The following is a 55,708-nucleotide window of genomic DNA, read 5'->3' as shown; positions in this document are numbered from 1 at the left end:
AGATGACACAAAGCTGGGGAAGGAGCATTGAAGGGGGCTTTCTGCTGCAAAATTGATCAGAAAGTGGTAAAACCACTCTGGGGAGGGGTGTAATTTTCAAAAGATCACTGGCACAATTTGTATCTTGTGTAAAAAGTTGTTACCTTTGTGTTGCATTGCTTGAATTACCTGTGAAGTGTTTTGAAGGTGGAAAACGCTCTGTGAAGAACTGCTAACTCAAATGTAAAGCCTGAAACCCTGTCTGGCATCCAAGTACTCTCTAAAGGGTTTGGCTTTGTGTTGCAGCACAACCTGGAAGATATTTGTCTTCTGCTTCTAAGCTGCAGCCGGACCCTTGTAAGAACAGCTGACGAGATTCAGCCTTGCTTTAGGCACAGATCAAAACCGATGGTGCAGCCGAGCCCAAGCGGTTGGCCCCGTCTGTGCATGGTCAGAGGGATCTCAGAGCAGCTCTGACCCGAAACTGGTGACAGGCTGTTACTGAAAGTGTCCCTCAGGAAGTCCCGAGAGCTGTAGTTGGTCGAAACAAGACAAAAATAACTGCTGTATTTTAGCATGTTAGTGCAGAGCACAGATGCAGTCGTTGCTTTTGGCAGCGGTGCCAGTGCGCGTCCCTGCGTGGGTGGTGTTCAGGCTTCCCACTTGTGGGCAGGGGCTGGGACACCTAATGTCGCACATGCCAACGTCTGAGAGCCATCAATAGGGGTGTTTGAGCCAGAAAAGACCACCTACACCTGGTAATTCTTCCAAAAAGCTTTATTCTGGGTCAAGTTTGGCTGGCAAAAGGCGGCCAGCTCTTACTCTTCTTGGCTGTAGATGGGGACTTGGCTCGCAGGGAGGAGCGGGTGCCCGTCCCACTTCACGAAGTTGGAGCCAGAAAAGCTCATAGAAACAAAGCCACCGGTGGCTTCAGACCGCGGTGCTTGCCCCTCTCGGAGGAGAGCTCCCGCGCCGGTGTCGCGGCGGGCCGGGCCCTGCGGCGGGGGCCACCAGGTGCCCTCAGCGGGGGGCGGGCGGCGCGGCCGGGGGCGGGCGGCGCGGCCGCTCCCCGTGCGGCGCCTCCCCCGCCGGGCAGGCGGGCGCAGGGAGAGGGGCTCGCCGCCGCTCCGGGGCGATCGCAGCGCAGCCGGCGTCGGCGGCAGCCGGACCCCCCCGCCTTGCAGCGCGGCGGTGGGGAGAGCCTCCGCCGCCCGCCCCGCGCCGCCTCGGCGGGAGAGCCCCGCCGGCCATGGAGCTCTCCCTGCGGCTGCTGCTGGCGTCCTGCCTCTCCCTGGGGGCGGCCGGGGAGTTTGACAGAAGGTGGGTGCCGGCTGCCGCGGGGCGAGCGGGCTCGGGGGCCGGCCGGGTAGGGGGAGCTGGCGTCTCCTCGGGCGGGCTTGAGAGAGGAGGGAGCCCGCGCTCTGCCCCGGGCGGCATCGGCGCCCGCGGGCTCCTCGCTGCCACCAGACCGCCGGGGCGCGAAATGGCGGCGGGGGGGGAGCTCGTTGCCGGTCCCTGGGGCTGCCTCCCGGCGCGGCGGCGGCGGCCGGAGCCCTCGGCGGGACTTGTCTCGGCGCTCCCGCCGCCCCGGCCGGGAAGAAGGCCCCGTCCCCGCAGGTGGAGGGGTCGCTCGGCCCCGAACCCCCCGCGCCTTGCTCGGCAGCCGAAGCACGGGCTGAGGTATGAGAAGTTTGCTGACCTGGCAGGGTTGCGTCCTGCGAGAATCAAAGCCAAAGCACTTCGCGTGCTGGAAAAATAAAATCGGTTTATTGACGCCGGGAGGGACGCGAAGCGGGACGCGGTGAAGGCTGCAGCTCAAGTTTGAACACGAAGCCGGGTGCGGATGAGGGCCGGGGGGGCGCGGCGGCGCTGGGCCGCGTCAGGTGCGGTGGCGGGCGCGGGTGGCTGCGGGGCTGCCCCGAGGAGCGGCGCCCAGGCCGCAGGCGGAGCGCCCGGCTGGTCCCCTCGCCGGGGGCTCGGGTTTGGGGTTTGTTCAGGTGCAGCCTTCGCGTTGTTCCAGCTCGTCACGAAGAAACGCGAACGATTGATGTCAGCGCTTTGTAATTGCGTGAGGCTGTGGCATCTTTTCCTTGGAATAAGGGAAGACTACAGCTCTCCTGTTGTGCTTAATTTATGTTTAACAGTTCAGGAAGCTTTTGTTTTGATTTTTTTTTCTTTGATGTTTCAGTGAGAAAATTTGGCCGTGTGTTGTGAAATAAACCAATGCTGGAACTTTAGGATGGTGGTTTATTCCACATAGCAAATTCCGTGTTTCGGGCTTCGGAAATTATTCAGTACCAGCCTGGGAGTGGCAGCAGTGACCACAGTGCAAAGCGTGTCATGTTTTTCAGGCTTTACGAAGTTACCCTAATTATCTTTCCCCTTTTGTACCTATCGTCATTTACACTTTCTGACCTAAACACAGCATTAATGATAGAAATTAATAATCTAGATAATAGGTAGTCTAATCGTAGGCTCAGCCTAGAGCAGTTACTGGTTTCAAAAGAAAAGGATATATATCTCCATGCAGGAGAGGTTTTTGTTGGTCTTTGTCTTTTGTTTTTGTTAATCTAGAATAATTTTAGCTACTTTAAAAATGTTTCACTGGACTTTTTTGAACTGTCTTGTTCAGGTGGCCCAGACAAATCATCTCCTCCGCAGGACTGTGTCGGTTTGGAAGCAGAATTGACTGCTGCTGGGGCTGGGCCCGATTGTCCTGGGGACAATGCCAACGTGAGTATCGTTGCTGCTGGGGCTTCTAGTCACTTGTAGAAAACGCTTGTACACACCTAGTCACATCTTTCACGTGTTCGCACACATTCTTACAATGCAGGGCTTAGGCTTTTGCACATGTGACTTACTTAAAAGGATGTTGTCAGGTTAAAATTCTGTCTGTTATTAACAGTTCTAAAAATGATTGTGATCAAGTAAGGTAAACTTTAGTTAGGGCGGTGAGAATTTGGGAATTTCTGTTTGGTTTCTGCTTCATTTCATACTCTGGTTTAATAGCATGACATAACACTACACTGTGTCATGTTACAAGCACTGCAGGGTGAGAATATTTGCATCTGAGAAGGAAACCCAGATTACTAACATTTCACTAAAAAAGTTGTCAGAAATGTTCCAGCTGGTATTAAGTTCAAACATTCTTTCAGTAAGTCCAAGCTAAGGGTATAAGTACACCTGGCAGCATCCTTTTACTGGGTCCCATGTGAAGAGAAACATCTCTGAGATTCTCATATCTATCTAGAATCTTTGATACAATTGCAGGATAACCAAGTACATAAGTGTTCATCATTAACTGCATCTTCAAAAGGTATGCTGTGGAGTCAGCTAGCACTGTGTAGAAGTTAAAACTGTTAGGAGTGTCATAGAGACCTCAGCTTGTTGTAATTACAGCCTTTGATCTGGGAACGCTCGCTCATGTGTTTAATAGTGCATACGTGAGTGATATCCCAGAAGTTTTTGCAGGCGTGAACCTATAAATACTGGTTCTCTCTTTTTTTTTTTTTTTTTTTTTTTTTCTTTTTTTCCTTATTTAGATGCAGATATCTGCAAACTAGATCATTTCCTGCCAGGCCATTTTTAGAGCAAAACAGGTATTAAATACTGTAAGTTGCTTGGTCTGCAGGGCAGTGACTGTAGGTGGCAAATACTAGGCAAAACAGAAATATCATTGGCAATGCACCCGAAGACTCTCAGCAAAGGTTTTGTTCAAATCTGTAACAGCAAGACTGGCTTCTTCCCTCCCAAGTGCTTTAAAAGCCCACAGTGTTTAACAGGTATGTAAGATGACTGGTAAAAAAGCTATGTGAAGTACTTCTGGAACATAACATCCCTGTTACGGTTTTTTAATGCAGAGCTGTCAGGCCATACTATGAATCATATTGATTTTTAGGGCTGCAGTTGGTAACAAGGAGTACTTTCCCTGGGATGAATGTTTACAGAGAAGGAAGGAAAATGTGAAGTAGGTTGATTTAGGCCACTGCAGAGATGGTAGAATCTCTGTCCATCTTTCATAACACATTTTTTTTGAAAACCATTGAGCATTTAAATGTTTGAAGCTACAAAGGCTGAACTGGGAAGTATTAATAATTCACATTGTTTTTACAAAAAAAAAACCCAAAACAGTGAAACCAAAAAAACCCCAAAACACTAAAAGGGTCTCACTGTGACCCTTTTCTTAGACAAGTTGTCTCCTGTGTTGTGACCATAAATTGCAGCCCATATTAAGTGGAAGTCGATTCCAGTTAAGACTGTCCTTTAATTTCTTACTATTACGAAGTCTGATTTGGGGTTGCGGTTTTTTGATCTTGGGAGACAGGAATAGCATAAAGTGATACTATCAAAAGTTTCATAAGTAAAAGGTGAAAATGACATGAAAGTAATAATACACAGAAAGTATTGCTTATTTTTTACCCTTTGAATTTTGTCAATAAGGTCATTTGTAATGCCAAATTTTCAGAAACCATAAATGCTCTTGTTTTAAGCCTAAAGCTAGGTGAATTTTCACCTCATTCCACACATTTTAGTCCAGTATTCACAGATTTGTTCTTCGTGCACATTTCCAAGAAGTGCAGAGATGGATGTTATGAGGTTATCTCCAGTGATTGGGACCAGACTTTCAAAAGAACACAGTTTTCACTTAGGTGTCTAAATGCATTTTTTCTTGTTTTTTTTCACACACTGGGTGCTGAGAATTTTTGAATTGCTGGTTTGGAAGAGCCTCAGACAATTGAGTGCAAAACTTATTAAAAACTTAGCAGCTCCTTCTAGTTTTTAAATGGGAGTCAAACTCTTAGCAAAATAAAGCAAGAAAAACATGCCCCAGTTGTGGGTTGTGAAAATTCCAGTCCTATCACAGAGTGGGAGATTACACTAAATGAAAGCGAATCTTTCTAGTGCTTGCAGCCAAATAGAAAATCTGTAGTCAACTCTTCACCTTGGGAGTGTGGCATTCAGTATGAAGCATTAACCTGGCACAGAAGGCAGCATTCCTCGCCTTGAAGGAAAACCTGGGAGTTTTAGTGTACAAAGGGGTATCACTGAAAAATTTCCAAAACGTCAGTTACACAATTATTTCTCCTGCTTCCTCTGTGGAGAAAGGCAAATGTCTTAGTCCTGTCCCTGAAATGAGTGGTATAAGTATGTGTCAGGCTTTATCTACTACATGTAGATTTTCTTAGCCGTTTCTATAATGAATTGTATATGCACAATGAAAACAAGTATAGAGTCAGTCTTAAAAATTAGTAGTGAGACCCAGTTTACAAATGAGTCCAAAAAAGGTGCTATAAATATTCAGGCAATAATGCTGAGCACTTTATTAGTCAGCTTGAAGTGTTTTTCTTAAACTAATTTGAGCCGTCCTTGGTATGCCTGCAAGTGGTAGAGCACTTTTGGACTCTCACCTGCTTACTTGTACACAGTTTACTGTGTAGGTACTGATCACCTCTGAATTTATCTTTCTGGCAACAAATGTAAGGTGAGAGCAATGCTCTCCATGCTGGAGCCAGAGTGTAGCAAGAATATAGGCTCTGATACGTGACAGAGTTGTCCCAGTTTATGGAGACCTCTGAGCCATGGGCAAGTGATTGCTAACATATCTGGATACATTTTGTGCTCTCCAGCTGAGCTGCTCCACCAAACTTTTGTGGGCATGCCTCTTGCCTACGACTATTGAGAAAAAAATGTGTTAGTTTAAACTAGCTGTGTGATTTAAGGTAATGGTTTAGTTGTGACAGAGGTTTAAGCTCGTGTACATCAGCTCTAACAGGGTAGGACTGTGGCACAGTGAAAAGTGGTACCTCATTAAGCCCTGGTAGCTCAGTGCTGCTGATCTTCCATCTGTAATCCATCCATACAGTTGCAAATGGAGACAGAACCATGTTAGCTAAACTTGCTTTTGTGAAGTGTGGGGTAATTCCTTTTATGTCCCTTGGTCTGACAAAGGAGTCCACATAGAGAATAATCATGCTTACTGCTAGCTTAGTAACACAAGTCAGCATAACTCCGCTGTCTTTTTCACTCTTACAAACATGTAGGAAGAAGTTCAAATAGGGCTTCTCCTTTAATTTACACTCTTCCTTTAAAACATCCTCTGTCTCCTGTTAATAAATTACACCAGTTGAGACTTGTACGTGCAAGGAGGTGTGTGTAAGCCTGATCTGTCTGTAAACTTGCTTCGAAAGCCTGTCAGTGTCAGCTCTAACATCCCAGCTAGTAGAAATACTTTCTCTTCAGTGACGTAAAATTGCCTTCCCAAATGCTCTTTCCAATTCCAGCGAATGCACTTAGAAGGTGACCCTCCAACTGAAATAATCAAGAACTATGAAACAGGTTGGATTTTTTTTTTCTTCCTTGCAGGTTGTGAATACCAAAGTGGGATCCATGTTTAGGCAACTAGAACGTTTTTGAGACTGATACAAACATAGCCATATTTTCAAAGGGGCTGAACAAATGTAACTCAAATTCATTGGCATTTCTAAGTCCTTGTTAACTGAAAATCCATCCACACTTATTTAGTGGCCTAGTCTAGATTTAAAAGGGTCGATATATTCCATCACTAAAGTAACTAAGTAGCCTTTCTGAGGTTTTGATCTATTATATAAACCCAGGTTTGTTGGTTAAACCTTGTGTTCAGAAAGGCTAATTTGGAAGCAGCAGAAATGTTTAAGCCACAACGCTTAGCTCATGTGAAGTAACCTCATCACCAGTAGAGCTGATCCTTTACACTGAAGGACTCGCAGCATCTGTGCTTTGAAGTTAGATATTAAATATCCCAGCTGAAATTAGTCCAAAAATCCCATCGTGTTGCCCAGCCCGTGGGGTTTACTTGCACCTTAATAAGTTAGTGGAAGGAGTAGTAACTGTAAGTGGGAGTACTCACAGAAAAGCCTAGTTCTGTGAAAAATGGTATGTTGATAAAGTACCTGATGAGAGGTGTGTAAAAATAGGGCTATTGTCTGGCATTTATATGTGGTGGTGTTGTGCATGCAGCAAAACTATAACCCAAAATAGAAGTGAGGGTGGAAGGAGTTTCTTCTGAATTTCTTCTCTTGGAGTAGGCGGTTTTGACTTCCTGTGACAGAGCCTTTTTTGTGAGAGTGGATATCATCAGTACATTTTTGGTTCATAACTCCTTTTGCATTGTAAGGCAACTGCATTGATAGTACTGAGTGTGTTGTCCTAACCCAGAACCCATTCAATGAGTTTTAAAGTGTACAGGGAAAAAGAAGTTGTGGCATGCATGATTGCACACATCTTGCACAAACACGCTTTTCTGTGCACCAGCAGAAAAAATTTGCCTTAGGAAGTTAATTCAACTTTTTCTTTCCTTTTCTTTTTTTGATGTGTTATTCTGCATTAATTTTCATGGTTTGAAATAGCTGAGGAAAGAGAATTTCCAGCAGTGCTAGGGCTGGAGCTCAGTTCTTTGAGTTGGATGAGAAATGTCAACTGCAGAATAGAAAGCAGTCATGTCCATTCCTGTATTCCAGCTGCTGTAGTCTAGGAGACCTGCTGAAGCCTGTCATCTCATCCCACTAATAGGATGTCTGTGACAGTGTTCTGCAGGGATGGCTGTCTTCCTCAGTGTTTCTCAAGGAAAGGACAGTCTGGGCCTTGTGGTCCAAGTGTCTCTGCTAGGTCAGAGGTAGGCCAATCAACAGGGAAGTCCTTGGAACCACTGCTGACTGACTCTCGCTGATAATCCCGTGTACAGAAATCAACTGTGTCTGTATACTCACATACTGAGCTCTGGAACCTGGTTAGCCTGTCAGAAAACTAAAATGTGGGACAAGATGCACTCATTTCATGCAGAGGCTTATGTAAGAAGTAGTGTGATGCTTTTTATTCCTCAGTATGAAATGGGAAGTTCTTCCCTTCGGTTTCTAACAGGCCATGCTAGGGATTATTTGAAAAACAGTAGTTCTTTGTGAACATTTTTGCTACTAATCCATCCTGGTTCCCTGACAGTTATTCTTAGAACTAATGGTCTACCTGCCTTGCTTTTAGCTGGCGTACAAATGTCTGTGTAGTTCTTTCAAAAGCTATAAAAATGGTTTCCACATGTGTGTGCCTTTCATGGACAAAGTACACCTGCTTCGTACTTGGCTGCATGTCTGTTCGTAATTGATTTGTATGCTAGTTATATGTAGTCAAGGTACACTAAAAATGTAGGCTGCCTTTTGCTTGAAAATTTCAGCTGCAGCTTAACAGCCAAGAACTGTAGAAAGAGATAGTACTTTAACATAGATTTAAAAGGTTCAGCAAGATTTTTTTAAGAAAAGCAATAAAAACCCACTTGAAATTCTCATTCTGGATTACAGTTTGGACAACTCCTTTGCTAGAGGCGATGGCAAAAATGGTTCCTTTTGTTGCGTTCGCATGTGTGCAAAACAGAAGGTGGGATTTGCAGCTTCTGTAAATGGATGCAGACCTACTGTTGGCATGAGTCTGCATGACTGTTGGAGTCAGTAGAGGTGCTCTGAATTTTTGTGCAGTGGGCAGAAAGCTTGACCTACAGAAAATGCTTAACAGCAGTAAAATCCCACTGAACATGGATTTTACAAGTAGAGATGTTATTTTATTATTTCACTTATTTCAATGTTGAATTTTTAAACGATAACAAAGTCTAATATAAAGCCTGTCCTGAGAAGGGGTTGTGAAGATGAGTGTGCTCTTTCAGAGCATCCATCTGTTGTCGCTCCATCCGGTTATCTCCCTGTGCTGAGGTTTGAGTGTTCTACCTAGGGAGCAAAACCAGAATAGGTCAGCAAAATAGTTTCCCACAACCTTACACTAAAACCATGACAACTAGCTTAAAAGCCTAGGGACAGAGCAATCAAGAAGGCATACAAGAAAATAGCCCGTTAGTAAAAGTATAAGTCAAGTCATCAGTTTACACCTCCCCTTAGCATTACATCATTAAAAGTTGTTAACTGAAGGATGTCAGGTTAGCATTTAGATTTATTCAAACCTAGTAGAAAGCATAACTATTTCAGGAGGTTCTTAAGAGGACCTGCATGAGAGAGAGGGGAGCTTGTACAAGCTGATATAGTCAATGCAGGCATAACCAAATGCTTTGCTGGGAACTGTGCATGCTGCTGCCTACTTACAACAGTTGTGAAGAAACTTACACTGTCTGTGCTGCTGCTCCTGTCCTAATGAGCTTAAGGACTTCGTATCTGTACTATGCAATCTATTTACAGAGGTGTGAGGTGGTGGGAGGCGAGGGGAAGAGGTGGCTGTGCTCTCATTGATGCCTAGAAGGAGATTTTGTATAACTGACGATGATGTTGGTGGGAGTTTACCTGTATAAATCATCTCATACATCAATGGGAGAAGAGGCCATGAGCTGCTTAGGACTTCTGTTTGCTGCACATAACAATGCTTTAAGTGGAAATGGCAATTCTGTATAGTCCAAGACGCACAAAAATCGTGATTTTGTCAATAACAAGCCATGAAAATACTGGCTTCCGGGAGGCTGACCCACTAACAGAAACCTCCTGAAAGTCAATAAGAATTTTGTTACTGAATTTGTGGTTGCAAGAGTACAGTCTATATTAACACATTGTGTTGGCAATGTTTAATTAATATTGATATGAAGCATGTCTGCTTCTTATAAAATGACCAGTATTTTTGTGCGTCCCTGGTACTTTTCAAACAAAAGACATTTTATACAGAATTGCAATACTGCTTTAATACTGCTATGCAAGAAAAATTGAGGTTTTGCTATTTTTATTCAGTTGGGGTTTTTTTTCAGTGTAGAAGCTTTATGCTTTTAAAGCAGTTATGACTTTACCATGTTAAAGATACAGTATCCACTTTCCCACTGCATCCCTCCTGCACCTGATACATAGAATAGTAGTTTTTCCCAAGGAAATCTCAACAGTGACATGATTTGACCATTTAGAACCGTGCTGTATTTGTATTGGGAGCTTCTCTCGAAGCCCAGCAACAACCTGGGGAGCCTCCCTCCACTGTAACAAACACTAAGGGAATTTCTGGTTGGAACTAATTTAAACCAATGTAAGTTGCCATCATAGGAAACTGTTAAGTGTTGGTCACATACTACTAAAAATACAAAGAGCTGCTGTTGCTTAAGACCCAGCCTTTTATAATAAGGCTACGTGGCCTAACAAGCTATGCTGCTAACATTAATTTTATTGGCAAATAAATTGACTTAAAATAAGCCCAAAACATAAATCTGTGCTTCCATCATGTTTAACTTTTGTAGCATATCTAGTTTCATATGGTCGTAAGAGCTGAAAAGGTCTCTAAGCATTAATTTAGATGACATTCAGAATTTAAACACTGTAAAAATGACCAGTAAATTTATATGCCAACGTGTTTATTGGTTGCAGATGTTCAGATACTTATAAATGGGTGTAATTTTAATTACTCTCAAATTAGCATCCAGATGCTAACCCCTTGTGTTTGCTCTGTGGAGACGCAGCATTAAAAATATATACCTATATTTGAATGGAAGGATACTGCCTCTTTAAGAAAAGCATTTATGTTCTGTTGATGGAAACATTGAACCTAAACCATGAAACATGAGAATTTTTACAACTATGTACCATATGAAACATGACAAAGTGTAGTTCCTTAGTTGATTGAATAAGAATAGCATCACGTCATTATATTTAATTACTCTTGTGTATCAGAATGTGTTTGTTAAATCACATAATGAAATACTGCTGTAAGGTATATCCCTTTTTAAATGTGTACCAGAATTTTTTTTTATTTCAGAAAAGCTCTGAATGTTGAATGTGTGTAAGTCTCCAGGAATGTAACAAGTTGATAAAACCCCCAGCCAAGTCCATCCTCCTTACAGAACAAAAAAAAAAGCTGGAATTTCTTTTTTTGGATATTTGTTTTGCAGCTTTCTACGTCTTAAGGCAGAGAATAGCCAGCCTAAGGTGCCAGCCCAAAGGTTAGCTGAACATATTTCTTGAAATAATTTTGGCAAGTTTATGACTTGGGGTTATGGCCTCTGAGTCATAAGTTTTTATGAAAACTATAATACGTGACAAGAAGATGTAGATGTTCTTTTTTCCTTTTTAAAAAATTTGATTTGGGGAAGATGGGGGGGAAGGAAATCAACAGAGCTGTTTTATCCCAGTTACCTATCCGATGAGATGATTATTTTCTAACCTGTTGCACTTTTCCCTTTTCACTCTTTTTCTTTATTCTAGCCTCAAGCCCCAGGCAATATTTTTTCCTTCCTGCAAATTGTTTATACTCCCAGCATCATATTTACAAGCTGTCAGACTTGGGAGGCCTGATTTGTTTTCACAGTATTGAATCATGTGCAGCGGGAGGTTAGTTTGGGATGGTTGAAGCAGGTATTGCCCTCCATTGCCTGCTTTGCACCTCCGCTACAGGTTGTCATTCCCACAACAGGGAAAATTTACAGCCCCTGCTCTACAGCAGCGTACAACCAGGCATCTGAGAGCAAAATGAAACAACACTAGTTTACCTTGGTACCCAGGGCTGTAGTCTGCTGCCGCGTAGGAATTGATATGTCTGCTTTACTCGCCCCTGTGGTGGGAGTACCAGCCTTTAGAAAGGGGAGCAAAGCAACCAGCTGTTCACCTGTGCATGAAAGTCAGCTTTATTACTGTGATACAGAAGTTACTCTGCTGAAGCTGGTGGGTGTTATATTCTAATAAACAGAACAGCAATAGGGCCCAGTGTGTGTTCTGCCACCACACCTCGAGGCACTCAGGCTAGCCTGCTTCCACCTGCTGGAACTCAGTAGAAAGATTCAGGTAACAAAACAGGCATTTGAGATGATAGAGCACTGTTCTTTAAGCAGTTATCATGAGTCACTTCAAATACAAGCACAAGCACAAAAAGATTCACAAAGCATGAAATATTTCCTGGTTTTCTAATTTTGCATTGTGTTATGTCAAATTTTCGCTGATTTTTAAAAAGAGTATTGAAGTGCATACGCATTAGATTAACTTTCTCCGACCATTAAATCCTATTGATTTCAGTGTTACCTGTGGTTAAGTTATGCATACTTTTAAGTGCTGTTCTCAGTAGCAAGGCATTCATAAACCAGGGTCTGGGTTTGTCTGTGCAGTTTAGAAACACATTTGGCAGCAGTCATAGCCAAGCAAAGAATTCACTGCAAAGAATAAATAGCCCACACTGGTTGCAGTTTGTCATGTTAATGTGCTGTTACCAGAATCATAGGTGCAAACCGAGTAATTGGTTTACCCAGGCAAATATAGTAGTTGTGCATGAAAAATTAGGAGCCGCTTACTTAATGGAACAGTATGTTTTAGGAGGAAGCTTAAGCGTGCGTTTTAACAGCAGTTGTTGTCATGAATGTTACAAGTAAGTACAAGTCATTTTTGAAAAAGATATTCAGGCATTTTATCCCATGATATTATCGGTCTCTAGTTGCAGAAGTTGGTCAAGGACATTTATTATCTTTCAAAAAATTGAGTAAGGAATGTGTCGAATATGAAATTATGTGAAAATTAATACCCAGTTGCCCTAGTCGGCTTTATTAAGCTTCTGCAGACATACATGTTGTGACTCCTAGTACACTTATTTTGGAAGCAAATTTATTTTTTCAGGAGTAATTCTGTAATGTGAGTTAAGGGTATGACGTTTTTACCACCTACTAGTAACTGTGTGGTAGGTTAAACTGTACGCATTCTCCTGCATTTGTATGTAATTGAACAAAAAACAAATATGTGACTCTGAAAGAGCTGCAGTGATTTATTATACAAATTAGCTCATACCTTTGGGATCTTAGATCCAAATTACTGTGAATAAGGCAGACTGATTTTCCTGAGTGTATGTTTATGCAATTGCGTAACTGGCAAAGAACTGAAAAAGTAAATAGAAAGAGACAGACGTGAGCTGAAGCTCACTTCCCCGAGGAAGAGAAGTATAGAACTTGAGGCTGTGGTCTGTTAGCACCACAGGAAAAAAAGTACTAGTTTCAGGTGAAGGAGGAAGCATAGAGGAAAGCTTGTTTCACCAACATGCAAGTCTTGTTATAAAGTTTGCACTAGGGGACCATAAGTAGCGATCTTAAGGGTGGGAAGGTCTGTTCTGCATTCAGCAGTGTAAGAGGATCCAATAAAAGTTTGTGAAGCTGAATAGTATGTAGTCATCTCTTGGTTAATGCACAAATAAAGGGCTATATGTTACTTGGAAGAGAGGGCAGAAGCAGGGCCATTCAGGCAGGTAGTCGGCATAGTTTGTTTTGGATGCAGGTATTCTTACGCATATTTTTAGACTTCAGAGAGGTGAAAGTAGAATTTCAAGGGCAGGTTGGACATCTGCAGCCTGGCATTTTGAGGCAGATTTGAGTGGAGGGATACAGAAAAAGCAATTAAAGACTTTGAGGGCAACTTCTGTCAATGAAACCCTCTTGTGGGCATCACACAAGAAAAATATGCAAGGAATAAGAAACATTAAAGAACAGAAATTAAGAGACAAAGTAGAGAAAAAGAATGTAAGAACTATACAGAGAATTATACTCAAGGCTGTTTTGATGAAATACGTAGCTAGGAGTGTTGGAAAACCAAAGAAGAGTGAAGTTGGTAGAGATACTCCACTAAGAAAGCTCAAGGATTTCCATTGTTGGCCTCAAATTCAGAGGAGGAGTTAGGCAGGTGGGAACCAGAACCAGGCAGTGCAACTGTCTGGTTAAGACTCCTCCAAACAGTGTTTGGTATCCAAGAAATGAATCATTAACATTAAAATTCTAGATAACAAGGAGCAGAGGGGACAGCATGTGGTAGTCACCCATGCCCTCAAAAGGTGGGCAGCTTAGTGCAGAGTAACTGACAAAACCTGAGACGGACTTCCAAAGCAGTTCCGAGGGAACTGGGTGTGGGGAGAAACTGCAGATGAAGTTTAAAAACCCCAACGTTATAGACCCATAATGAATTGATTGCATGTATTTTTTGTTTATTGTATTTATGCAGCAATTAAGAAGTAATAATTCAGAATGCTGGAGTCATGCTCAGGCACCACCAGCAGCTCATGGTGGCTGGGAAGATGGTGGCTTCTGACTTTTACACAAGCAACGTGCTAACAGTGTGTGCATTTCACCAGAAATTCTTTCTCCCTCTCTCCCACACTTGAAAAAAAACCCCAACCCTAAACCCAAACCATTCATTCATGTTTCAATTCTTTGTGTTATTTTTAGAGGAAGTTTAGTTTGTCCTGAAGCTGAAGTGAGACTTAAAATGTGGTATTTGCCATCTTATTTTGGAGGAAAAGGTAGCTCTTGCCAACCTTTAAAATAGGTACTCTGTTAGATTTATGGCCAAATAAAAGGCTTTAGGATACCTCCTTGACTCCATTGAAGTCAGTGGAAACAGAGACCGAGCAAGTCTTCACATCTGGCCCTAAAAAAGAATTTAAAGTGATCCAACTGAAATGAATTATCGTGAGACCAGAGTTTATTTGCTGATATGTCTTGAATGAATTGGGCAACAAAATGAAATGGAAAGTTTAGTTGTAGTTTATTCTGTGGCCTAGATAAATAAGCTGCAGTTGACTAGAGATGAATATAGCTGTACTTAGGATTTGTTTCTATCTCAGTCCACATGTGGGAGTGCCAGTTCAAATGCTTTCAGAGGGGAATCCGTAGAGAAATGGTAGGTCTTTGTTGATATTGATTCAATAATAAATTAGCAACCTTGTTTTTAGTGGCGCTTGTCTATACAAGGGTACTTTTAACTTTTGTTTAAAACAGTTACTGTTATAAAAAGTAGGAAGTTTTTGCTTAGTTTTGGCAACCTTTTCAGACTCTTGTCTTGTGGATTTCATTGCCCTAAGTGTGTAAGGGAGCGACTTTCTCAGCCTGGTGTAACTCTCCACTGTCTTAAGTTTCCTTCTTGTCTAGTAGGGAAGTAAGTGTTATGCAGCAGACCGAAGTCCATGGACGTGGCTTATTGAAGTCATTGTAAATATGAGTTGGTCAGAGGGAAATGATGTTCTGTTGGTTGTTGTGGTCAGTTGTGGGGAAATTTTTTAATTGTCAAGATGCAAAAATACTGTTTGAGAGCCTTTTTTCTTCCACTGCTTATGAGCCTAATTGTGTTTAAAAAAAATGGATAAACTCCATGTGTTTCTGTGTGAGCAAATTCTGTCTGGAATTTTGGAAGAAAATAAGTAGAGTGGAAAATTCAGAGAAAAACACAGTCACATCAGCATGCATAGTGTATGCCTAGACCCATACCAAACAGTTGAAATAATTGCCTACTATTAAAAGAAATGCTGGAAGTCAGGCTCAAGCTTATTTTTACACCTGGATCTCACTGCTGACCATGTTCAAAGGGAGCACTTCGGGAGTCAGTGAGTGTACCTCTGCTGCCATGCAGGGGCAGCTCCCTTGGCGAAGGGCGTTCTTGCAGACCGCTGGTGGCAGAGCCTGGTTGGCTCTAGTAGAGTGGGTGGGAAGAGGGTATAGATGTCACCCATGGAACCCAAGCCAGGTGTGCAGACTTGGCTGAAGGCCATCTGCTTCTTCAGTCCCGAGCACTGTGCAAAGCCCCGTTCAAGTTAATGGGAGGGTATGCAGATTGCTTGGTGAGGCTGGCTTGATTCCTGATAGGAAATGCGGTGGGATCGATCTGTGGTGTTGGCTGAGCTACAGCTGTCGCTAAGCTTACTGCAAAGCACTTCTGTCTTGTGCGTAGAAGTTCTTCAGTTGTAACGTTGTATTGAATTTCAGCAGCTGTGTATAAAGAAGATGCATAATACTTAAGTAGCCAAAGTGCACAGAATGTACTCTAATGAACAGTATTTCTTCAAGTATGGAGTTTGGCAGCAAGCATAGGTTTCCAAATACCTCTTTAATGTGCAAGAAAAGTGTTTTATGACGACTTTGGCTTTATGGATAGCGGTTTGATAATCGTTAGGAAACTTCACTTGGTGGTAGTAGAGATTCCTGAGCTGTAGACTGCTGAGGGGCTGAGATCTCGTTTAACTGAGACTTTTAAAAACAGAGAAGAGCAAGATCTGACATGTGATTTAAGTGCATTTCTTAATTATATCTTGAGACTAGGAGGTAGACTAGATCAGGAGTTACCTACCTGTGTGTCATATAAGACATTAAATGCTGCATAGTATGGGGCTGAGTTTGTTGAGATATATTGGAACTAGATGATCTCTTAAAGATCCCATAGATCCAATTACTTGATTTAATAACATGGCCTGTGTTACATGTTTCATATCCATAGACAGTTGTATATTATTAGTTTTAAACAAATGCTAATATGTAATTTTGGTTCTAGTATGATATCGGACCTGCTTGGTTAACTGAGAGAATTAAGCAAAACATCCGATTCCTCATACAAACGTGTTTGACCTTCTGAATTTAGAGAAACATTTTCATTTCTAAATGAAATTAAAATCTCATTTCAGTACTGAATTTTGTAAGCCTTTTTGTCTTCAGGTATGAGATATTTTTTTCTCTCTTTCAGCTGCTAATTTACAATCTGTGCAATTGAGGGAGGGACCAAGTCTTTATAAGGTCAGCTAAACTAAGATTGCCACAGGTTCAGCTATTGAACTGTCGTACTTCACACCAAGCTGATGCCATGGTGCTTTGTGTTTTTTAAAGAGTAATTACTACCTAACTGTATCCCACTCCACAACATGGATTTTTCTCTAAAGTGCAGCTGAAACTTCATGGAAGCTTTCAAAAATGTATTTATAGTCATTTTTGTTTCTCTACTGTAGTTTAGATCACATCTTTTTCCTTTTCCCCAGTGACTTTTTGGTCTTCATAGTCTGTTTTGCTGCCATCGTGTCTAATTAGACTTGGGTCTATGATGTCAGGAAGATAAGAGTCCCAGTGTCTAAATGAGCTCTTACACAAAGAAGATCTGTTTTTCTGTTTAAGACCATAGTGATTAAAAAAGCAGTAGTGGTTTCCAAGTACAATGTTCTAGAAGTTTTTGATGATGTATCAGTTGTTCTTCAGTCAAATCTGTCTGTTGCCCAAGGGCATACTTTTTGAAACATACCTTTTGGTAGTCTAAGCAGCTCCTTTCCCTAATGCCGTAACTGAGAGGTGTTTCTGAATCTGAATCCTATTTCTTTATTTCTGGAGAGTGTTTGCTGGGAAAAAAAAAAAATCTTACATTAACTAGAAACATCCCTCTCTGTCGCCTTTTACGATATTCCTTAAGGCAGTTTTCAGAAAGAGACTACACCATCGTATTAGTGAGATCCGTCAAGAGCAGTACTGTAGATTTAAAACAAGGTTTTATCTTCTCAGGGATATCACTGGCCATGTATATATATATATATGTATAATGTTTAAACAAAAAAAAAGCCCTGATAATAAAGGGCAAATGCAGTCCTAAAACTGGAGCAAACTCCTTCTATGCTAACAGTTGCTTCTGTGGATGCATTTCTGGGAATTGCTGATTCTGGATGCTTGAATCTTGTGGAAGAGATTTTAGAACATCAGAGATGTATTTGCTTAGTTTTTTCCACAACCAAAACTAATCTCTTGTTTCTGTTTTAATTTTGTTGAATTCAACCCTGCTCAACAGCTTGGCTGGAATGCAAGCTACATTTCTGAGTGCCTTCTGACAGATTTCTGTTAAATTACATCCTTAGTACATCCAGTTTTATGATACCATCTGTTGTCAGATTAATTAATATTACAGCTGGATCTAGTTGGTTGCTTTGCAAATTCCAAACAATATTGTTAGTTTATAAAATGAACTTAAAACCAGGGTAAATAGTAAAACCTGCTTACAGGATATTCAAGTTATGCCACCCTCTGATTTCTATATAATTTGTGTCCGTCTTGCTGAAACAGTAAGCTCACCAGAATTTTGCGTCTGCATTTTGTCATATAATGATAAACAGAATTTTAGAGCATAGTAAATACTTAGTTTTCCAGTAGGTTGAAACCGTATGTTTAGTAAAAGAAAGACATTTGTAATGTTAAAGGCTTGGAAATGTTTAAAATTTTCAGCTGTAAAATGGTTTCCAGAGTTACATAGGATTCACTGCTCTCCAAAAATATTCCTTTTTGCTAATCCTACATCAGTAAAAATACATTTCTGCATGAATTCTTATGTTTCTTCAAAAAGCAATGTTTGTTTTATTGTTGAAGTTTTAAAAGTTTGTTTTATGAATTTTATTTGTGTTACATTGAGAGAGGTACCAAAAAATGGCTTCCTAACTATTATTTCTTGGAGTTCTGTATTTATGTTCCATTTGGGGAGTTAGAAATTACCTGGCAAATTTGACCCTGGAAGCAAAATAGACCATAACTTTATATTCTGAGACGGTACTTGTACAGAGGGTTGGATGATAAATGCTTGAAATGTTCTGAGTAGAAGTGACTTGGATGTGTGCAGTGATAAAGCAGCCTATGGCAGTCAGTGTTGCTTTTGCTTTTTACCCAGTCCTTTTTTCCTCCAAAAGAAAAAAAAAATAAAAGTAATTCCTGTGCCAGAATCCAGACACCCGAAAGGGAGGGATTCAGGCAAGACATTGCTTAATAAGGGGTAAAGAGTGTTGCCTTATAGTCATAGAGGAGAACGGTGAATGCTGGGATCTGTGCTACGGCCTGTCAGGAGCTGAACTATGGCTTTGTTTGTATGTCACCCATGACATTGGTGTACGCATTTCTGTGTAGCTGGGGCATATTCCGGGCTTAGAGAATTTAATGGCATTAGTCATAGTACATACATACATAAAGCAAGTGAAGGCACAGTGCCTGCTTGCCGATTAGGTATTGAAAGGGTTTAATATCCCAGAAACAGCACAATGTAGCGCTGTACAAAAGTAGACTACTAACAAGTATCTCGCTCTTCCCACATCTATTGGGGTGGTGGTTATTTTTGAAAGGGCACTAGATGTTTGAACAGTGGTATTTGAAGCATATAATGATGCTGAAGAGAGGAACATAAATAATACAATTTGTTAGGTCATTGCCATTTGTTTCAAAGTAAAGCACTGTCAGCTGTCACTAGAGTGGGAGAATAATGAGTATTCCTCTATTTGCAGCTATATGCCAGCCAGGATGCAAACATGGTGAATGCGTTGGCCCAAACAAGTGTAAGTGCTACCCGGGATACACTGGAAAAACCTGCAACCAAGGTAAGAAAGTGACGTCCAAGAAAGAGAATTTCTTCTTCAAATCACAGAAGTGTTGTTGATCCCTTTCCCCACAAATGCTGTGTGTCACCTGCGTTTATAGGGTAATGAACTCGTATACCAGGTCTGTTACTGCTGTAGCTATTCTGATATTGGGACTGACATTTGTAGAGAGAATGACATCTGCAGTGGGACAACACAGGGGAAAACCGGCTTTCGTTCAGATGAAATCAATGAGATTGATGTAAAATATGTATTGACATGCTTTCCTGAATCTGCATTGAATTATTGAAATATTGTGGTCAGGATTGTTATTTCATAAAGTCACAATTTTCAGGTTTGGATAATGAAATAATATTTGTTTAATTAAAAAAAAATCATTCATGCATTCTCGTTATTGTGTTTCTAATCTTGAACTAGCTAGGTAGCGATAAACTGTAGTACGTACTTAAGGGATGGAAACATGAAGTGTTCTCTTACTGAATTATCAATATAGTTTCATTGTGGATTTTTTTTGCCAAAAATTATCTCCAAAACATGTAATGGTATAAAGTTCATAGAGTATAAAACAGAATTGTAATACATGATTTATTAGATTTTGATGCCTAAGATGTTGACATACAAAGATAGCTCAATAAGACTCTTCTCTTTTCCAGTTGTCTCAGCTTACAGAAAAAGTTCATATGTTTTCTGAGAGTGACGAGGAAGCATGACAGAAAAGTGTGACATTTAGAACTATGTTGTTGTTCAAAAATGTACCCTGATGTTTGCTAACCTTCTTTAGACATGTTGATTTGAGTGAATTATTTTCTTTAAAAATAAATACATAGTTATTTTCAGATTTACTATTCCTTCCAGGACTGAGGTGGAAATTAATGTTGTATTTTTCAGTTTTGCTTTAAGTTTCATTTATTCTGTCATCTCTCAAATTATCCTGTCTCCTTTACCCTTTACTCTGGGCTGACATGTTAAAGGATGGATTGTTATTTTATTATTCTACATCTGTTTTGGTCAGTCTGGAACTTTTTTAGAAAACAGTGCAGTGAACTAACAGTTGTTATGTGTAACAGATTTTATATGTGCTGAATGCTTTAACAATATCAAAAGAATGCTGTGCAGATTGCTGGAGGCTGCGGTCTTGAACTAGACTATTCACTTTCCACTAAATACTAAGGAATGAAAAAAATGTGGTGATAAATAATTAAAAGGAAGCCTTTTAGTCAGTATCGATCAAATATTCTTGCATGGTATTGGTGGCAAAGTTGCCATGGCAGATGTGCGTGAGGTTTTGCGATGCCTGCTGACTGTGGTGTCCCAAATGTGCGCCAGCTCGGGGGAGTAGAGCCTGTTTCTGTTCTGTTCTATGATGACACCCTCGAGCTGCTCCTGGGGTCAGGGTATGCCTTCTCACCATGGGCTGACTCCATGTTAGTTTGAGACCTGAAAGTGCATAGTGGATGCAGAGTCTGCTTTTGCTGGGAGGAAATTCGAGTTACACAGGAGAAGTGTGACCTATGTTGTTATACCTCAATATAGCACCCGTCTTTTTTAGTCTGTGGGCCATCTTTCTCATTGCTGTTCTAGAATAGTAATTAGTAATAACAGAAAGTAGTGGTGTTAGCAGAAGAAGTGGCGGAGTTCCCCTGCAGAGTTGGAAGTCTTTCTAGGATGTGCGAGTGGTGCTGGGCTGTAAAGTATGCTCGAGTTCTTCGTGAAAGGCATTCTTCGAGTACAAGCACTGATGAGCAGGCTTTACATCTCGTCTGTTCATGGGCCTTGTGGATCAAGCCATGTTCCAGGGACCGGTCGAAGAGAAGAACCCAGCCTCCCAGCAGAACTGTTGAACCCTGGCTGTATGATGATGCCTGAATGCTTGTCCTTTTCTGGTGGCAGTGCAGCTGCTGTGGCAGTGTAGACCTCTCTTTAGGTCACTTGGAAGTTAGGATTAGCTGATACTTCTTTTATTACGTTGCTATCATCAGCAGTTATATTGCAGTGATTTTGCACAAGGGCTAACCATGTGCTCTCCCCACAGCGTTCAAATCTCCTGAGTGGCTTTAGTGTTTCCCTTCTAGCTTTTTGATCCCAGGTTTACAGCTGTAACCAGTTAAGAAAAAAGCTGAGCAACTTGAAAGAAAATACGCTGTGCCAGCTCTCTAATTTATAGTGATAATAATGGAACTAATACTTCTTTCAAAATGTGTTCATCAGAAAATTGATACCTGCTCTTCAGTAAGATCTATGTTCACAGACAAATACGAATAGTTTAAAACTTGTGATTTTTGCCAGCAATCTAAAGCATATACAGGTTAACTTACGGTGGCTGGGAAAGCTTGTCTTTATTCAAAGAATTTAAGGCTGCTTTTCTGTAACTTACTATCCTTTTACCCAGTTTGTTCCAGGAACGTAATGCAGAGTTTGCTGCTTTCTCTTTTTGTAATGCAATTCTTGTCAGCACTGGAGATATAGAAATATATATTAAATGATGAAGTAATGCGTATTACAAAGATATGGTAATTTCATTTTTGTTATGCCTTCTTCCCATCCTGTGAAGATGAGCAGCTATATACAAGTCCACCTGGTCAAAGCAGTGGAGCACTTCTATTCCACCCACTGGATCATCATGCAAGAAACACAGCATCAAGGGGTGAGATGGTCCTGTGTTTCAGGTGGCGTGCTCCTTCTACCTGCACGGCTTCAAACAGTAATACAACTTCTTGCAAATGGGTTGGAGGCTAACAGATCGATGGCTGTGATGCAGAAGCTGAACCTGCAGTGTCATTAGCATGCAGAGCAAATAACTGATTGTATTTCCTTGATGCTGTGTGCCTGTATTCTGAAAAGGCTTGACTCTCCACCATACTCCTGGTTGTAACTTGCTTTTGTTTCTTTCCTCTGCTCTTCTTTCAGGGCCTGCACTTTTTATTTGTTTCTGAGTTTCTTTGTAAAGTGAAAGCGATGGAAACTCTTTATCAGGTTATATAAACACGAAACTGTGATTTATGTAAAGCTGGAAGTTGAAGAAAATGAGGGTTGTTAACTTCTGCATTTGGCAGCTGTTGACTAATCAAACTCAGTGATGTGAATGAAACTCTCTTAGGGTGATAGAAATCTCCTCTCATAAGTTTGACGTGGTAGTGTGATGATAGTTGCTGGAAGTGAAAGCTCATCTACTATTTATAGTATGGTGATAGCAGTTTAATTTTTTTACTTGATTTCTGGCACCTGGTTTTCTGTTTTCAAAGTCTGAGTAAGTTTGTTATTGAGTATTTGGCCTCTGTGTTTTCTGATCCAAGTTACCTAATAGGCAGAAAAGATCTGAGTGATGGAGTCATCTGCAGAGGCTAGGTAAAGAAAAGAGCAGCGTGTATTGTGTCTTCCTAGGAAGAAGTGTCCCATTGTTAAGTGCACTGAAGTCAGTCGTTATCCAAGATCATGTGTAGTGCCACACAGTAGTCAAAGTATTCAAATCCAAATTTGCTAGCATAGCACTCTTGTCCTTTCCTTGCATTCACATTTTTATTTCATTTCTTTAAAAATAAAATACTTGTGCTCAGCAGGCTGCGCTTATGCTATAGACCTGTTTTCCATGGTGCCCAAAACTCTCAGTCTGATTTTCTGTCCAGTACTGTCTTTTGTTATTTTAAAATTGAGTGCTGGTTTTGCATTGACTGTACAATTGTAAGCAACATGGGAATCTAAGTGGCTGAACAATGGAATTTTCAAGTGCAGGACAATAAGTGGACATTCCCGCAAAGAAATTGAAGGGTTTTGATAAACTTTTTAATAGTGTTGGGCTTTATATTTTAAATTCCAGTGTGAGATTATAAGTGACTAAAAGAAATTATGATATTTTATTAAGAAGAAAAACAGTGTAAAAGTATTATTTTTCTTACCCTGTGAGTTTATACATTTTAGCTTTCAATTTTTTTAGAGGAAACTTCTGCTGTTTTCTTATTTCCTCTTTTGATGCACAGACGTTGATACTTATAGGTGTTTCTTGAAGTACACAATTGATAAGTAACCAGCATTTGTTCAAGAGCTATAGCTGATTTTTTGACTGCTAACGTTAGCCTGAATCTGTTCTTGAAAAAATAGACCTTACTTAAGGAACAAGAAACACACAAACAGATAGAGTATATGAATAGCAGGAATGTTTCAGCGCTCCCCCAGTCCGTGTGCAGTACATCCGGACTCTGCTAGGGAAGCACGCTGTTACAGATTACGGGTGCACGGAGGTGGATCAAGAGAGCTGTCGGCATATTCATATAGGCCTTTGTGTAGAACCAGTAGGACCTGCCACTAATCGTACAATGTGCCTCCTGGGACACTGAGTGGTGCTTGTCGTGCGCTTTCTGAGTATGTGCCCATCTGTGCTGGTGAAAAGATGAAAAGTTGCATTTTGGAGGAAAATAAGATGGGCTGAGCAGTACGCTCTGATACACCTAACCTGCTTGCAGGCTGGCTTCTCTCTTAAATAGCCACAGCACTGCCAGTACTTGTTTTCCTAAACGGTAGCATTCATTCTGACTTTGTAAGGTTAAAAACATCTTTCGCTAAATAGCTGGTTTCAAAGGCAGAAGTGAAAACCTGTGACACGTGAGGTTTAGATTTAAGTGGAGTTGTGCTAACAGCCTTTTTCTGTGGCCTTGCAGCCTTAGCTTTTTGTCACATCAGTCAAGGTTAAAAATTCTGACTCTTTCAAGGCAGGCATTTTACTTTCAGCATGTTTTTTTAAGATGTGAGTCAAAGGAGTCAGAAGTTGATATGACAGCATTTGTTCGCAGCTAGAAATAAGATGAAACAAAGACAATGGAAATTATTTAATCAAGTTCCACAAACAGAAAGCGTGTGATGTAGTATCCTAATACAGTTGATTGCATCTACTTTTTAGTATCAGGTTATTCTCAGAGTATGTTACTAATAGCTTTCTGTTTGTCAGTAACAGAGCTTTGATTCCTGCACTAAGAATATGTTGTACCAAGTGGTGGTGTAGTGTTCAGAATCCTATAGAAAGATCCAATTTAAGGCTCATAATGTAATCTATACTGTATGCAAGATGGTAAACTGAGAACGGTCATAAATTCTTATCATTTTCAACTTTGGATCTGTGGTTGTAGCTCTGGAAATAAGTGCAAGGCAGTTCTTAACGGTAAAGTCTTCAGAAGTATCTAAACTTAGGAGCTGAAGTGCAGTGGGGTGAAGCACTAGAAGTTAACATAGGCACTGTTAAAATCCTGCCCTGTCAGCTTTATTTCAGCATTACCTTTCCTCAGTTTGTCCCTGCTTCTGGTTAAGTATTTATACTTAGCTCTGTTATGCATTTAATTTGTGGAGTGATGCTTTTTGTACGGAAGAGGAAGAATATAGATATTTTAGACTTACAGAACTTTTCTTTTTCTTATGTCAAAATGATTGTTGTGCATGAATCTCCGAATAGACAATAATGTGGGCTCTGTGGGGATATTTTTATGAAACGAAGTCAAACTCTAACAGAGTCTTTGAATTTAACAATAACTTTTTTTAACAGATGTGTTGCATGTGTAACAAATATGTTAATACAGCTATAATATCTGCCAGGAGCTGCCTAATTGTAGTAAGTTTTACAGAAGAAAGAAAAAAGCAGCTTTTTTTTGCGTTGCCCGGAGAAGTTTGCATCCCAAAATGTGAGCTTTCACCTGCTTATTATTGAGCATTTTTATGCAAATTTTTTCTACACACAGATTTTCACAATGAAAACTTGCCCTTCCCCTCTGGTATAATCATCTGCTGCTTTTCCATTTGACCTATGTGCGCACTCTATCAATAGTCATAACTCTTAGCTGAAGATCCCACTTTCACAGTAGAAAATGTACATTTCTTCTACAGCAGTTTCTCTCAAACCCAGCAGGTACACTCTTGTGATTGTGGCATTGGTGCCTGCCAGGAGAAGTATGTTCTCCTAGCAACTCCAGAAATGTTTTGAAACTCCCAAAGAGTGAGACTTGAAAAGGGATGCTCTTCCTGCAACACATGATCTGCAGGAAGACTGCAGAGATGGGCATCACTCCTTGTTTGTCAGGCACAGGTCCAGCCCTTGTTTTGGCAACTTTTCCTCACTGAAGCCCTGCCTACATCACCTGATTTTCCTTGCTGCTGTGGGAGCAAATGTTTCCCTTCAGGCTGCCTAGAAACATCTTGTTCAGCCTTCTGCAGGAAAAGAGGGAAAATTATGTCCCTTACCACTACCCTCTCGCAGCAGAGGGGAATGGGAAGTATGCTTATCCCTAAACCTGCTGCTCTTCCTGAGGCCTTGGAAAATGAAGTAAACAAGGTCATAGAATCATAGGATGGTTTGGGTAGAAAGGAACCTTTGAAGACCATCTAGTTCCAACCCCCTGCCATGGGCGGGGACACCTTCCACTAGACCAGGCTGCTCAAAGCCTCATCCAACCTGGCCTTGAACACTTCCTCGGAGGCGGCATCCACTGCTTCTCTGGGCAAACTGTTCCAGGGCCTCACAACCCTTGTAGTGAAGAATTTCTTTTTTATATCTAATTTAAATCTGTCCTCTTTTAGCTTAAAGCTATTACCCCTTGTCCTATCATATCCAGCAACTAGGGGAAGGGTTGTGGGGAGGGGCAAATACCTGTCTGCATGATGCTCGCTCTCCCTTGACCCCATGAAGATGAAAACAAAGTAGGACAGAAGACAACAGATTAGTGATAACACATAAAGACTATTAAGAATTACTGACTTCATTCTAACCAGAGGTATATCTGTCTTTCTGTTTTAATGTCTTAACTCTAAGCCTTCACATCTAGTCCGTAGAAAGCATGTGTCTCCTTCTCAGCTAGCATTTTATAAAGTGGCCACTGTGTTTGTGTCTACCACACGGCAGAAGCCCCAAGGCTTACCTTTCTGCTACATGAATTAGGGAGTGATTTTTGATGAGAATGTGCTAATAGTGGAGATGGCTTTTTGAAAAGTTCCTGGAAATAACAGTGACTCTCTTACTGTAACAGACCTCCAGACACCATTGTGCAATATTAGAGATGGGGGTCAGTTACTCGGTTGTTTACGTACTTGCTGACTGGATTTCTGAATAGCTTTATTGTTTTCACCTTTATTGTAATCTTTACTCGTCGGCACGCAAATAAATAAGTAACAAATTATTCTGGTTTACCCAGATAAAGCTGACACATGTTCTTGGCATAGAATTCTGATGAAAATACTCAATCTTTACTTCTTGTTAGAAGGCTTGTCTACTAATATGAAAAATGTAGGCTCAACATTTCCAATTTAAGTCATGGATTTTGTATTAAATTGTAAATCTGAAATAGCAGCCTCCATGGATAGTCCTTGACAAATACCACTGATGTCAGATACTTCTGTTTCAGTATTTTCTAGATGCTAAAGAATACATTTTGTCTGTGAGATTGTTTAAAGTAGGCTAGCATCAGCTTTCCTTCCTTCCTCTGTGACTAATTTTGAAGCACGGAATCGCTATCAGAATCACTGACAGTGATTGCAGCAGTGACCTTTGGTTTCTCCCTCCTCCTCCTCCAGAGTTCTGGCTGGTCCTGGACACGGCATCAACGTGAATAGTGGCAAGATGTGGGCAGCCTGAGCTTGTGCATTCCGTAATGAAACTTCTGTTGGCACTTAATCTAATGCTAATACTGTCATTTCTGAAAGCGTATCTGTGAAACAGAAGAAAATATGCCGCTGGGCAGGAGGGGTGAACAGTGCTTCAGGCAGGATGTTCTGGACACTTGCTATCAGCTGGACGGTGTATGAAAAGCTAACTGCCATATTTTTCCTTCTTTCTCCAAAAACTTGAACTAGTATTTTTTTCACACATACTTTGTATGTTTTCTTTTCCCACCCCCTTCCCTTGTACCATTCATTTCAGATCTAAATGAGTGTGGACTAAAGCCACGGCCGTGCAAACACCGGTGTATGAATACCTACGGCAGCTACAAGTGCTACTGTCTGAATGGCTACATGCTTATGCCAGATGGAACGTGCTCGAGTACGGCAAGGCTTGTTGCTTGCTATTTTCAACCTCCTCAAGCTCCCTGCTTGAGTTTCCCTGGGAAACTTTTATGAAATGAAGATAAGTCCCAAAGTAAAAGATTAATCTTGCTGGAAATTAGGCAGTTGCGCAGGATGAGCTGCTTTTTACTAATGAAATTAGGCTGAACAGAACAAGAGCAAATATTTTGATTTTATTAGTTTTATTACAGGTTTCCCCAGAAGTATTCTTCAGTGCTGTAAATCACTGTTAATTGGCCTTCAAAGACAAGTGCTTGCAGTTTTCATTGCAGCAAGACACCTGCAGTTCTGCTGTATAATGTCCTTATGAACGTAAAAGCATTAAAGCTGCAGATGTTAGTTGTTTGGCTGGTATAAAATTGTGCTGTCATGTCTCTAGAGATCAGGTTCATACTTGCTCCCAGAAAGTGGATATTTTGAGCGTATGGCTAAGAGAGAAGGGGAGAGAAATTATCCTTAATTAAAGATGCTCCTATTTTAAACTGGCAGTGCTGTCCAGGAGGGTTTATAGTACGTAGTGGGCTTTATATTCCTCATGGGGGCTGCGTTCCGTGACACAACGTGCTATAATTGGGGTGGTTTTCTTTTTTTTTTTTTTCCTTAGAGATGCAGTTTGTGGAAAGAAAAGATTTACTGCATGTGCATTTGCTCTCTAAAGTCTGAATGGATACCTGTCAAATTCAACAAGCATTTTTCCGCTTCTCTCATAATTATACGACATCTTCATTCTTCAAAGTTTTTAGTATTTTTCTGGTACTGATCAGAGAGCTTATCTAACTACGTTCAATTATTTTTCCCCAGATGCCCTTTCTTGCTCGATGGCAAACTGTCAGTATGGCTGTGATGTACTGAAAGGGGAAGTACGCTGCCGCTGCCCTTCTCCAGGACTGCAGCTAGGGCCAGATGGCAGGACTTGCATAGGTAGGTGGTCAAATGTAGCTTTAATTCATTTTCTCCAAAATGTTTTATTCTTTAGACTGAACGCAGTTCAAGAGAGTTTGTCAGATGTATACAGAATGCATCATGCATGCAGTTCAAAGATGTCACTAATGAGGATTGGGATAGGCACGTTGCTCGGGTGCTCTCGAGTGGTCTGCGTCAGAGATCGTCAGTGGTTTCCTCCAGTCCTGCAAGTTTGATTGACTGCTTAAAACTCACACGGGCTGCTTGGTGTCCAGTCCCTCAGCCCATACCACTCCTGTTACTGGGTCATTTTAAACTATTGCTAACAGAGACTCCAAAGTACCTGCCTGCATAAAAAAAGGAATGGGGAGGTTGGCTCTGCCTCATACCCAGCAAGATGTTGCCTAGGCTCAGGGAGTAGAGGGGTGATTTGTGGAAATCATTGAAATTATACTGGGACAAGGTGAAGGCCCGTGCACACTCCCAGTGTTAATGGGATTGAAGCTACTGTATGTCTTCCATACTGTGAAAACTCCAGGTTAAAATAGATTCAGGAATTTGGACCGCATAGAAGTGAAATACTTTGTTCCCATGTTTGTGAATGTGGAAAAAGTGCTTATGGTTAATCAGACTGTATTGTGCTATGCTCTGCTATGGTCTGAAGAACAGAGTGATGTGTGATTTCATTAGTCATTAGCTATACATCCTGAGTGGATATGATGCTCCTGTGATTTTATTATTTATATTCTATACAGTGCTGCAGTTCCATAACCAGTAACAATACTTGTACTGAAAGAATGTAAGAGAATGTGGATGCCCTAATTATCCATTTGGGTATCATAGCTGTCTACAGGGGAGGTGGTTCTCCAGGGGGCTGACCCATGCTGACCGAGAATTTGTTGGCAGAGCAAGGGACAGATTCTAGATCTTCTGATGTGAGGAGCAGGCACAGGTCTAAGTGGGAGGCTTTCTGAAGTTCATGATTGGCACATCTGTGTATGCAAAAGAATGGAAAGAACAGGAGAGAAAATTCCACCATTGTAACATGCTGAAGGGATTGAATTGTGATTAATCATGCTGTGGACTTTATGGCAGACAGAGATCTTTGAAGAGACCTATGCTGTGCCATAGTGAGCTGAGTGATTTTAAGTACAAATTCAGGGAAGTTATACCAAGTACAGAAGTTTGCTAGAAAAACACTTGCAGGGTTATCCTAGTGTGCATTTGTCTGTTCAGGCAAACGTCATACTTTGAAATAAACAAAGTGCACTTTTAATGCCAAAGACTAGCGCTCAAACCAGTTACATGAAGCTCTTTCAGTTCTTCAGTATAGTTTTCATAAAACCACTTTTTTTCCCCAGAAGGGTAAAGAACTGTGCACTCCACATTTCAGTTGGATGTGCATCATTCAGATTGATCCAGTAACCTATTTTAAAAATTTTCCACAAAAATTTCAGAGCAGCCTTGTACTATGCAATACAGAGAAAGTAGTCACAGCAAGGGATGTCTATTCTTCATGGGTCATAAAAAGATCTACTCCCCTTTTTTGGTAAGAAGGGATTGTTGCATGCACCCTTTTTGTGTTATCTATCAAGTTTGAGTTGTAGTAAATACCTTCAAGAACTGAAGCTATTTGGGACCAGGACTGTGCCTTTTCCTCACATGTGTACGAGCCCATCACTCTTGGGGAGGTTGTCAGCTCCAGCGAGGGTCTGGATATTGCTGCGGTACAAGCAGAGGTGTAGATGATGGTAAGAAAATTGAAGTGTGCATTGGCTGCAGCTCACAAAATCCTCATTTGAGGAGTGTTTTAAAGACAGCTGGGAATGTAATACTTATTTTTAGCACAGGTGAAAATTCCTCTAGGCATTATTCTATTCTTAGTTTCAGCCATGCTGATCATTCTTTTGTTAAAATGTTCCTTGCAGACAATCAAACAATTCGGCTATGAAGGTAAATCATATAAACTAAACAACAATGAATTGAAAAAGAATTCAGCAAAGTATTCAGTAAAAATATGGATTAATTGACTAATTAATTGATTAATGATTCTTGAATCAATAAATCAATCAGTGTTGCCAGCTTTTTGAATTGGGATTTTCGTTTAATGAAATTAGCAATATACGCATTTCAGCTTCAGAAGGTCTGAAATTATTTGAAGACTGAAATTAATTATTTGTGCTGTAAAATAAATTCTTTCTAGTTGTTTTGGTTGTGTATAGAAACTTGAAAATATGGCTTTGTAAACTTAAAAATCATGCTGTTTTTAATTAAATCTGTCTCATAGTTGTTTAGAGGTTGAGTTGCACTCTGGTCATACCTCAGGAGAGAAGCAAGGCTTTGTGATTCTGCTTCTCTGTTGAACACTGACCCTCACTCGCTTTAGGTGTTGTCTGTGTTGCTGCTGTTGGAGCAGCTCCCTGGCACTAAGTCTGGGCATGCACCTCCATGGCAGACCAGGCTGAGATCGGAATACAAATCACGCCTTCATGTCCTGGTTCTCATAGGAAGCAGGTATGAGCCACAGCGTGTTGCAGCAGGCAAAGGGAAACTGCCTTATGCCGTTTGTGCCCAGGTGGGAACTGGCATGGGTCCGTGGACTTGAAAGAAGCCACAGTCACTTCTCACTATTTGAGAACTTCAAGACAAAAGCCACAGTCACTTCTCTCTCTTTGAGAACTTCAGGAAACTAAACGCAAGCACTTGCATACCATCTTCTAGCTAATGATCAAAAAGCGGATTTCCCACCAGTAACGAGCATCCACCCACTTCTCGTATTAAATGCAAGCGGTAGACTATTACATTTTCCATTATTTTTGTGTCAGTTTTCAACAGTGTGTTGATTAGCAGTTTGGTCCTGTACCTTTAGTATGTATAACTGCCTAGAAAATGAGACAATACTACTATAGTGCTCGCATTGTTTAACATACTTCTTGCCTTATGGGAATTGCAAAAACATGAGTACGTACAGAGGGAAAGGCAGGACAAGCTACATCAGGTTTTAAAGAACATAATCAATGCCATGATGAGGTATAGTCAGTGGCTAATCTTTTTCTTACTGAATTGCTTTTTGAAGTTGTGGTTTAAAGATTAAAAAACCCCAAACCAATGAAGAACCTCAACTAACAGTAATCAAGAATCTGAAATTTGCAGCCTTGAAATAATATTGTAATAAAGGGTAGAAAATTGTGGCTTGTAAATTAAATGATGGTAAGGAACACAGTAGAAGATGTAAAACTGTGCATAACATATTCAAAGCCTGAAACATTAATGAAAGATTCAAATGAAGAGGCAGATTTATAGGGAGATTCAGGCATGTGGAGAAGTGCCCAGTATTGGCTTTGTTTTCTTTCTCATTCAGGCCTTTACCATAGCATTGCAGAAGTGCTCCCGACTGAGAGGAAAGGAGAGATGCTATGTCAGAGCAGTCTGATGGGCCAGGAGTGTGGGAGCTCAGGGGCTGAATCCCATCTGTCCTCAGTAATTCTTCAGGCAGAGTGGGACAGTGCCAGCAGGAGCTACTGGGAGAGCCCATCTAGCCAGTAATTCATGGCTTTAGGTCACTTCTTTTGGCTGTGGGAAACACAGCTTGGAGAATTTGGAACTACATCTCCCCTGCCTCAGGTAGCTGCCCTGACTAACCAGCAGTTCTGCAGTAACATTTTTTCTGTGCAGTGCAAGAGACTCAGGCTTCTCCCTGGCTTGTTCAGGCCTCTTTCACAAACAGCAGGGCATCAATCACTCGGCTTTGTTTTGCACTCTTGACACCTGCAGCTGAAGTGCTCCTTTTGGGAAAAGAATTGCACGGAGAGCAAAATCTTGCTTTCCCATAGATCAAGAGCCTGATAGAACTGCAGAGCAAAGGCTTGAACTGTGCCCTGTAGATAACCAACAAACATCAGGAGCGGCGTACGTCAGAGGCAGCCGTGCATGGCAGGTCTCTGCCTCGGTGAAGAATTGGGGTGCAAGCACTCATCAGGCTTCAGCTCGGTTTCCAAGAGCTACAAAGTGGGTGGTAGTACAAGCAGCTTTTGTGTATCGGCCTGACCTCAGCTGAGAGTTTTCCAGACAGTGAAAGCATTGCTGGCTGAGCATTAGCCGCTCATGGGGCCTCTGCCTGGCTGGTTAGTCAGCATGAAGAGCAGCAGCTTCTGGGAGATGAGGAGCATCAGACATTGACTGAGCTTCACCCATGGCTTCCCAGTCCTCTGTCCTTGCCTGGATGTCACTTGCTGAAGCACTGCTTCAGGTCCTACTGGGTGTTCTTGGCAGGGCAAATGGGAGCCATATACAGAACCATAGAATGCTTTGGGTCGGAAGGGACCTTTAAAGGCCATCTAGTCCAACCCCTCTGCAGTGGGCAGGGACGTCTTCAACTAGACCAGGTTGCTCAGAGCCCCGTCCAACCTGAACTTGAATGTTTCCAGGGATGGAGCATCTACCACTTCTCTGGGCAACCTGTTCCAGTGTTCCACCACCCTCATCATAAAAAATGTCTGTCTTATATCTCGTCTAAATCTACCCTCTTTTAGTTTAAAACCATTGCATCTTGTCCTGTCACAACAGGCCCTGCTTAAAAGTATCTCAGCACCTCAGAGATATTTTAAGGTCACTTAGGTAAGCAACCTCTGTGTGAAGGAGGGGTGAGCTACAGCGCAGGCACTGCAGGGTAAGCGCTTGCAAAGGGCTGGTACTCAAAAAACATTTAACCTGTGGTAACTAACTGGTGGGAGACCCAGAAATACTGCACCCCTGGCATTAGCTTGAACTCTCTTTGTTTAGAACAAGTCCTGAACAGACGAAGATTTCCTTATAGGCTCAGTGTGCCATGGATTAGGGACACCTGAGATTTTAAAAAACCAAGACACTGTGTACTGCAGGGCGATGTCCCTTGAATATGTATGCATGACCTGTGCTACGGGAACGTTATTTCAGGCATGTTTCGGTAAAAGAATGACTGGGGTGGTTTTTGCCTGTAAGTCTAGGTGCTGTCTTTATAACCAGGCAGGGCTTAGTGGGAGAAAAGCAAGGTATACAAATAACATGAAATAGAAATAGCTTTTCTTCAGACAGATGCGATCACAGTTTTAAGGGTGAGTGCTCAGAGACCTTGAAGAAGCTGTGGTGCGTTCTGTGGTGGATTAGAGAATGTCTCCTCTCTGAGGGGAAGGGTACCAGGATGCCAAGAGCACAGAGCAAGCAATCCAAATTCAGTAGTGATGCTCATTATGCCAGTGCATCTCTTGTCACTCACAGCATTTGTAAAGGCTTCTGGTGCAGGAGGCATAATAATTTGGGCATGTGACCAAGACCTGAACTGAGATGGCACAGCCAGAAGAAGTGCTCAAGTGTTACTGCTGGCTGACCAGCTTGTAGCCAAAAGGACTTTATAAAAAAATACATTAGCTGTTCTTTGTTTTTTTTATTACGTGAGACTAGTTTATTTTTGATAGTATAGATTGTGTTTTAACTGCTGTTGAGATTAATACACTTCCTTTGTTTCCACAGATATTGATGAATGTGCTACTGGGAGAGTTATCTGTCCACGATTTAGGCACTGCATCAATACTTTTGGAAGCTACATTTGCAGGTGTCATAAAGGCTTCGATCTAATGTACATCGGAGGCAAATACCAATGTTATGGTAATAACAACTTATTTCTTGTGTGCATGTAATAGAGTTGCATATTCTGAACTGAAATACTAGATGACCCACAGAGGTCCCTTCCAACCCCTAGTATTCTGTGATTCTGTGATTCTGTTTACAGAGGAATGTTTACTTATTATGGCTGAAATGTTGGAGCAGGTTGTTTTATGTTGCACTGCATCTGTATTTTAGGAAAGACTGGATTATAGAAATAGACTGTGAAAAAGAAAGCATATATTTGACCTCCATTCTTGTAAATGGTTCTTCTATGGAAGCTAGTGGGAGAGCAGAGCTGATGACCCCAGGAATTCCTTTCCAAAGCCTTTGTCCCCACAGGTTTTACTGTGCATGGGCAGTTGTAGGTTTGGAGCAGTGTATGAGCTTAAGCTATGTCTGAGCTGTAACACAGGTGTGCTCTGTAGCATGTCCCAAGATCCAAGATAAGAAAATGTGGCTAGAGCACACCCCAGCTCCTTCCAACCCAGGCTGCCCAACATTCCTTCCCCTGAAGACAGGTAGGGAAAAGGCAGGGCTTGGGAAATACCCTGCCTTTGTCTGGACATGAGACTCAAATGCAGCTGGTGTGTGCCCTTCAACAAAGATGTTCCCGGGTCCCAGTGTCTTAGGTTCCCAGAGCCTCAACTGGTTATGATCCTTTCACTGAAAAAAGGATCATGTGGAGATAATGAGACATTGCTTTATGTTTGTTTAAGTATATTTATTGGAGAGAAATCTCTATGCAGAGCACTGGAATTTGGTGACTTTTGCTCGCATGACTAACAACAAACATGGAAATGCCATAGGAGAGGTTTCAAGTGGTTTCTACTTCATGTAGAAACATCTATACAGATGTATAATAGAGGAGTCATTTTATGAAAAAGCAGTTTAATACCTGTGTGATTAAGAACATGCATATTCCTACACTCAGTTTTTCTTTTCTTATCGTGTCACCTTTAAGAAGTGGTTATTAAAATTGTGATCTTCATGATCTCAACTGCAGTCTACCCATAGCACATCACTGAAGCTGATGCTAAGGTACAAGCTGAGCCATGCCTGAGTTGCACAATAGTCCCTTTTGCCCTGACGTTTGTATCACCACATTGATTTGTCACTATCTGTCTTCCTTTTCCTGCTGGCAATTCAGTTTTATTAAATTTTTCAAAATTAATAATATTTTCCTAATGACCATACTACTGTTCATGTCTTTGCAGGGGTAAGCGGAAATTCAAGTTTCTGTGATGCAAATGATTTTTTTTATGTAACCTTCTGTTGCAGATATAGATGAATGTTCCCTTGGCCACCATCAGTGTGGTAGCTTTTCACGATGTTACAATACACCAGGATCCTACAAATGCAAGTGTAAAGAAGGGTACAGAGACAATGGAACAAACTGCATACGTACGTAATGCTCCTTTTAAAAGAATTCTGAAAGTAAATGTGTCCCATGTTGTAAATTTTGAGATACAGCACTATCAGGCTCAGTTTCTCTTAACTATTTTTAATAAGTTCAAAAGGGTCCAGGGAATGTGGTCAGAGTTTTTTGAGTCTTAGCATGCCTTGGTGAAAATACCTTTCCCTGAGACATTTTCATAATTAGAAAGAAATTCACCTCTCCCTATTCACAGCTTCATTCTAGAGATTGCTTCATGATGGCAACAACTGAGTAAGCAGGATGGGTCTGGTCAAACAGCACATATTACTCATACCCTGTTATTATGTACACTCTGCAACTGGCCCATTTCAGCAGCTCACCCCATCCACTCCCCATTGCGCCCTGGATGAGAGCGGAGCTGAGCAGGAGGATTTGTCTGGAAGAAGTCTCTGTTGGAGAATTCCTTTTCTCTCTTGGGAGAAGCAGCCACCCCCCTTGGTACAGAATAGGCTGTTGGAGCTCCCTGATATTTGACATCCCTCAGGACTGTGCAGCTCTGTGACATCTGCTGAACATTTCTGAGGACCGTGTGTTCATATGTGGGTTCTGGTCTTTGGTGCCTCACTGGTCTGGTAATGAGATCTGGCTAAGGTGATCTTTCACAACCTCAGTGCTTGCAATAATATGTGGACACACTTCACATGTGTTGCTGGGCATAGTCCTAAGGTGCATTTTATATTTTAATATACCATAATGTAAAAACCACAGGATATTCAAAAGAATAGTAATAAACAGGTGGCCAGAGAGAAAGCCTTTTTACCTGCTATCATCAAACAATGAATTGTTTAACAAACAGTAGTTTTTAATTTTAACTGTGTGTTATACTTGAAACATTTGAACATGAATATGTGACTAGGGTTCTTATTGGGTCTTTTAAGATCTCCAGTGAGATATAAAAGGCTTATTAACAAATAGAAAATTATAAATATTAAACCAAATGTTCTTGCATTTCATGTCTGCAGAAACTCCTGTTGTGAAAGCAAGTTAAAATTTGTCCTTTCTTTATGAAATACTGGGGGAGATGGTATTGTCTGGGCTTTTTTACTAATAGTGCTTTTGGGTGAGTTTTACCACCTCTGAAAGAGAGTTGATGCTTGGCGGAGATGGAAGTATCTTGGCCTTCAGTCATTCTAAATCATCTCTCAGTTGCTGTAATGAGAAGTACTATCTAAAGGGATGTGCTAATTCAGCAGTGCTGATGCTAAAGTATGTTTCTAATTAGTGGACACATTCAGAAGAAATGATTTTAGTGAAGACTCTCCGTGTCATAATGAAATACATCATTAAGTTTCTGGAGCAAGAAATTCAGATGTCGATTTTGGTCCCATTTTGATTTTCTCTGCAGTTATTCCTAATGTTATGATTGAACCACCTGGTCCATATCATATATTCAAGGGCAACAGCACGCTCCCTAAGGGAGGCAGTGGTATAACCAATAGGATTCCTGATGTTGGAGGCACAAGACAACCCCTCAGACCACCATATATACCTGGTGTTGTTACAGAAAGGCCCGTGAGCAGGCCAACGACTCGACCTACACCCAGGCCAACAACTCGACCTACACCCGGGCCAACGACTCGACTGACGCCAAAGCCAACCACTAGGTACGTGCTGGTGACAACAAGGCCAGTAACAAAGCCGGTGACGAGGCCTCCACTTCCAACACCACATCAACCTACAACGCTAAGACCTACGCTACCACCACAAAGAACTCCTCTGATAACAACTGAAGAGCCTTCGCATGTTCCCGTTGAAACTACATCTTCCCAAGGAATTACGGATGACAACAGGATCCAGATAGATCCTCAGAAACCCCGAGGGGATGTGTTCAGTAAGTAATTTTCCATATTTCATTTATCAGAATTGTAGATGCAGTGCAGTGTAGAAAGCGTGCACTGTACTGTTTGGGTTTTTTGGAACACTTTATCAGTGAGAACAAAGACATGAAACTGAAACTGTTCATAGGGTAAAGCTGCACAAATAATTGATTTTATGACCTAACAAAAATGTGGGGAGGAAGTGCTGGATCAATTCAACCAAAAATTTAAGTTTTTCTTCTTGAAATTACGTGTGCATATATCGTCCTGTATAACTGCTTACCCTAATAAAGTGTTCAGAGAAAAGTTTTGGGGAATGAAAGACATTTTATTGGAAAACATTGAAATGCAACATAACTCATAAATATTTAATGGATTCAAATTTAGGGAGTTGAGAGTCACTCTTAGACAGCATATTTCCTTAGCTTGAAGAATGGTAAGAACTGGAACCATGTCTGATCATCTAGAGACTCTGTTATGCACCTTATTGTATGAATTCAAATAGTCTTGGATGTTTATGACTAAGCAATGGCAAAAATGCATAAAAATAACACAGAATAACTTTATGGACTGCATCTATGAAAATGGATACATGAAAAGCTGAAGATAGTGAAGATTCTCATAACATGAACACGTGTCATTTTAAGAGCTGCTCTGAAAGCTACAGCACCATTTCTATGCCAGCTTTAGTGCATACCAGAGAAGACATTAGTGGCACATGCAGACTTACACGTAGCTGCCAAGAAATACTCAACACCCGATTTCATCTTTAGTTCTGCTGCTGATTTTAGAGATGGGGAGGGTGTGCTGGATCAGCCCTTCTGCTTCAGCTTGTCGTACAATAAAGCTGCTGAAGCAGTGTAGTAGGAGAAGTTTGCTGTCTCAGAGCAGGTGTACAAGCAACATGGGAGTTTTTTTTCCGGTTGCTTTGGTATCTGTGTGGTAACTTCTTGGGCTGTGTTCTGTTAGGTCATTGCACAGTGAAATATTCTGTTCCTTGTAAAAAACAGTTTGTTTTGGCTGTTGACATTTTATCTGTTGTAGACAGTTTGATAAATTTAAAACAGACAAAAGCTGACTTAGAATTTGAGAAGATAAATCCTGGTACTACTGAGAAGTGTGTGCTTTGGGCTTTTTCAAGGTTATTTTTTAAACTATAAGCAGTTAAAAATATAAAAACCTTTTTATGTAAAATTCATGTAAAAACATTTTTATGTGAAATTCCAAAAAGAAATATAGTAAAGACTCCCTTAACTTAATATAATGGAAACCAATAGTTAAAAATACAGGGTTCTGTGGAAATTATTCTAGCATTGCGCTTCCCAGATGTCTCGTGTTGTAAGTGTTCTCTGGAATTCTAAAGCAGAGGGATAATTTTCAGCTATTTTCATGAAGTCATAACAATCCTCTGTATAAAGCTTATTATTTACAGTTTGTCTTTCTGTATTGTATATAAAGTAAAAGCATTTCAAGTTTGTTTTCTGGCTGTAAGCTTACATGACAAAGACAGGAAAAAAGTATCTTTTCAAAGTGTTTATCAACTATTTATTTAGGTCAGCTGCCACCCTTTGAGATTTGTGATATGCATACGTAGCTTCGCAGGCTTCAGTGCACAATACAGCAGGATTTCAACAGGTCAAGCAGCTGCAACTATTCTGGCCTCAGTAGGTAATACAAGGACAGATGGCTTCTCACATTGAGTCAATAGATATGTGTCTTTAATCCCATATTGTTTCTTCTGTCCCTTACTAAGGATATACTTGATGTACGTATGTGTGTGACTGAAGGCATACTCCACTTGTGCTCTAGATGATAAGAATTTGCATGATGCTAGTAGTGTGATCCTTAACGAAGCTGGTCTTTTCTCCTCTCTTTTGCCTCTTTCTCTCCTTTCCACTTTTTTTTTTTCTCTTTTTTCTCTTCTGGCCACTTTGAAAGTACCATCTAGGTAGTGGTCACTGGTGTCCCCTGCCACCTTCTCTCTGCCCAGAAGAGCATTTATGTAGTGAGTGCACGGAAGCATTTGTTTAGGATTTGAAGCCTACACGCGGGTGCAAAACAGTTTTGTTCCAGAAGAATGTGCTACCTTGCCAAGGAAAGCATTGCTTGTAGAGTAAGGTGTTACTTCACCTATTGAATCCTGTTACTGCAGGATTTTGTGCGGAAGGGGAGGAGTTACATTTCTTCATGTAGGACATCTAGAAAAGCAAGCAGGAGAATTATAGCCACCTACATTACTACAGTGGGATGCCCAGGGCGTGACTTGGCCTGTCCTCGCCTGCTCTGAGTGCTGACTTCTAAGGATAACACAGAGATACTCATACGTCCCCAGATGTCTTCACACCAAGGGTGCAGCAACGTGGGAGTGTTACTGCCAGGTAACTGCTGAGCTCCTGGGCATTAGCTGGGCCACAGATCTGACGACGTGCCTGCTCTTGGCCAGTGGCAAATGCAAGGTAAAGAGCATGAGCTCAATTGGCTTTCGTGTTAGCTTGCAGAGGGGGTTTGCTGGGTGGGTGAAGCGTCAGGTTCCTGCTGATATGCTGCAGGCCAGCCCTAACCCTGCTCCCGGCCCCGGGGAGAGCAGCACCTGGCTCTGTTGGGCTGCAGCTGCTTGGCGAGAGGCACCGCAGGCTCAGGACGGCCGTGCCGCCACTGAGCAGAACCCAGTGCCTCCCGAAAGCATTCCTCGCAGCCAGACACGGAGTTAACAACCACGATGTTAAGACAATACAGAATTTTAAACTGAAATCATTAGTAACATTTAGCTAACCTCTGATGGGCTGCTTTGGACGTGCCAAACCCTCCCCACCTCCAGAAACATTTGTGAATTTTTAACTTACCTCTCCATTTCCTCAGGGAAGGGGCTTTTGCAGCTACTTCCTTCAGCTTCTTTAAAACTCAATTGCTGTTTTAATCTTGCCTACATCAGACATCTTTGCAGTTTTCCTGGGCTGGGGATACGAGCTAATTTCATTTGGCTTATACAAGGTTCATTTCCCCACATCATCTGCTTCTCCAGTTGAGACGGCAAAGAAACTAGTTGTCAAAAATGCATTTGCACAGTGGTCCCCATATGCCTGCCTGAAAAGAGAAGAGAAAGCCTCACTCTTGCCACCTTTATTGATTTCCCACGGGAGAATGCAGGCAGCAATTCAGTTCACCTTGTAACACTTGTTATCTTGGAAAACAGGAGGAAGTTGCTGTTAGATACACTCAGATCATGAAACAGGACTTAATTTCAGTTTTGTAAGGTCTTCAGAAGAGTTACAGTGTTGTCTTAGATGGCTGCTTCCTCACGTGTCACTGAGGGCAGCTTTGTCCTGAAAAGTCACAAAAGGTGGTGTTGCATCGCACAAGGATGGGCACGACCCAGCACAGGGAGCACTGCAGCCAGCAGCCACTGGTAATTCTGATCTGCCAGCCCTTAGCTTCTGCTAAAGACCTAAATATTTAAAGTTGTGTTTTTAAACTAGGTTATCTTGTGACGCATGGACTTTCTCCTTTGTTTTTTTTCCCCGCAGACTGAAGCCTTAGCCAATCTTTGACAAAGTAGTATGACAGAAAATGCTGCTTTGCTCAGCCAGCTGAGTAGGTGGTACTTGTGGTAGGCAATCCATGGCAAAGGGCTAGCTGGTGCACTGCACACTGATAGATGTCCTAGTGCACTTGACCAGATCCTGCAAACATACTTGTGGTCTAGGATTGGTCCAGATCAGGAGAGGAGAAATACCTGCGCAAGCGCGATTGTTTTCTGCAAGCATCTATCCAACCTTAATCTTCCATTATTTAACCTTTTCTTGAGCTTGCCCTTGGTGACTCGTTGCTCCCTATTTTCTCCCTTCATTGTTATTTGACCTGCCTACACACTGAGTAAACTTGTCCTAAGGTTTCACTTCAGAGCACTCTTGAATGAGCTGCTCAGCTTGAAATCAGCTGGGGACCGGTGAAATTGGTCTGTTCAGTGGTGACGGAGCACAAATGATAATAATGCTGCTAATGTTGTTTAAATGCCTTTGCAGATTTTGAAAGGTCTTGGGTTGTTGCATTTCTTTAGATGCTTTACCCCTTTTTAAAAAAATGCCTGCAGTGACTTTGGGGAGCTGCTTTTTCAGAGAAGAAAAAAATGTGTATTTTTTAAAATGGAATTCCTACACTTGGCCTTTGAACCACTTAGTCAGATGCAGACAGTGGAATCTGGCACCAAGGATAATCTTCTCCTGATATGGATATGGGGGGAATGGCAATGAGGGAGGAATGTAGTGATGGCTTAATATTTAACTATTTCAGGACTGATACAAACTACAGTGAAGTACAGAGGAATCTTCTTCTGGTTACTCTATACATAATGTTTCTAACAAGTAGAACATACCTCTCAATCAGACTATGAATTTCTGCTACTATTGGGAACTGGGTGAGGGTGATAAGCATTAAAAGCATAAACTTAAAGACAAAGCATAATACTAGATCTTAGAAGATCAAGAACAAAACCCCTTGTCTGTATTAAAAGAGTTCAGCAATTTTCCTTCTTAGCCCTTAGTGGAGCTGAAAAGATTGGGGTTAGGAGACTTTTCTTATACAGCTATTAAAAAAATTTAAAGGTTAGGTTAAAACTTGATTCCTTCTGCTCCCCCTTTCAATGACTGAAAAGCCCTTAGTGCAGTAAATAAAGTTATGTGATCCTTGAAACTGTTGAAAAAAGAGAAATGTTGAAAGCAAAGAATGTGAGTTTTTTTATTCCCTGATATCAGTAGAGTAGCATCATTATACAATAGCATTTCATTTGTCTTTGCTGTTTTGGCACCTATTAAAATGTATTTGTCTTAATATTTAAACATTTAAGATCGGCACTTTGTTCCTGTTTGTACTCTGGAGCTAAATTGTAAGATCTAGGAGTCTTACAAATCACATCATTGATCAATCTTCCAGCTAGTTTTATCCCCAGATCTGATACGTAAGCTTCTGTGGACCATGTATTTTAGCTGTGTTTCCCTGAGACTCAGTTAGCACTCTGCGCCTCCTGAATAGCTGCTCAGAGAAAAGCCATCAGGTTACTTTTCAGAAAATCTTCTGGAAATACATCTAATAAGGTACTTGATTTAGCTCAAAGTTAATGAGCCTTGTAACTGCCTGAGCAATGCAAGATTGGACTTCAGAGTGGTCACGCACTAGCACCATTTCTCCCCGCGTATGCAAATAATACTGCAGAGGGTGGGACAGTCCGTGAAAGCCCTGCCTGAGACAATTTTCCCTGCAGAATTTCAGTCTGCAGAGTTTTGGGCAACATATCCTGGACACTGCGGGTATCTGGATAAAAGGGTGAAGTGTACCTCTCTGTTGCCCCTTCTTTTTAGCCCAGCATGCATCAAGTCTTCCCTGGCAGAAAACAGGACATGTTTTTGTTTACGAAGTCTGACTGACCTCTGGAGTACCCTTCCTTTTAGCTATTTTCTGCTAGTTCTGCGTGAGATCTCATCACCTGGGGGGGTTTTTTGGAAGTGGAATTTAACAACTGTCAGTCATAACTATTCAGACAAAAAATCTTTGTCCTTTGTTGTTGTCGTTGCTGTTTTTAACAAAGGGGAAGCTTGGACATTATTATTGTGTGGAATGGAATTGCACAGAACACAGTGTTTGTTGTAAGGCAGAACACGGCATTATTAATAGTAATAACAATTACTAATAACATGAAGCTTGCACTCCATGTTTTGTTTTGGTTTTGTAACACCAAGACGGTGATTATTCTGTAATTACAAATAACCTGACATATGTACGCACCATCTCTTATACTCCCAAACTCAGCAATTAGCAAGTGAATGCAAAAAAGCCCTACTGTTTTCCCAGAGGATTAAAAAGCTGAAAAGAAATCAGTCTTACGCAGTTATTAAATGTTCCCCCCCCACGTTCAGGCATCTGTGAAGAACTTAGCTCATGAACTTTGAGAATACGGTACTGTTGATGTATTGGCTCACTCAGAGCTTATAAAATTCTCCAAGAAAAAGAAGCCAAGTTTATATTTAACAAGCTTTATCAAGCCATTGCAGTTAAGTGAAAAGCACACTGATAAAGTACACGGAAAGGGCTTGGAAGGCTTGCAGAAAAATAGTTGTGCCAAATACTTTCTCCCACGATTGCTACTCAACATATTAGTCGTCGGAGCAAAAAGAGGTGTACACATGGATCATATTTAGAGTCCTGCATCTCTTGTTTTGTATCGAGTGCACATTCCTCTAATTAGGTCTGAGCACTGAAGTGACTGGTTTAAAGCTCTGCAACATGTTCTTCTAGAAGCTCGTAACAACAGTGTTTAGAGAGGACTTCAGAGGAATGTTTTGAAGAAATCATAGAATGGTAAGGGCTGGAAGAGACCTTAAAGATCATCTGGTTCGAAGCCCCCTGCCATGAGAAGGGACATATTCCACTAGACCAGGTCGCTCAGAGCTCCATCCAGCCTGGCCTTGAACACTTCCAGGGAGGGGCATCTACAGCTTCTCTGGGCAACCTGTTCCAGTGCCTCACCACCCTCATGATGAAGAATTTCTTCCTAATATCTAATCTAAATCTGCCCTCTTTTGGTTTAAAGCCATTCCCCCTTGTCCTGTTTTATCGTAGAGCTTTAATTATAGGCAAATACATCAACTTTAATTTGGAGAGTGCTTGTATGCGTGCACAAATGTGACTCAAATTTGTACAGAATAGCAATGCATTAGAGATGGTATTTTGGTAAGTAAACTGAAGTAGTTTGGAAAATGAATTTGTAATATTTCCTGCAGTATTTTCCATAAACAAGAGCTATGGGGGACTGAGAAGGGGATCAACAGGGCAAGCACGTACCTTGAGACTGTGACCCCTGAGTATCCTACAAATCCTAGAGCGTGGCAGTGGGTTTCCTCAGTGCTCTCTGCCACGGTGTTCATTCAGATGCCAGACTAGCAGCTACAGTACAAACGTACGCTGTGCTCCGCAGTTCTGAAGCAAGTTGCCGACTTGTTCTTCATGGCGTAGGAAATGAGCAGTATTTATTTCCTTAGCACAGTCCAAGAAGAGGAAAGGCAAGGTGAGAGGCCGTGGGGGTGCAGCGTAGATGTGTTTCCTGTGTGGGGACTGCTGCGTTCCACGGGGAGCAGCAGCGTGGCTGTAACATCAGGCGAAACTCCACTGTGAGGGCTTGCCTAAGGTGAAACTGCAGTCATAGCACTGTCCTGCCAGGAGTGACCATAAGTAACCTCCAGGATGCTGTTAGTTTAGCAGGCTTTGTAAGTAAACACTCCTGCAAAATTTGCTGCCCAAGTGGCTGGCCACAGTAAGCCAAGAAATTGAATCACCGGTTTTTAACATCCCTGAGTGAACCCGCCGCAGCTGAATTTAGATGGTGCTGCTAGCTGCTGCGTGTACCACCATGGCGATGGTCTAGGCACACATACGCCGTTAACGCACATGTCTACTCCATAGGCCGCTGCTCATGGTTGTCCGTGACTAGTAGCACAGTTAGAGCAGTGTGAGAGTGCGTATGGTGTTATTGTGCCAGAACAGCTTATACCATCACGAGTAGCTCTGTGCAGGGGTGACCCTCGCGGTATGGTGTGCTTGTCCAGCTGTCCCACCTGTGTGTTCGGTGGAGCTCTTGGGAAGGACAAGGGTGTACTGCTGGGAGGGCTAAAGGGTGACTGATGGGCTCAGGGCATGCCTGTTTCAGTTTTTTGCTGCCTAAAGTAAGCAGATATTTTTCTTCCTTTATACATTTGAATATAATATTTGTGCATAAATGTACTGCAGGGTGATTATTGGCCTAGGTGGTATGGGCTGTGCACATTTGTAAGGTGCCTTTCATGTTATATCTCAAAATTCTAAACACAGAAGCAAAAAAACCCAGATTAAACAAAACAGCAAAAATAATATTACAAACAATGTATCCTTAGAAATTAACAGGCCTTTACTACCCAAGCCAGCCTGAAGTCATTCAGGCTGTTTGGGCATTAATAGCTTAGACTGCAAATAGACATAAACCAAAATCTATAAAGGATTAAAAAAAAAATAGAAAGAAGACATAATGATTCCAAAAATTTACTATAATATTAAGCTGTTAATCAGTTTCCTACAGATTTCAATACAAGATTTCCATCCAAGATCTGTAGCCTGTAATACTGCTTTTGAAATACATTAGCCTTTGGTCGGCCTTCTACCAGGCTGCTTATTTTGTCCTAATTCCAAAAAGCAGGAAGCTTCTTCACTCTTGGTTTTCATTTTCCTTTGTCTGCTGGCTTTAGGGGAGCTCTTGCAGCAGTGCTTACTTACGGGTTGTCCTAGTGCAAAAGAAGTTCCTTCTTACCTTTGATTTGATTTCCTGAAAACAACAGTCCTTTATTTCAGTTTAGAACTGTAAATCATCTCCATTCTTGTTCTCGCTTGTGGAAGAAGCCTATAGAGGCATTAAGATACTTATTTTAGCACCGCAAATGGAAAACGTCTCAAGTTTTTAATAGATAAGGCGCTTACAAATACCACAGGTGTCAGAGGTGTCTCCAACATCTAAGGACATGTCTGAGACGCATTGCTACTGTTATTAATAATGCGCTAGACCTGTCTCTAAGGGAGGAATTTCTAAGACAGGTCTATCCAGTGCAATCTGTTTATCTCTAGCTGACAGCTGTCCATCAGGCATGACATTGGCGTGTTATTTCTGGAGACTCACACAGACTGGCACAGCATCTTCAGAAGTCAGTCGAAGTCTTTGTGGCCACCTGACTTTGGCAGCCATTGTTCCCACAAAGACCTCTTAGATTTCAGGTTGTCCTGGCTGCTGAATGTCTGATACCCTCTGGGCCCGTTGATCACCGAGGTGAGAACAGCAGCTGAAGGACAGACTTTGCTGGAAAGCAGAAAGTGTAATTACAGTTGAATTCCAGCTTTCACTAGAGCTTCTCCTCCTCAGCTCTCAGCACAGTCCTGGTAGTTGTTTTGGGAGCACTAATCCTTTGCAGGCAGAGCTGTGTTCCAAAGGTTGGGTGCGTGTGGGGCCTCTTGAAGTGCCGCTGCCTCCTGTTGAGATTCTCCCGTAAACACCTGTGGAAGGCGAGTGGATCGGCAAGTTGGAGCAAGGACTTTAATGTGGCTTTTTTTTATTGAGAAACCACTATCTTTAAAAGTGCATGTGGAGGGGAATAGTGTGCTTCAAGGTTAAAGCTTTTTTTCTTTTTTTTTTCTTTTTTTTTCTTTTCCTGGTTAAAAAGGGGCTTTCATTTGAAGAGCCTTTAGCAGATTTGGAGTCACCTTTTACAGAGCTCAGATAAATGTTACAACATAAATCATAAATCACATAGGCGTAAAGTTTATGAATCTTCATGTCAAATATAATGAAATATAATGAATTCTCCAAGAAAATCACAATGCCCAGAGCTGCTCCGCTGTTTTTTTAATGAAGATAAGGAAGTAGGTCACTAACTAGCTTTATATCATTAATTTCTGAAAAACTCCTTTTCTCACAGTTCCACGCCAGCCCGGAGTGAGCAATAATCTGTTTGAAATACTGGAAATTGAAAGAGGGATTACTGCCGATGAATTTGAAGCAAATGATGACCCAGGTAAAGATCACGTCTCCTGCTCAGGGCCTAGGGTTTAGGATTTTTTTGAGATTTCTTCGGGTTTTATACATTTCTGCAGGACTCCTACATCTTTTGCCCCTGGTTTAAGCTGTGCTTTGTAGAAAGAAAATACCCCACCCCCTAAGTGAACCTCTGTATATAGATTCTTTTTCTGGTGCTGCTTCTGATGATTTTAATTTTCATACTTGCTAGTAGTGTCAGCCACAAGGGAAATTGCTGTAGTTCTCCAAACAGAACAATCCAAATCACTTTTTTCTTTTTTTTTTTTTTTTTTACCCTCTGCTCTGCTGTGCCTAGGTGTGCTGGTACACAGCTGTAATTTTGACAGTGGACTGTGCGGGTGGATCAAAGACAAAGATGATGACTTGCACTGGGAACCAGTGAGAGATGCGTCAGGTAAGGCGCCTGGGTACGATCGCGTTCTGTACTTGGAGACCCACGCAGGCTGGAGGTTGATGACAGTTGTCGCCTTGTGATGAATTTACACAGCTTCTGTTCCCTTGATTTCCGGGATAGTTCACACCCGCACTTCTTCTGTGTATAAAAATCAGACCTGAGGATTCCCAACATGAAAGGGCAACGGAGAATTGGCACTTTTATCATAGCTGGTATCTTTACAATAGGAATGTCTCTGAAGGAGCAGTAAGTGTATTCAGTAAAAGATTATCTGTCTTAAAAGAATCAGAAAGAGCAAAAATGTGGACTACAGAATAACTTTATTTATGGGGAAACAAAGCTGATTTTTCAAACCACCACGCAAACATAATTATTTCTGTACTACTAGCAAAGTCATATAAAGTGCTGGAAATAAGTCTTTGTTCTGCTGCCAGATACAATGTTCTACTTTAACCTCTCAGTTTGATTTTTGTTGAGTTCTCCTCTCAGTTACAGCAACCTATGTCTAGGAAAAAAGTAACTGGCAGGAAGACCAGTGAGGTGCTCAGGTGAAGAGACTTCTGAAAATTGCTATGCTTGGGATGGTAAAAAGCGCCCTTGCAGTGAGTATTACCGGGGACGGTGTGCGCTAGCCACTTGCAGAATTCCTGTTACGGAGCGTGGCCCCGGCGCTGGTGGTCAGCTGAAGCTGCAACGGCTCCCGTGCATGCACCTCTCTGGGCGCAGTCCTGGCAGCGCTGCACCCCTGCAGAGCTGGACACCGGTCGCATTTTGTCCCCTGCCGATTTTGCCGCATGGCACTGAGAGGTGGGCTGCCCTGGACTGCGCACCCTTCCCTCAGCGCCGGGGGTCGGACACGCATCTCCTGCTCCCCATCGTGATGGGATCAGTTCTTCCCCAGAAGAGCAGCCTTTGAAGCGCAGAGCGCTTACATTGTGTGAGGGGACGGCAGAGTTGGGCAGGAACGCACTCTCAGGCAGTAGAACGTTACAGGTTAAGGGAGGGTGAGGGCACTGGGAGCCATTTTCCTCATGCACCAGCTCATCGTAGACGTCTGTCTGTACGCTGTCATTGATGAGGCAGTCGCTCGCCACGACGGCAGGTACCTGGCACTGTTTTCAGGCTATTCAGCAGCGAAGTGACGGGCTGTCTTCACTTACTGGGCAGGCCCCCTCCCCACCCGCAGGCATGCTCCAGGGTCGCCTATGCTCCTTACGACACTTTAATTAAAACATCTCGTGAGGCAGAGCTCCTCCTTCCTTCGCAAACAGGCATCTGTCTCCTGCTGGCACAGTGGCATTTTAAAAAAGATCACACGTAATTCAAACATCTTTTTGAAACAGTGGATTTAAACCCACTTTGTTTCTGAGAAAGTCACTCACTCAAAAGCATATTCACTATCTGTACTCAAAAACTGTTGTTAGTACATAGTAAGTTCAAGAACTATGATTTTTAACTGGCTGCTTTTTTTTTTTCACTTTTTTTTTCTCCTGCGTTGCTTCCCAGTCAGGGACAATCTCAGCTTTCTGTTTCCTGTGTAGGTTCTGCTGCTGTTGACATAACCTGTTAAAACTAGTCCCTTGAAGTCACCCACCCACTCCCGCCTCTCTGGAATACCTTGTTGCAGACATTTATTTTCACAGCTTGTTCCCGAGTGTTTGCTTTCACCTTTCAAAGTTTGCTATTTATTGGTTTATCAGAATCTGCATTTTGAAAGGTGCCGTGCTGAAGCCTTATAAGCTTATCTCGCATGCAGAAAACGCTGATTTGAGGGGACCTTTTCCTGCAGGGGCTTGCCTGCAGACACGTTGGCTTTGTGCATACCTAAATCTGTTTCCTATTGATTGGATTCAGTCACTGTAACTATCTGAAACAGCTGCAGTTAATGAGTCAAGGCAGTGCATTTATAGCGATACAACGCTATCTACAACAAACAGGTGCAGTCATGTAAACGATTGTGCTTATTTTAACAGTGACCTTTATGCAAACACGACACATTAAAAAAAACCCAAAACAAACAAACAAAAAACCACAAAAAACTTTAACAGATCCTTGCACAAATAGATCCCACTTCATGGCCAGATGCAGATCTGGGGCCCCTGACAGCAGCATAATACTTGGCTTTGTTAAATCTCACTGAGACCAAAGGAACTTACAAACCTGTGTAGAAGTGGTGAACTGGAGACAAGGCTGGCTTTGCTTTTGAGTGTGTAACAAGCTGTGGTGCATTGTCATTACACCTCACAGCTTTTGAGGGAAATAATTGTGGCTTTCAAAAAGAAACTGTCAGAAAACAAAGCTGTGGTTGAGTAGTAGCAGGGAGACAATTTAAATGTAAAATATTTTTCTGTTCTATAATTAAGTAAAGACTGTGTATGTCAACAATATTAAAACCCCCCAGTATTTCTACATCATCGATTTCAACTAAGAAGTCTACATGCCACTTTTACTTTAAGATCATTAAACTTGGATTTTTTTTTTTATAAAAAAAGATAAGAATCTTTTTTTTTTAAATCACATCAGATTTTTTTAGGTTCTCAGAGTAAGATGAAAAACCCTTAAGTGCTTCTCCACCCCCCTTGGTGAGTTCAGATTTTAAAGTTATCATCCACCTTGCGAAAGTTTTAATGAAAAGTACCAAGACAAAATACAGGTGTGGGTTTTCTCCAAGCTGTGAAGTCTCATTTCTGGTAGTTTGCGTGCCTATGTGAAAAGGCACGTGGGACTTAGGGATGTATATGCCTTTTTTTTCTTTCTTTTTTTTCGTGGTTTAATGTATGTTGCCATACCTACGAGATCCGCTGCTTTTCATGTACTAGGTGTCTTTTGAAGGCACCTTTACTTCATACCTGATCAGAACTAATAATAGGATTTTGAATTAAGTATGTATGTTCAAGGGCCAGCTTACACTCCCTGAAGTCTTCTCCAGCAGTAGTATCAAGTTAATAGCCATTTGGAAATCATTACTATTTCTAGCTTTCTGTATCTACTCCAGATTAAGAGTTTAAATAATGGTTAAATAAAAGGCTGTCCATGTTTGCAAATGGATGTGTGTTGCAACTTAACCTGTTAACGCAGTTCCCAAACAGAAGAAAAGGGACAGAACCATAGCTCAGCGACATGATAACATTTATGCTGGCCTTTTCATTCACCCATCTCAGAGCGAAAATATGCAGCTTACAAGGTGCAGAAATGTACACAGTAGCTTTAACTTCACTGTGGGTTTAAAATCAAGTAGTCATCAGGAGGTTGTCAGAAATGAAGGAATACATAAAGTTTTCCTTTTCAAAAGATGTATTATTTGCTTTGTAAGTAAGAAATTGGATAGGAGAGACCTAACCTGGTACCAGGTTCTGTAAACAGAAGACCAGCACTGTAAATCTTACCCTGCAGGAGGCGGTCACATATATTCTGGGTCACGTTCCAGCAACTACATGCTTTATTTAAGGCTCGTTAGACCTTGAGGAGCCCTTTTGTATTTTCTGATTTTTTTAATGACTCTTACGCATTTGGTCCTGCAACACAGAATTTTAAACAACATTAACTGCTTTTTCTCTTACAGGGGGACAGTACCTTACCGTCTCCGACCCCAAAGGCAAAGAAGGAAGAGCAGCACATCTTATCCTGCCATTGGGTTACGTCGCTCAGGCCAGCCACTTGTGCCTGTCGTTTAGGCATAAGGTGCTTGGACCGCATTCTGGTGCCCTCCAAGTCTTTGTAAGGAAAAACGGTGCTCACGGACCAGCTGTTTGGGGAAGAACTGGTGGCCATGGCTGGAGACAGACACACATAACTTTGCGAGGACTGGGCATCAAGAGCGTAAGTACTGATGCATGTGCTGCCTTTTGGTTTTTCGCATGAGAAGCTGAAGACACGCAGATGGTGTAGCACTGGCCTGTTTGTCTTCTGGGTCCAACTTCGGCCTGTGTTTTACTGTTTTGATCCCTGCCAGTGGAATCACATTAAGGATAAAAGAGTCATTGTGGATTTTTTCAAATCAGTTTTATGCAAAAAATCCCCCACCTACAGCAGCAGACACATAGGAAATGACAGAATAGCCCGTACTGAGCTACCTCACGCAGCCTGCTTTAAGGGAATCGCCGTGTAGGAAGGAGCAGTCTGATGGACAATGGCATACTGTACGCGGATTTCCACAGAGCCTGGATCGAGATTCCTCATGAACAATGCTCGAGATAATGCAGTGCCATGAAGTAGGAAGAATCATCCCCTGTGGATTAATAACTGGCTAAACCGGGGCAAAGGTATTGAAAATAAGTCATTTTTGATAATGCAGGGAGGTTACATGTGCAGTCTCGCATGGTTTTATGCTCTTCAGCATATCTGGAGCTGATCTGGACAAGGAGGTAAATGATGACCTAACTATGCCAATAACACAAAATGGTTTAGTGCAATCAAAAGTAGCTGTTTGAAGTGCCATGGAGAATCTTTTAATACCTGGAAATCTTAGAAACGTCGGGTGATAAACTGATATATCAAAAGCTCTGCATTTTTCTTCAGCCTCTGCTTAGCTTTGAAGGTAGTTTCTATTTCAGGTCTGAAGAAGGGGCTTCGGTGCTTCAGGGACTGTTTTGCTCTGACTTACATTAGGTGATCTAAAAAGAGCTCACACATCATGATGTTCGTGGTGGCAGCCGGCTATGACACACACAGTATGCGGTTCTAAAATTAATGTTAAGGCTGTAATCACTGCACATAATTTCTGAAGACTTTACCTCAGCAAAAGTAACAAAGATGCCTGACCTTCTGTTAGCTGTAAATGAATATCAGACTGAGAATGTGGGGGTTTATAGCAGGTGAACAATGTATTTACCCCATTCTTACCCTTTTCCGCCAAGTTTAACACTTCTCACAAACCTCAGATCTGTCTCACCCGATGGAGCAGTTCATTAAATAAGTGTGTATCACTGATACGCTGCCTGGCAGAACACCAAATGAGTTTGAGAGACCCCAAACAAGACCAGCGGTTCCCCTTTGCGCTGTCCCCTGCGCCTCCTGGTGTGTCAGCGCAGCTTGCCAGCCAGCACCGAGCGCTGGGCCGCAGGCTGGAGCTGCCTCCCGGCACCTTACGGCACGGTCGAGTTTGGGATCTTCTCCTGCCAGCACGGGGAGCCTGGGCTGCTGAGCTGAACCGCTGTGACGTTTATTCCAAGGATCAGGGAAGGGGAGAACACTCTAGGTAAGCAGGGAAGGCCTCCGCCACAGAGAAATCAGGAAGAAATGTGGAAGCTTTATTTTCTAGCTAATTAAAAACCAAAAGCGACTAAATACTAGTGATTTTAGGGGGGCCTACTGGAAACCTGAGGAGAATGTGAATGGAGACCAGAAGCCTTTGTCACACTTTCTAATGAATTAGCTCTGTGTAAAGTACTTCTAAAGCACACCCAAAATCACTCATTTCTAAAAAAATAATACATTTATTCAACAAAGAGTTGAATGAAAAAATAACATCTGAATTATTTCTAAAAAAACAGTTCAGTATATTCAAGACAGAGTTTCTCTTACCTCCTCTGTTCCTACTCCTTATTTAAAAGCGCATTTTCAGCAAGCATCCAAATGAATTTCTGATCTGTGTATCTGCATTAACTCTTTCCAGCTCAATGATAAGAGCAGACTCTTACAGAGTTTTGCTGTAGCCTTCAAGTAATTTTTAAGCCATAGTCAAAAACAATGACCGCATTAAATAGTTTGGGCTTCTCAATCTACAGCAGCAGCACAGGTGACCAATACTGATTTATGGGAAGTGTTTCTTAAAGTCAGCTGGCCATTCTGTCTGTCATCTCTGATTTATGGTCCAGTCCTTCTAGTCATGCTTTGTATTTGCTGAATTTCTCCTACCCAGGCTAAACCCAGACTGCTGATGATCCACTTAAATCCATGTGCAAATGTCTGCTGCTACTTTGTGAGGACCCAGTGCTTCTGTAGATTACCACGGATCTGCAGGAGCCAGAATTTGTTAAATAAAAGATGGGTGTTTCTAGTTCCCAGAGCTAAGGCAGCTGCAAGGTGCTTTAGCAATAGAAAGCTCCTGTATTAGACAACATTTTTCAGAATTCAACGGATTTTATGTGTGTGCCATGAGGGACAATGGAAACAGTGCAGAGATGAGATGCAGAAAGCGCCCGAGAGTCTCTTGTGTCAAGTTCGTCTCACCTCAGCAGGTGGTGCAACTCTGTCCTGACCTGCTGGTTCTTGGCAGAGATCCTGCCAAAGTGTAGAAGGGCAGTGTGAAAAACCAGCCATAATTCTGAGCAGAATAAATAAATAGGCTTTTGTGAGTCAGTTATGACTGCCTGAGCTGTCTTGTGCTTTTGCTTTCTTACTGTTGAGACCTCTCTCAACCAAAGCTTCTTTCATTTTACTTTCTTGTTGCTCTCAAATCGTTCTGTTTCTCTTCCCAGGTTATTTTCAAAGGGGAGAAAGGGAAAGGAGGAACTGGGGATATTGGACTAGATGACGTGATCTTGAGGAGAGGACGCTGCTCTGAAGAGCATTAGCAAAGATGATGGACCAGCACAATCATCTCCTGTAGCCCTTCTCGTGCTATTCCTACCAAGCTTTGAAACAGAACTGCACAAAAAAAAGAAGATTTGGAGAGTGACTTCTTAGTGGTCTGCTAAGCGCAGTCTCACTGAAACTTCACTTAAAAACATGGAGAGCACCTCCCAGGATTCAGGAACTCCGAGCCTGTGCTGGTTGTTTCTGTCAAGCCTTACCCTTAAATCATATTTTGTAGGTAGTAACTTAATCCCCTGTGCTCACACAAAGAGCCCTTGTGATAAAGGGAGAATTAATTGCAAATGGTGGCAAAAGGAGGCTCCAGCTCAGAAAGTTTTAGTGCTGACTGATACTCGTCATCTTCCCATAGTGCTGTTCTTTCATGGATTAGATTTGCTAGGCAGTGGGATTGATGTAGCTTCAGAGTCACCTCAGCCTGGACCTGAACTTTGGCCTAGTGCCACTGAACTTTGAAGAAGGCTTTGCTTCATATCAAATAGCGTTTGTTTTGGTGTTGCATCTGTATTAACAAAAAGCAGTTATCTAGAGTAGGCACTGCATCCTGTAATATTGCTGCTGCTGTGTTCTGTGTATATGTGTATGCTTATTAACATATTTATGGTTTTAGTATTTACAGACACTCATTGCAAGGTAATTGGCAGCTGTGCTTTCTTATTGTACAAGACAGGAGTTCAGCATATTCCTTGATCCTGCTGGTCGTGCCAACAGATACGTTACCAAAGTCAGTTAATGGTGCTTGTTGAAAAATGCTGGTGCACTTTTCATGTTGTAACATGCTGAAGGCAAAAGACCAAACCCTCACCTGATGTAAACTGGCATCTGATAATGCTGTGCAGGTTTGCATTTAGCTCAGGAGCGAGGCCTAAAGCGCTCTCAACCCTGCAAGGAACTCCTGGTTCGGCTGAAGAGTGAGCAGCCTGGAGAAGGTAACTTGCATCTTGTAAGCCTGAGCCCGGTGACCCTAGCAGGAGTGTTCCCTTCCCGGGGCCGTACAAGCCTACGCATAAGCAAAAAGGGCAGCTGCGTTAATGCTCTACGAACCCTTCAGACCCTGAAATGCCTTGGGTGATGGTTGTCCACTGGCCATATTCCATCCACCTCTTCTGTACATAATAAACATTTTAATCTTTAGAACTAGAACAGCTATTAGCTTTAGCTGGGAGTAAATATTTATCAGTCCTTTGGACTAATTTTTTACTTATGTATCATGCATGTGGTGTGCAGTTTCCCAGCGAATTCTTCTGTTTGGTTTGGGATTTTTTAAATGAGGATCATCATTATCCTCACTGCTAACAATTCTAAATTTGACAAAGTAATTGTAACATTTAAGAAAATGACAAAAGATTGAGAAAATGTTGTTAGTGGTGCAGCCTTAAAGCTTCAAAAATGTATATACAAAAGAAATAGGTCTCAGATCTTTTAAATACTTCAATAGAATGTAAAATAAGTGTCAGCTTCATAGCTTGTTAAAAAGCCATCATAAAAAAAAAAGTTCACGTTAAGCCTTGCACCAGGTACACAGAAACAAAATTGCAAGCCCATTAGAGGGCATATCCTGAATCCCCATTCCTGACAAAGTACTGTTTTGAAAATATTTTCCCTATTTGTCCCCTAGGACAAAGCACAGTATGTAGAGGAGAAGTTTATTTGACCAAACAGATAGTTTCCTGCAAAAGTGTGTCAAGAAACACTTTGAAAAGGAAAAAACAATGCATTTGTAAACATTTTTAAACTATTTTGCTTCAAATATGATCATGATCGTTTTTTCTTACGTTACTTTGTAATATGTCAGAAATATTTGTGAATAGTTGAAATACCTTGTCCTTATTTTAAAGTAATCAGTAAAGGAGGCTGTTACTTACTAACTGGAAATCTTGTTTTCATTTCTGGATCGGAAGTCTCATTTTTACGGCAGCGAAATGAACCAAAAGATGACAGTTCAACCAAAGTGACACAGCTCTTGTTACCAGATTTAAAAACAAAAGTACACTTCACTGTAATATGACAAGAGCATTATAGGTATTATTCGAAAGGAAGAATGACAATTTTCAACCAAGCTTTTATAAAGAACAGTTTCACAGGTAATTTAGGAGCTTCTGCAATAAAAAATGCCCATTCTACAAGCAGCAGCAGCTACTGTAGTTCCACACACTCCTGGACCTGCACGAACCGTCATATTCTTTGGCATCTAACAAGCTTAACCCGTTTCAGGCTGGTTCATCTACAGTGGATGAAGATGGTCTTTGCCACTT

General features: G+C 41.6%; 1 protein-coding gene across 3 annotated transcripts; it reads left to right on the top strand.

The window, feature by feature from the left end:
* Window positions 1-1,137: 1,137 nt before the first annotated feature.
* NPNT (nephronectin) lies at window positions 1,138-55,341 on the top strand. 3 transcript variants are annotated; one of them, XM_075421390.1, is made up of 13 exons: window positions 1,138-1,299; window positions 2,612-2,712; window positions 10,865-10,915; window positions 18,997-19,089; window positions 26,981-27,100; window positions 27,925-28,044; window positions 33,535-33,669; window positions 34,948-35,070; window positions 36,609-36,935; window positions 46,407-46,502; window positions 46,821-46,919; window positions 50,482-50,738; window positions 53,339-55,341. In XM_075421390.1, exons 1-13 carry the CDS (start codon window positions 1,229-1,231, stop codon window positions 53,432-53,434), a joined length of 1,689 nt encoding a protein of 562 aa, XP_075277505.1. In that variant the 5' UTR covers window positions 1,138-1,228; the 3' UTR covers window positions 53,435-55,341. The 3 variants fall into 3 exon arrangements, with proteins under 3 accessions (XP_075277505.1, XP_075277503.1, XP_075277504.1); XM_075421388.1 differs by having other exon boundaries at window positions 36,450-36,935; XM_075421389.1 differs by lacking the exon at window positions 10,865-10,915 and having other exon boundaries at window positions 36,450-36,935.
* The last annotated feature ends 367 nt before the right edge of the window (window positions 55,342-55,708 follow it).

Source organism: Opisthocomus hoazin, chromosome 5, assembly GCF_030867145.1.
Source record: "Opisthocomus hoazin isolate bOpiHoa1 chromosome 5, bOpiHoa1.hap1, whole genome shotgun sequence".
Taxonomy (NCBI): Eukaryota; Metazoa; Chordata; class Aves; order Opisthocomiformes; family Opisthocomidae; genus Opisthocomus; species Opisthocomus hoazin.
Note: the sequence above shows the minus strand (reverse complement) of the source record. Positions and strands in the feature narration are given on the sequence as shown.

Coding starts and splice junctions, on each gene's coding strand:
- NPNT (XM_075421388.1), top strand. CDS start 1,229: ATGGAGCTCTCCCTGCGGCTGCTGCTGGCGTCCTGCCTCTCCCTGGGG. Junction 1,300..2,611: donor GCCGGGGAGTTTGACAGAAG/GTGGGTGCCGGC, acceptor TGTCTTGTTCAG/GTGGCCCAGACAAATCATCT. Junction 27,101..27,924: donor GCCAGATGGAACGTGCTCGA/GTACGGCAAGGC, acceptor ATTTTTCCCCAG/ATGCCCTTTCTTGCTCGATG.